The sequence below is a fragment of the Betta splendens genome, chromosome 10 (genome assembly GCF_900634795.4).
Source record: "Betta splendens chromosome 10, fBetSpl5.4, whole genome shotgun sequence".
NCBI lineage: Eukaryota > Metazoa > Chordata > Actinopteri > Anabantiformes > Osphronemidae > Betta > Betta splendens.
This window is the reverse complement of record NC_040890.2, coordinates 2959372-3020319: the sequence shown is the minus strand read 5'-3', so window position 1 is coordinate 3020319 and position 60948 is coordinate 2959372. Positions and strand designations below refer to the sequence as shown.

Below are 60948 nucleotides of genomic sequence, written 5' to 3'. Positions count from 1 at the left end.
GCCAGGAGATGCCCCCGTGCCCAGAGTGGGACCCGCCCCCAGTCCACCACCCCTACACGAGCGGAGCGGGGCCTACCCCATCGGCCCGACCTCATCCCCTGGCACCACACCGGCCTGCAGCACAAGGCCAGCAATTGGTGGGGGTCAGCAGAAAAGAGACCATCCAGGCTATGGCAGTATCAGTATTACTGATACTTATCACTACCATCGTACCCCGGGTGGAAAACCGGACCCCCCACACTCCAACTGCACCACACGCATACAAACTCACACAAACACAGACGCATACACCCACCCACACGTACAACACACATCATCACATCAACACACACACACACACACACACACCATGGACTCACTCACAACAAACTAGTCAATCATACGTGAACCACTGCACTCTCAGATACATTCTCGCTCCCACACCATTCGCTCGATTACATTCGTGGGGAGGGTAGGTCTCTGGCCTGCTGTCCATGTGGCCCCAGGCAGGGACCGCAGCTCTTCCCGAGCCCCGCCCAACCCCCCCAAGGAGGCAGAGGGCAGCAGAAAAGGTACCCCAGAACCCTGCAACCCAGCTTGGACGTGAGTGTGTGGAACTAAAGTGCACTGAAGGAGGGTGACACCTCCAGGAGCACGACCGCTGGCTGGCGGTCTGTCCCCCGGACAGTGCACCCCCTCACCCTAAATGTCTTTTTGCAGTTAAAACTGGGTGGTGATCTCTCCTCCAGGGCCAGTTGGCGAGGCCACAACTGGCCTCAGCCCCAGGCCCCAGTGAAAGAGCCCACCCCCGGCCCTAAATGTATGTGTATGTGGCTAAGTATGAGGAACTTTGGGAGATAGCCAATTCACCAAGGGGTTTAGCAAGCAGAGCCATCAATCAATCAATGGCTAATGCAATTAAAACTGCAGAGCATCCCACTTGGGAGGGACGGAACCACTTCCCGGTAGCACCGGTCCCTCCATCAGCAGGACACCCCTTGCAGACCTAAGTGGATGAATGTGGAGAAATGTAGTTGGGAAGCAGAGCACCAGGGTCCGCAGAGCCAGGTTCCCGGCTGGCTACCCATCCCATCACCCCCCACAACCCCCAGCCAGGAAGAGACAGCCGAGACCCAGGGACCGCAGTACTACTGCCCAGGCGCCACACGCGGCACAGCCAGAGCCATCCTCACCCTTTTTTCACACTTACCCATTCTCTCGCTCAAGTATGCCCATGCTTGCCCCGTGTAGTGCTACACTCAAACCCACACACATACTCTGCGGTTGTGCATTGAGGGCCAACCTCCACCCAGGGCCCAATGAAGGTTGTAGCCTGAGCAGTCCGCCAACCCCCCCTCCAACAGGCCCGAGCAGTCACCAGAGGACGTCGGACCGCTAGGGCAGGCAGCGCCCCACCCGAGCAGGGGCAGCGCCCCAGGGGAGAGACACCACTCCGGGCACAGGCAGGCAGCCCCGGAGGGAGTCCCCCGGACGCAGGTCATCAAGGTCTCAACCCCCAGGTCCTCTAAGGTGGTATAATCAAGCTGTTCAGGTACTGAGTAATGCTTAATTTTTTTTTAGTTTTACAGTTCATAAGGATGATTTTCTTTGCGACACAGAGGGCATTCTCCAGCGGTTCACGTTCCAGGTCGTTCCTGTTCCTGTCGGCCATGTAGTGGTCGTTCCTGCTGGCTCCCCCGAGGACGCCGTTCTAGCCCCCGTTCCTGTCGGCTCCCGCGAGGACGCCGTTCTAGCCCCCGTTCCTGTCGGCTCCCGCGAGGACGCCGTTCGTGTCCCTGTCAGTCTCGGAGGGGCAGTCCCGCCGACCTCCAGGAGGAGGTCGCGCCAGCTGGAGTTGCTGCCGAGGCCCCCGCCGACCTCCAGGAGGAGGTCGCGCCAGCTGGGGTTTCTGCCGAGGCCCCCGCCGACCTCCAGGAGGAGGTCGCGCCGGCTGGAGTTGCTGCCACGGTCCCCGCCGACCTCCAGGAGGAGGTCGTACCAGCTGCAGTTCCTGGTGGTCCTGCAGAGGTTGTTGTTTCTGTTAAATTGTGCGCAGGAGCCGTACCGGGGGATGCCGGAGGTTCCTGCGGAGATCCATCGGCGCCTGCCACGCTCGTCTCGGTTCCTGGCGGCTCGGCTCCGGCCGCACCTGCATCGGTTCCTGGCGGCTCGGCTCCGGCCACACCTGCATCGGTTCCTGGCGGCTCGGCTCCGACCGCACCTGCATCGGTTCCTGGCGGCCCGGCGCTGACCGCACCTGTATCAGTTCCTGGTGGTCCGGCGCCGACCACGTCTCCACGTCTGTTCTCACCTCATCTGCCGGACTGGTGGCCTCGCCCTCGACGCCTCCTGCTGTTTGGATGGCGCTGCCTCCTTCGGCGCCATCCGCCTCGACTCCGCCACTGTCACGGCCGTTCACCTGGGGTGCGCCTCTCCTGCCACGGCGATGGCGCAGCCTCTGCCGTCGTCGCCCACCACGACCCTGGGACCCCCAGAGCACTCCCGCCGGGAGTTATTTACTAAAATATAATCTATACAGGAGTGAGAGTGGTGAACTGGCGAGAAAAAGGTATATTCCCTGGATTTAGGATGAAGAGAACGCCATGTGTCACAGAGACCGAAGTCATCCATGTACTGTTTTAAGGTCTGTACTGATTGCCCGTTCCTGTTGCTCACAGCTTTGCTTAGCCTGTCCAACTCTGGGTTGAATACTAAATTAAAGTCCCCTCCTACTATAAGTTTGGAACCAGAGTGAGCAGACAGCGATGTGAAGAAGCTGTGAAAGAAAGAATCATTCTGCTGGTATTCAGAAGATAGACGGAATCTCACTGGCCTGACCCTAACCCTAGACTGTGTTTGTCTGTGCAAGATCTAAACTGTAATCAACTTGCCTTAGTTTGTTTACAGTTACAACTGCACAAGCTGAGGCTAAGCTCACATTGATCTGCCTAACTTGGGATCTATGGTCATAAAATGTGAATCATGTACTACAAGGACGGACTCTGAAGAATAACAACCCGCTGACCACACAGATCACAGAAATCAATTTTTTTAGAAAAACATTAAATTATTTAAAAAAATGATTTACAATATAGTGCTACTACCTTACAAGCGGTTTTAGAATGTGCCCTAAATCTGTGTAAATCACACTACACTGTAACTCAGTACAGCTATGTCTTCAGCACAATCACCCTGCCCGTCTGGTCCTGGCATAGGACTGAAACCTGCAAATGACCCTGAGAATGCGATTAAAAATTAAAAGTGGACACCACAAAGTTACCTGTGATCTATGGAAAACGAGTAAATTCTAAATCTCCAACTCTGGGTTTCAAACTCTCAACCTCACATATTGTTAGAAGGCTTCAGTTCAAAAGCAAAACAACAGTAGTAACTAGTGATGGGTAGATGAGGCGTCATGAAGAGTTTCGACAAATTGCAAAACTGTATTGATAGTGATATTGATATTGATCTGTGCCGATACTGTGTCACTGAATACTGACACCTGCTGGACCTTAAAAATCCCTACAGACAGACTCATCTGACACTGATTTGATGACTTAATATATACAATAATATAATTTAAGGTATTGTATTTTATATAGTATTATTTCATATCTTCATTTAAATTTAAAATTGATATTTTTAGATACAGTCGATAAAAAGTGGACATGTATCATAACGTAAAAATCTAAGTGAACATATTGTGAATGAAGATGCCTGTTTTTTTTTTAACAAATTTGGTCTGCCTGCCCACTACAATGAGGAGATTATCTAGGTTATCTAGAAACAACAAACTGGTATTTTAGTACAAGATTTCCAAACAAGAAACAAATAATACTGAATAACATGCCTGAAGTGGGTGTAGACAGCTGCTGTTCTGACTGCAGTCTACTGATTGCACTCATTGCACTTGGACACACTGAGGTGGTTTTGTTAAAATAGGAAATTTCTGTCAAACAAATGCGACATTTAACCTACATAAAATAATATGATTGGTAAACTAAGGGTCACGTTGAAATTAATCTGAATTCAGATAGATCAAGTAAAATTTTTTTTAAAATTAATTAATTATTTTATTATTACACTTTCACGTTATTATAAAACTAAATCAAAAAAGACACCTTATTTTCCGATATGAAATGAATTATAGATGAATATGACGATGAACGGCAAACGCTCATGGATTCCTTTTGGCAGATGCATCCCAACACATGCGCTGCCTTATAAACACAGTTTGGGGCGTCAGACAGTGACTGATACAGGAACTGTATCGGTCACGTGCTTTCCCAACGTGATACGCGCACCGAGAGTGTTTCGCATGCGTCGACGCATCGGTGTTGCCGGACCCATCACTAGTAGTAACTGTTCTGTGCAGGATTTAAGGAGCATGTGTAGCAAGCTGGGATGAAAGGTGTAGCTGCTGAGTTATCGCTCCTCACCTAAAATGTGACCAGGATGCATGAATTCATCTGCAAGCAAAACAAAACCCTTTTCATTTATTTTATCTATACCTATAGATATATAGGGTAATTCAACACATTACATGCAATATGTTGAACCTTCTTGAACGAATAATAGCAGTATATAAGAAGAACTGAAGGGGGCAGCATGAGGCCACCTGACAACCACAGAAGAAGAAGAAGTCAGTGGCAGGTTGACAGACCTGCTTCGCCAGTTCGTCCTCCTCGGAACAGCAGCGCTGAACTCTTGATACCGAAGACCGAACCGTCCCACTGTCAGGTAGAGGAGTATTGTGTCCCTGTCAGCCGGGCGTCTGTCGCCTTCCCCCGCTCTCTGCTGTTCCTGACCCCGTGATGACTGAATCGAGCTAAGTTGGCTAATGACGCTAGCTACAAGTTGAACTTCGGGCAGGAGGTAACGAATGGGTGGCGATGCCCTTGGTGTCAAATATATAACACTAGTCTGACCATAAAATACATTGAACTGGTAACACCAGTCAATAGAATCGTTTGTTTGGCCTGTCTGTGTTTTTACAGTGTGGTACATATCACCATAACTGTTTAATAACTTAGTTTAAAGTTAGGACTTTTACTCTGATCGTTCATTACACTGTTTGTTTGTTTGAATGGATACACAAAACTAAAGCAAGGATATTAAGATAAGCTTACAGTTCTCTCTGCAAACACAGAAGACTGAGGGGTGCGGAAGAGAATTCTTCAGAGGAATTTTGTAAATAAAACGTTTCCGATAGTTTGATACGTTTAAAAATGTAACTAATTCCTACTATTAGAAATGTCAAATCATTATACTGCGCACGTACAGTATGTGACTGATGTGGTTTTGTGATGGACTGGTAACATTTGGTTGTTTAGGATTGTTTGACCTATGTATTGTACAACTTTGTGTCTTGAAACCCAAGTCTCTGTCTCTGGTATCATGATACTAGACCTAAAGTCAGTTCATCAGTTATAATGTGCTTCATACGCGTATGACAGTGATAAAACCTACTGTAATACACAGGCAGGTTTCTTGGTCAGCAGACAGTGAATGAGTGAGCAGGGTTTCCTCTATTTACTCTTCTTTTTACCATTGGCATAGAAGAAACAATGCTCATTCAATTATCGCTACTATCAATTTCTGAATGTTTTTTGAGCCATAACCATAAAATTATGGCTTAAAACCTTTAAAAGCAGAGAAGGTGGCAATGATAGCATCTAAGCTACTTCAGCATAGCTGAGCTTAGTGTTAGCTGGCAGTTACAACTGTAAGCATCGTTTTATAATGTTTCATAATCTATTGAACTTTGATTTTGATAGTTCAAATTCTTTAAAAAATCTTGAAAGTTATGGAGATGTGATGAGGCTTTAAGGGATCCAGTACCAATACATTGCATTTACTTCTGGGTACCAACACAACTGTGTAGAAAGTATCCTTCGGGTTTTCACACACACTAGAAAAAGTGGGAGAGCTGTTCTGTTGCTGAAAAGATGCTAAACGCTGATTAAGCTGCTGACGTAAAAAAGTTGACTACAACAAAACGTTGATAAAGATTAATACGAGTTGACCATGGTAAAAAGATGACAAAGAATAATATGTTGACCAAAGTGCATTGTTGTCAATCATGAAAAAGCTGACTTTTAATTTGAAAGGATTTGAAGGAAGTATTTGTAATTAATTGCTTAACTGTGTAGTAGTTTAATAACTAGTCATAAGGTAAATCAAGGTAATAAATTACATTGGTGCTTTTTTTTAAAGGGTTTAGAGGTTGTGTGTGAGTGATTAATAAACTAAAAAATAGTCATTAAATAGTCATAATTTATTATTCAAAAGCAAAAATAGCCCTATTAAGGCAAAATAGATTTAGATTAAACACTTTCATGATAAAAGCACCGTAATAAGTGTGTGTGTGTGGTTATTTACTGAACTGTAAAATAGTCTCATTAACGATTGGTAATTATTCAGTCAGAACCAGAAACGTTCCAAAAATCTAACGCATTTAAGGTATTAAATTGTATTAGTGCTTTTATTTTGAAAGGATTTAAAGGAAATGTGTGGGTAATTACTAAACTGTTAATCAATCTTTAAATATTCATAATTACTCAGCCAAAAGAAGCCAGAAATATTGCTATTAAAGCTAATTATTTGGCTTGGTGCTTTTATTTTGACAGGATTTAGAGGAAGTGTTTTCTTAACTAGATAAGGCATTTCCATAGGAAAATACACAGTAAATGCTGCCATGTTACATGTATTCCTGGAGAATTGTTGAAAGTAGCTGAAACACTGAAAATCGCAGAAGCATGTAAAGCACAGATGAATGGATTTAAAGAGAATGAGTTGTTTAAACAGAGCTGAATGTTTGCAGAAGAAGCTGAAGCAGTTGAATTTCAAATTGAGGGAAGTTGTAAAAGATTTGCTGAAATTGAAATAAATGCTGAAATTAATTAAATTAATTAGCAGTCATTACCCATTCAAAGGCATAAAATGACAAAAAGCTGATATATTAAATTGGTGCTTTTATTTTGAAGTTATATGGAAGATGCATATGTAAGTAACTGTTAAAATTTAAAATAGTCTCTAACTACTCATAATAAGCCAGTTAAAAGCAGAAATATTGTATTTTAGCAAAAGATCTGCATTGGTGCTTTTATTTTGAAAGGATATAGAGGAAGTATGTGCAGGTAATTGCTAAACAGCAAAATAGTCTCATTAACTGGTCATAAGAAACCAGTTGAAGGTAGAAATATTGCTGTTTTTAGCTGAAGATCTGAGTTGGTGCTTTTATTTTGAAAGGATCTGAAGGTAGCCTGTGCAGGTAATTGCTAAACAGTATATTGATCTAATAAACTAATGATAATAAACTAGTTGATAGCACAAATGTTGCTATGTAGATCAGGATTGGGGCTTTTATTTCGAAAGGATTTGGAGGAGCTGTGCGTTCTTAATAGCTAAACTGTAAAATAGTCTCATTAACTAGTCACAATTACCCATTCAAAAGCAAAAAATAGTTCTGTTAAACCTAAACATTTGGATTGGTGCTTTTATTTTGAAAGGATTTAGGGGAAGTGTGTGATTAATTACTAAACAATCAAACTGTGTAATGAACTAATCAGTAATATGCATAGAGTTGCTACACTGAGCATCAGGAGTTTGACCTGTCACTGAAAGATGCAGCTGCGCTGTTGTCATGGAGACGAAAGGCGGGAAAATGAGGATCATTCTGCTCTCAGCCATTGACAGCTATAATAGCTGTCAATATCTGTTATGAATGCCAATGGTTTAATGAGCAACTGGTATGAGTTTTATATTTGAAGACAAAAAATTGTGGCAGTAACGATTTCAAAATGTTGTACCTCTGCATTTCTCTGAAAAAGTCTCTCAGCCAAATGCATTAGAGTGAATGGGAGGATTTCTGGAACTCGCTTATAGGCAGCTACAGACTGAAGTATATGTCTGAGGGCTTAACCAGGCACATCATTAGAAAAAAGACAAGTATGAGTACGACTGAAAATAATATGTTCATAGAGTGAAAACTGTGGCTCTAGACATATCATTAGAAAGAAGACAAGTATGGCTACAAATGAGTGAAGAAAATATGTTGATAGAGTTAAAACTGTGGCTGTAGTGACGAGCTAGAGATAAATGCTGTCTGAAAAAAATGTGTCCTCACACTCTAGCTGTGACTCTAATTCACGCAATACTCACTAATGGAAAAGCTGAGAATTCAGCAAAAAATGACTATAACTCAAAGTGTTAAAGATATTAAAAAGCTGAACAATAGATTAATTGTTGAATAGTTTTGTAAAGTATGTAGTTTAAATGGTGTCTGTAGCTTAGCGTATGTTTCAAAATTTCAAAATAGTTTTCCATTCATTTCAATGGGGAAAAAAAGTTTAAAAAACATAATAATTTGAAAAGTATAAGAGATATGAATGTGAAAATAGCACACCTGTCCTTTAAAAAGCTGAACATTTTGATACTTGAATGGTTTCTGTAGCTGAAAGTATGTGGGACTAGTTAGTTAAATAAAGATTACAACAACTAAACAGTGAATGCTGGAAGCATTGACTGTGATAAGAAGAATAAAGACCGAAGATATCATTCGTGTGAGAGCTGTTGCCAGCTCCCACTAACAAGGCGAACTAAGCAAAGTGGCTGGACAGTTTTTGGGCCACAAAGAGTGATGAAGGCTGCGGCGCAGTGTGCAAAGCAAAACTGGCTGATGTGATGAAGCCCTCCAGGTGCTTCTGAATGCGTTTTTTGTAAATAATGGCATCATCAATCCATCTTCCTGTGCAAAATAGAAACTGGTCAATCACAGCTTTGATGGTACTGCCCTTCATTTAGGTGGGAATTACTGCAAACCTCAAAGACTGTTCTGCATGTCATGGAGATCTGGACCAGAACATGTACAGTAACACATCCCCTAGGACAGTACCTCAGACATCATCTACTTCAAGAGAATCATTTTTTTTAAACAGAGCTGAATGTTTGCAGAAGAAGGTGAAGCAGTTGAATTTCAAATTGAGGAAAGTTGAAACAGATTTGCTGAAATTAAAGAACTGCTGAAAATACAGGAAGACACAATATACCTACAATGTAACATGTAACAAACATATAAATCTAATTAATAAATAGTTTTAAGTTAAAGAGATAAAAGAATAGCTTAAAGCTATTACACCTGAAAGTAGCTGCAGAGGAAAAAGTTGGAGCTTTTAAGGAAACGTGTGTAGGTAATTGCATGAACTAGTTGAAAGCAAAATACTGCTATCTTTAGCTAAGGATTTGGATTGGTGCTTCAATTTTGAAAGTATATGGAATAAGGCAGTGTGGGCAATTGCTAAATTGGATAATAGACTCATTACCTACTCATAATAAACCAGTTGAAAGCGAACGATCAGGAGCGTCTTGTCTTTCACAGTCAGAGCGGTGTAAATGTCAGCTGTCGGTTGAAAGTGAATGCTGCGAACTAAATAAATGATTACGATTTCTCAGACCAAGCTTTCTGTCCGTGTGTTTAGTATTGGTGATATCTTGAGAGATTCTCCAGCAACACTGAGCATCTTTCTCCTAGTAGACTGGTGTTGTTCAGGGAGAAGCACCGTGATTCTGCACTGAAATCCAAGCCTGTCTAACAACTGTATTACTTATCAGGCTGATTAAAAGCATTGTTAAAGTAAACCTGCTCACCTAAAGCAAACGTGTTTATTGTGGTCTGATAAACGATCACACAGAGTCACTACGGCAGTGTTACTGGAACATACCCACCTTAAGTCCAGCTGCATGATAACCTAGCATGGCATTGCTAATAGCCTGTTGGCTAACATGCCACATTAACGTCTGATAGAAACACCAGTTTAACATTCGCGCAGCTGCATCACTTCAGCAAATCACAAGAGTAACATCACTTCACATCACATGAATATGAGCAATCATGTCTGTCTGATCATTAAATGTAATTAAAGTCATCGGTCAGTGGACTAGCTTGTTGCTGTGTACTGCTTGTGGAGCTTTCAGGATCTGCTGTGCCAAAGTCAAAGGACCACGACAACTTCCTTGTATATTATCCAATCAGGGTGTGGAGGCAAATTAAGGTCACATTATTTTTCTTGTAAATTTATCCTCGATTTGTGCATAATTTTAACGCCCCAAATTATAAGTGTAAGCATGGTATAGCCCCACTAAGTCTACAAGTGCAGATCGGTTTACGCACGCACAGATTAGTTTATGCACGCACAGATTGGATTTACAAACGCACAATTCTAATCTAGTTTTACACACACACACACACACACACACACACACACACACACACACACACACACACACACACACACACACACACACACACACACACACACAGAGTAGTAAATTGTGTGTGTGTGTAGCTTCTAGGTGCTGGTCCATGGGTGTGAGTCGATTGGATAAATTTTACAGAAGACTACTCCTTACCAAACTCTTCATTGGAGGATGGGGGACGCCGGAAGACCTGAAGAGGTACTGAACCAAATACTGTTATGATAGTATTAAGTATTGTATTGTGTTTACAGATCTGAATGTGCATAATGTTTTTTTAGGCAACATACTGATTCTCTTCAAAAGACACATTAATACACAGAGTAAACATGATGTTACAATGAATAACATCAAAGACATTGTAATGATCTGTGATACTGTTGTTGTGCAGTTAGTGATAAACCCAAAAGATCTGTACGAGTGTTAATCTTCCTTGTTTTTGTTTTTCAGAATCTTTGAGTTTCGAAAAATCATTGGAAATAGAGAACGTTGCAGGTCTCTGGTGCCTGAGAACTATCCAGTGTATATAAACAAGGTACTTAGTGTGTGTGTGGTCCACATTGCATATACATAATATTTGTTTTTGTGTTGTCACTGCTAATTGTTTTAGTTTGTGTGTTCAGACAGAGGACCACTCTGACTGTCAGATTCACAATGGCTTCTTCTTCTCTCCCCTGGAGCACCTGGTTCCTGGAATCTTACCGCCAGAGGCAGTCAAAGCCAGGTATGATTATTTTACCCTTGACACTAAGGTGTCACAGCAGATGAAGCGCTGTCTCTTTCTGGAGAAAAGGTTGCACTATTAACTAACAACAAAGTAATTTAAAAAAATGCTAGCTTGGTGAATCCAACAAAAATAAGATCAGTGTTGAGCATTGTTCATGTGAGATGGATGATAAAAACATATGTCTATCGTCGGCCTGTCAGGTTTCACACAATGAATGTAATGATGCGATTGCGTGCTGTGGTATCAAGCTGGGTCCTCACAGCATGTGTGTTTTTCAGGTTCCAGTTTATAGTTCCTAAGAGATGGAAAAAGAACAGATCAGTATGTATCCACTTGGCTGGGACTGGAGACCATGTGAGGCTCTTTTTTATCTGAATATACAGTCATTACCCAAAAAGCTGTTCTCGTGAATATTTTCTGATTTCGGATTAAAAATATTTTGTGTTTTCAGTTTTTCTGGCGTCGACGGACCCTAATGGCCAGACCCATGATTAAAGAGGCAGGAATGGCTTCGCTGCTCCTGGAGAATCCTTATTATATCCTTCTGTTGTTCTTTTGAACCCCAACCATCCGATTTGTGCTTATTTTGATATCTGTATTATTTATGTATGTAGGCACAGTTGAAAGCCACATCCTTGCTCTGACATGACCCTCATCCCAGCAGAAGCGGCACATTTACCAACATGTTCGCTGCCTGTAGGTTATGCACACATGAGTATGAGTTTTGAACTAAAGCAGGAAAAATCCACCCAAACAGTAACACATTTGCCTGTTTCCTGTCTGTAGTGTATGATTTGTGAACTCCTGTCGACATTGCCTTTTTATCATCAGAATTATTTTTCTGATCTATCAAAACCCTAACAGAATTCCACATTACAGCCTAGTTCCCTTTTGGTTGTACAGTGGGGAATATACAGATTTCATCCCCTGCTGATTCTGTAACAACTTACAAAGAGATTTTATTTATTTTTTTGTATTGTCAAGGATGGATACAGAATATGAACCAAGGAAACATGACACAGATGTTCTAAACTGACCTGCATTCTCTGGGGAAAGAACGATCATCAGCCAATCAGCCAAGAACTACATGGAAATGACCTCACGGCAGCTCATTTGTAATACAATAGACATCTATGAATAGGAAACCTTTAGTGCAGGGGTCACCAACCTGATGCAACCCACAAGGACTACGAGTCACTTGCAGGCCTCTTATGTAGAATAGCTTATAGCACCACTCAGTGGTGCACCACACTGGTGAGCTATAAGTGTATGTGTAAAAATACAGTCGTCACTTGTCCCCTCAGTCTGTGATTGATGACCAGTTTGTTGATCATCACATGACATGACATCTACAGTAGTAACACTGTGCTTCACATCTGGTAAAGGTTCGTGCAGATGCTGTATTGTTCTTGGATCAACTCAATTGAAGTCGCTGTAATATCTCTCCCTCGCCTCTGAGTTCTCATCTAACGACATCACATCTATAAACGTTTCCTGATAGAAAACATAATAATTATGTTTGGCGTAAAACTGAAAAATCAACCAGTCTGTGTTGGACATACACTCATTATTAAGGCATTAGGAAAATGCACAGTGAATGCTGCCATGATGAATGTATTCCTGGAAAATTGCTGAAAGTAGCTAAAAGACTTAAAACAGCTGAAAATAGCTAAACCATGTAAAGAACAGATGAATGTATTTTAAAGAGAATGAGTTGTTTAAACTGACCTCAATGTTTAAAGAAGAAGCTGAAGCAGTTCAATTTCAAATTGAGGAATGTTAAAAAAAGATTTGCTCAATTCGAAAGAATTGCTAAAAATACAAGAAGACACAGTATACGTAAATGAAAACCAAAACAGCTAAATCTTATAAATAAATAGTTTTAAGTTCAAAAGATAAAAGAATAGCTTAAAGTTATGGACAAAATTTAATACACCTGAAAGTAGCTGCAGAGGAAAAAGTTGGAACTTTGGAGGAAACGTGTGCAGGTAATTGCTAAACAGTAAAAGAGTCTTAACTAGTCATAATAAACCAGAAATACTGCTATTTCAAGTTCAAAAGATAAAAGAATAGCTTAAAGTTATGGACAAAATTTAATACACCCGAAAGTAGCTGCAGAGGAAAAAGTTGGAACTTTGGAGGAAACGTGTGCAGGTAATTGCTAAACAGTAAAAGAGTCTTAACTAGTCATAATAAACCAGAAATACTGCTATTTGTAGCTAAGGATTTGGATTGGTGCTTTTATTTTGAAAGTATTTAGAAGAAGCCAATGTGGGTAATTGCTCAATTGTATAATAGACTCATTAACTACTCACAATACCTCAGTTGAAAGCAGAAATATTGCTATATTTAGCTAAAGATTTAGATTGGTGCTCTTATTTTGAAAGGATATCGACGAAACATGCAGGTAATACTACTAAACTATAAAGTAGTCTCATTAAGTAGTCATATTTAACCAGTCAAAACCAAAATTTGAAACTTTTATTTTAAAAGTATTTGGAGGAAAATACAATTTTACAGTTAATAGCTTAACTGTGAAGTTTTCTCATTTAAGTAATCACTATTACACATTCAGAAGCAAAAATAGTGCTATTAAAGCTAAAGATTTGGATTGGTGCTTTTATTTTTGAAAGGATTCAAGGAAAGTGTCCGATTAATTACCAAAAATTCAAACAGTGTAATGAACTAATCAGCCTGTCAGTCAAAGCTGCAGCCGTGCCGTTGTCATGTTAGACAGACTTTATGAATGCCAATGGTTTAATAAGCAACCGGTATAAGTTTTATATTTTTAGAAAAAAAATTCAAATTTCAAAATGTCATACCTCTGCGTTTCTCTGAAATAGTCTCACAGCCAAATGCATTAGAGTGAGTGGCAGGATTTCTGGAACTCTGCGCTTTGAGGCAGCTACAGACAAAAGTATAGGTCTCAGGGGCTTCACCAGACATATCATAAGAAAGAAGTTGTAGCTGTAGTCATGAGTTAAAGAGAAGTTCTGTCAAAAAAAAAATAAAAATTCCTTCACACTCTAGCTGTGACATCACACACTCTAACTCATGCAATACACACTAATGGAAAAGTTGACCAAAAACCACACAATATTTAAACTGCTATAGATCAGAAAATATTAAAGATATTAAAAGGCTGAACGGAAGATTAATAGTTGAATATGATGAAGACTGTTTTAAAGTTTGAACGGTGTCTGTAGCTTAAAGTATGCTGAAGTAGTTAAAGCTTAAATGAGACTAAGCTGAAGAGTATTTGAAAATGTTTGTCCATTCATTTGAATGGGGAAATTTTCATGAATAAAGCTTAATAACTTGAAAATATGAAATATCTGAATATAAAAAATGGAAGCAGACTTCTACTTAAAAAGCAGAATATCTTGATGTTTTAATGGTTTCTGTAACTAAAAGTATGCGGGACCAGTTACAGTAGATCCAGAAAAAACGTATGGAATAATAATAATAACTCGATAAAGCATTTCCATAGAAAAATGCACAGTGAATGCTGCCATGCTGAATGTATTGCTGAAAATAGCTGAAACATTTAAACATCTGAAAGTAGCTTAAGCACATAAAGTATAGATGAATGTATCTGAACAGAACTGGGTGTTTAAACAGAGCTCAATATTTTCTGAGCTGAAGCAGCAGAATTTCAAAATAAGGAAAGTTCAAAGAGATCTGCTGAAATTCAAGAAACACTGAAATGAAGGGAGTATGTAAATTATTGCTGAATTTGATGAAATATAGCTGGATGTATCAAAATAGGTCAATAGAGTCCAAGAGCTGAACGAATAGTTGAATGTTGTGGAAACATTTAAAGCACAGAACCCTGTGGTACTCTATAGCTAATCCTTGTGCATGTGGAGAATTTCTCATTAACTGAACAAACTGGAATCTGTTCAACAAATATGATTGAAACCATCCCAATGCTGCTCCTTTAATTCCGATTCTATGTTCTAGTCTCTGTAATAGAATGTTATGAACAATTTTATCAAATGCAGCACTAAGATCTAACAGGACAAGGACAGAAGCTAGACCATTGTCTGAAGCTAAGAGAAGATCATTAGTGACTCTAACGAGCTGTTTCTGTGCTATGATGTTTTCTAAATCCTGACTGAAAATCTTCGTACAGGTTATTCCCACTCAGGTGGTCCCGATAGTTGTTTAGCCACACTTTCTTCAAGAATCTTAGAAATAAAGGGTAAATTTGAAATGGGCCTATAGTTGGCTAGTTCTCTAGCGTCCAGGGTCCATTTTTTTAATAAAGGTTTGACCACAGCCACCTTAAAAGCCTGTGGTACATAGCCTAAATGTAAAGATGTTGTGTTGATTTGATTTAACATGGAGGAGCTGATTAAAGGTAAAATTTCTTTGAGTAATCTGGTTGGGATTGGATCTAAAAGACAAGTGGACGACTTGGAAGAGTTAATTATTGAGGTTAACTCCATATGAGTTATGTGGAAGAAGCTGTCTAGGTAAGACAGAGGCTTTGGTAAATTTAAAGTTGATGAATCTAGACAGTGCTTTCTGTCATTTCGAAGAGGTTGCTGCTGAATGCCTTCTCTAATGGTGATAATTTTTTTAGTAAAGTAGTTCATAAAGTCATTGCTGCTGAGATTTAAGGGGATAGTAGCCTCAACACAGCTATGACTCTTTGTCAGCCTGGCTACAGTGCTGAAAAGAAACTTGGGGTGGTTTTTATTTTCCTCAATTAAGGAGGAATAACATATTTTTCTAGCAGCACAAAGTGCTTTTTTATATATTCTTAGACTGTCCTTCCATGCAATGCAGTTTACATTTATTTTGTTGAGACGCAGCTGCCTTTCTAGTTGTCTGGTCCTGTGCTTTAGGCTGCGGATGTCTGAGTTATACCATGGAGCCTACCTCCTTTGATTCACTGCCTTCTTCAGAGGAGGAGCCACTGTGTCTAACATTGTACGTAGAGAAGCTGCAGCATCACCTACAAGACAGTCAACCTGTTCTGCTTGATTTAGCTACAAGACACTGAGGCAAATGATGATGGAATCATCTGCTTGAATCTGGCAACAGCGTTGTTAGATAAACATCTGCTATAGTAACATTTCTTTCCAGCTACTTTAAGGTCAATTATGGTAAATTCAAAAGTTAATGAGAAATGGTCAGATAACAGAGGGTTTTGGGGAAGAACTATTGAATTATCAATTTCAACCCCATATGTCATGACAAGATTGAGGGTATGGTTAAAACGATGAGTTGGTTCATTTACCTGCTGAGTAAAACCAATAGAGTCTATTAAGGAGTTAAAAGGAGTGCTGAGACAGTTGCTGTCAACATCTACATGAATGCTAAAGTCTCCCACTACAATTACTTTATCTGTGCTAAGAACTAAGTCAGATAAGAATCCAGAGAATTCATTTAAGCCATGAAGCTACAGGATATAAAAGCTGAAAGAAGACGTAGCTGAAGAGCTTCCTCCAGATGGAAAGAAATGCTTAGCAATTTTAAGATATCTATTTTTTTCAAAAAAAGACTTGAATGTTGCAACAGTCAGAAAGGTGTAAACCTAAAACAAATGTGAATATTTTTATACCGAACCATGCATCAATAATTGCAGTGTTCACTCCTTCTCACACCAGTTCCTGCTAGGGTGCCAGAAATACTTACCATTAATACTGCAATACACGTATGGCTAAATATACTTACATAAGAAAGATCAGGTACTTTAAAAAAGTTGAATGTGTACACCTACTCTCATCAGGAATGGACAGTGTAGACACTGTGGACACTGAGCAGTAGAGAGTTTAAGCAGCAGAGTTTGACCCGTCAATCAAAGTCTTACTGAGCTCAATCACTATCTACTGCACCTGCGTCGTTGTCATGGAGACAGTGCTCCAAAGGCAGGAAACTCCACAGAGCAACTCAATCAGTTGTGCAGTTGCACTGAAGCTGATTTCCCCCCCTGCTTAATAGGCTTGTTATCGCAAAACCACAAGGGTGATCACAAAAACTTCACTTTATTAATCCCAAGGCTTCAATGAGCATTTAATATTAATTAAATGGATGAACCCCCCTGGCAGGTTAATCTCGTTATTGGGTAAAGTAACCGTTCTTGTGTTCAAAGTGTTATAGTTAAGTTTAGGATTTAAGTAATGTTATGTTATCATTAAGTAATGATCAATTTAGCCTTTTGTTCAGGTGTGTTTGTAATGTGTACTTGTCATTTTATGTGCGTGCGTGCGTGCGTGCGTGCGTGCGTGCGTGCGCAACCCTCAGGGCGCAGTGATATATTAGCTGTGTGAAAAATAAATGGTCAAAAAAAAAAGGCAGAGAATATTTTCAATCGGAGTGAATGGAAGTTTTTCTGGAACTGTGTTTGCTTTCAGGCAGATACAGACTAAAGTATAGTTTTGCTGACTTAGCCAGGCACATCATTGAACCTGTGACTCTAGGTTCGTTCAGAGTCAATGACTTTATCCACTCAGCCACTACTGCCATTGATCCACATGGCTCCATTACACATCCTAGTGGCAATGGTGAAAATCCTGTTTGTTTTAATACGGAGAAGAAAAAGCTTCATATTTCCAAAAGTATTTTAGATGGGAGTTGAACACAGGTCTCCCACTTGGGCCCCATATCCTGTGGCCCAATGGGTTAAGTCACAGACTTAACCCATTGGGCCACAGGATATCATAGCTGAAATAGGACATAGCTGAAAAGCTTTTTCCAGATGGAGAGATATACTTAGTCATTTTAACACAGCCTAGGGGGGGTATTCCTGTCTTGAACTGTTAAGGCTTATAGGTACAGTAAAGTAAGCATTCTTGTGTTTGTAGTGTTATGGTTAAAGTTAGGATTTAAGTAATGTTACAACTTTGGTGAAATTAATTTAGCCTTTTGTTCATGTGTGTTTGTAATGTGTTCTTGTTTTTTGTGTGCTGCACCCTGAGGGTGGAGAGTGTGCCTCTGAGTGACCCTCAGGGCTCGGTGATATATTAGATGTATGAAAAATTTATGGGATTTGCATTTTTCTGAGTGTGTCCTAAAACAGACAATCTCTTGTTGTCTCTAAAAGTACCGTTCTGATGTTTAGTTATTAGACAAAGACTTGAATGTCGCAACTTAAATGTGGAAGAATTCACTGTGACAATAATAAAGATTCAAATCTCAATATTCACATTCACGGTGATAAAGATTCAAATCTCAAAACAGTGCAGCATTCACTGTAATTATATCAGACCACAAGTGTATTTTCTATGACCAGTTACTTTTTACCCTGCTGAAAAAATGATTCTCTTAAAAACAGTCAAAAGCAAGGAGTTTTGCACTTTATTTGAGTTATATTCTCTTTAGATTTTTTTTCTTCAAGAGCTTCTGTATGTTTCTGTTCCCTGTTTCTTACCTTGTTAAATCATTATTGATAATTATTGTGAGAAATCATTAACATGATCATTTTTTTACATGAACATGATTAATCATTAATAATAACATAATTAAAGGTGGATATACGGTATCAAAAGTGTGTATCAAGCTGGTAGCCTTCGTATTAATCGGTACACAAGAGGTAGCTCTTAGGTTCAAAAAGGTTGGTGACCCCTGCTGTAGTGTATGCAAGGTTCTCCTGGATAGGGCTGTGTTATGAACCAACTTCCCTCAGCCAGGACACTGAAGATGAGTAATGGACAGCTCTCTTGTCAGACAGCTCTCTTGACTCGTCAAGGCAAGTAATGATCTTGAGTGGCCTATTAAGCTTCCATAAGTCATGTTTGCAACCAAATACTTAAAGTGATTTTTAATTTTAGAACAATTGTATCATGTGCTTTTCTGGATTCTTTTCATTCATATTGATTGATAATAACCCTACACATACAATATAGACCCTTAATTTCTTTGTAAGTAGAGAAGCTTACACAATCACCAGGAGATCTGGTCATTATTGTCCCCTCTGTACATGATAGGCTGGCTAAGACTTCAGCACTGCTCATGACTTATAACTTATATGTCTTCAGTATATCTGATGTCTTTTTCCTTGACTTGATCTTTTTCACATGGCTATCGTAAACCCAAAGACCAATTGTAAGTTAACTCTTCTTCTCCCAGTAGTGGCTTGAGGCACAAGTTTTAATATTTTTAAATGTTGTTGGACATGGTTTTAAAGCTCTTATTGTTGGGAATAATCTTGATGAGTAAACTTTTTTTATTTAATTTAAGGCGGTCCAGTCTAAAAAACGTGTCAGACTTATTTGTGATGGGAGGAGCTTTGATCCTGGAGTCTACAGTTCTTCTGCATTGGCTGGAGAGAGAAGGATACTGGCCATTGGGAATGACTGGCATCTCAATGGGAGGATATGTGAGTGTCTTATAAACCCAATAAATACTACTGGTATTGGGCTCAATACTGCTTTTGCTATGCTTCACACTGATTATCAGAACTACCTTAATTTAGAATTGGAACTAAATATGTTGCATTTATGATTGTTTACAAATAAATGAAAGTATAATAACACAGAACAGTACCCAGAGGTCATATTTCTTTCTTTTCTTGTCCAGATGTCATCTCTGGCAGTGACTAACTGGCCGAAGCCCATCCCATTAATCCCATGTTTGTCCTGGTCGACTGCCTCAAGTGTTTTTACCACGGTAACTCACTCACAACACTTGGCCCTGGACTTCTCCAGAGATAGACACCAGATAGGTAGACGTGAAGCATTATTGTGATCCTCTTTTTGCATTGTACAGTCGTAGCACTTCAATGTGTCAGCCTTTACGGCAATCTGTTTGCATTTTCAGCGCGGTATCACCAGGTTTTTAGCGCGTTGGAGCTGTGTTGCGTCTATTCGGCCTATAGATGGCGACCAGCCCCCACACTGGCCTTTATGACGCTGTCTTAGACCTATGTTATATAGGCCCATTTAGGATTACGTAACAACGCTCCGTGGTGTAATGGTTTGTTTATTGTTAACAGCCTTGATTTGTCAATTTTTTACTCAGGGTTCGAATCCCGGTGGGAGCAGAAGTTGTAATTACTGAACATTTTTATATTTTCGCATACATGATAGGCTGCCTGTATTATTTAGCAGAGCTACAGCCATGTTCTCAAGAGGTTCACCAGCCGCTTTCGGCAGTGAGTCATACACGGACGTTGTTCTGCCCGCTTTCATGTAAACACGGAACTCTTCACAGTTTTTTCAAACGTAGATTTTGTTAATTTCGTTATTCATTTACAACAACATGCAAATGCTAAAAATTATCTGAAAAGATGACAGTACACCCATCAAGTTTGGGTGAACAGAAAACGCTTGAAAGCGTTTCCGTTTTGTATTCCGTTTATTTTGTTAATATTCCTTTCACCTGTACCACATAAAGTCATTGCAGAGCTACAGCCACGTTCCTACAAAGTTAACCAGCTGTTTATTTCGTTATTACTCATTTCACCTGTACCACAAGTCATTGCAAAGCTACAGCCGTGTTGCTACAAAGTTAACCAGCTGTTTATTTCGTTATTACCTCTTTCATGTCCGTCTGGTGAATGAAAGTGGGCGTGGCCATCCACGTCCCAGAGCAGGGACACTGAGGGAAGGGGAAACACGCATCAACACGCAGGACAAAGATCTGCGTTTCTCTGCCTGCTACAGCCTCGGCTGCTTTGGGTTGTTAGTGTCCCTTTCACCTGTACCATATGAAATGTGTTCCTACACTGCAAAAACAGACCTACTATAAAGAAGCAAAATAATGTTAAATATAAAACAAATAATCTTGTATTAAGCAAAAAAATCTGCCAATGGGGTAAGAATTTTTTGCTTGACAAGAATTCTTAAAATAAGCACAAATTCCTTGACTCAAAGACTTAATTGGGCCTTAAAACTAGATATAAATTCTTAAATTTGAATTAAATTTTCTATAACAATCAATGAAAAACTATTCATTTTAAGATTAAATTACTCAAAATAAGAAATCATTGAAGTCAAATTTAAGAAATTACACCTTAATCTGTGATTATAAATGAGAATAAAAGTACTGAAAATAAGAATACATTTCTTCAAACTCCATAATGAAAATAAGTCACTTTGTCTTAAATTAAGACACAAAACCCTTCTCAAATTAAGCATTTTTTTATTAACTTTGCAACAGCAGTTATATCAATATCAATTGTTAAACAATTAACACATTTGCATATGCTGTTAAACAAAATTTCAAAGTAAAAAGTGTGAACATTTTCAACAAAGGAACAGACATTTCACACTTACATTTGACAGAGTTGGCAGTGTAGAAGAAACTCACTGGATGAAGGATTTCCACTCGCCAATAGCTTTTTTGTAGGATGGGGTTAAATCGTGTTCATGAATGGAATCCTGGAGAATTTCTGTTTGCACTACTGAGAGTAGTTTTGAAATACACTTTGGGTAAGTGAGGTGCAGGGCATAGTAATATGCCATGAGGTAGAGCAGGCCTTCTTTCAGTCTCTCAAGGTTGAAAGTGGTCACTGGCATGTTTCCAACGGCGATCATGCAGTTGCCATCCGAAACAAGCAGAACTGGCGATGTCAGTGCTCGTTGCTGCAGGTAAGTATCAGGATCCTCCGAAGTCTAGATGACCCAAATCAATATAGAGAATTAAAAAGCATCACAACTAACAGACATACTTTTACCTCAATGAGCACAATGGTGAAATCCTTGTAAAATAGTCACAATAACCCGTAAGTGGAAGAACATTTTATGTCATTGTTGAACACTGCAAATACTGAATGCACAGCTAGAAGTTAGTATTAACATTAACACTATGGACACTTCACTTTTGAAATTATATGGTAATCTCAAAGTAACTAAACCTGAAAGAATAGGTATGTGTACATAATTGGAACCTATGTAGATGCCGCATGTCTTTTTTATACGAGTTCACATTTTAAAGGTTTAAAGGATTTTTAAGGATTAAAGAATCAAATGTTGATAACTGGAAAAGTTCATATATACTATAATATTTGATCCTTAGTTATGTGCGGATTATATGTGATTCTTTTGCACTTAATATGTACTTGTAGTTTTAGGAATTATAGAAAAGGCAACAGCAGCCTTGAGAGAGAAGGGCAGATGTGTTTTGTCAAACCTGGGCCTCACTTTTACCTGAAGGACATGGAAAAGAGCCTCACTGCTTAAGCCCACCTTCTTAGGTGGCATGGTGCTAGATGGGAAGAGCAGCGGCAGGGCTCTGAACACAGCTGTGACATGCTCCACTGTTTTAATGGTAAATGCACAATACAAAATTGTACCATAAGTAAATTGTCATGTGACATTTTATTAAATAAACAAGACAATGTATTGTAACTTCACCTCCATTCAAGGTTTTAGGAGGCTTCATGGCTTTCTTCATCACCCCATAAAACTGGACCTTTGAATAGAATATTTCCCATCTGTTCTTCATCTCATAGATGTACTGGGAGTTTGTTGGTTGGATGACCCGCTGCAGCTCATCCAGCACCTGAAAAATAGATTCAGATACAGAAGTAAAAATGTCAGAAAAACATTGTCCACTAGCCCTTTTCAAGCATTCAGGTGACTTAATAAAAATACATATACAATATGTAAGTTATGTCATGCTAAAATGTGTACTTGGAAGGGAATGTGGACTGAATAGGACCATCATTGCTTACATGATCGAGTTCTCGGAAGCACGGGTAAGCCTCCAGAACCTTTGTTGGTCTGTCATGCTCCTTTAAAACATCAGAGACGATGAATCGTCTACGAGACTCAAATTCCAGGTTCAGCAAATGAGTTACTGCAGCTTTGTTTGGCTTTTTGGACTTGTACATTTCTTGAAGAGTCCTGTAGTGTCTTGCTTGGGTTTTCTGGCTGTCCACGCAGTCAGCTGAATCAGCAGAAGATAATAGAGGGACATTATGGTGGAAAATGAATATGAGATTTGCAAACTAACATGTTGTCAGCATAACCAAATTCTTAGGATTAAATTAAGCTTTAGACAGACAATGCTACTGGGTGTAGAATGTATGTCAAATGAATTAACACAGCCTAAATGATATTAAATACAACACATACCTGCTTCATCACTGCTATCCTGGTTCTGCACTGGGGTGCTAGTTCTATGTGACACTGGGATGCCCTTGGGACTAACGGGTGACCGTTCCAGAGTAATAGTGGATGCACTGGAATCTCCATCATACTCAGTGGATGAAACACTGACTTCCACATCTTGTCGGGGTTTCTTTGAAGGAGGACCTTTATACTTTCTTGGACTTTTGACATTTGATAGTCTCTTCATGAGCTTTTTAGGAACATGCTCCTATGAAACATACAGAGTAAGCATAAAAATAAACCCAAGCTTTATTTTGCTATAATTAGAGTTTTCAACAAATTCTAGCTTTATTTCAACATTGTTATTATTCCAGATGGGAGAAATAGAATTTATTGAAATATTAAATAACATCAAAACTACAAAAAGCAATAATGACAAATATCTACTAACCCATTCACTCTTTGATGACCTGTCTTTTATCATTGGATAGTACTCCACCAGCCGCTTTGCCATGATATTCACCTCATGTTTGGTGGGGTATCTGGGATCCTCTGTGGCTCTTGCGATAGAAATCATATTAGTCATAGTGTTTCTTATGAGTCGGCAGAAAAGCTCCTTGGATAAGGCCAAACCCTGCTCTTTACCCAGCCGTTTTTGCTCAAAGTAGGAGCGTCGCACCTGCTCAAGCTCACTGTCTGTGAAGAGTATGTACTCTGGGTTGGATACAGTCACAAATTTAGAGGTATTGGCCTCTTCGTTTGAACTGCTGTTGCCTTCAGTCGGGGCTGATTGCTGAATTTCCATATGAGTACTGGCCTGAAATACATTTACACAAACTTTATAATAACTGCCTACTCATTATGTATGCATTATTTTTTTTAATTACTTTTAAAACAATTTTTTTTAATATGTCTAGAGTTGTAAGAGATTAAAAGCAGAAATATGTAAAATAATGAAATACCATGTATAGAGACTTAACATTAACATTTCTGTGATAATGGAAAATCTGTTATACTGACAGGTGTTCTGTCATACTGTGAAAGACTGAACTGACCTTGTCATCTTTATTCACAACAAGCCAAATAGCTCTGCGCCTCATGAAATGTTCAACACCTGGAAACAGATCTCTGATGTCATCTCGGGAAAGTGATGGTAATAAGTCTTCTCCAATATTAGCAGCTGCAACATAGACAGGTTACAGTCAGTGCAAAGAAACTAAAGTTATCATTGATGACAATCATTCAATGACAATCGCTAAAATGCCATTATTATCTTTGGCTCCGGGAATCCACAACACATTAAGCTAGGTAAAGCTATAGGTTAGCTAGCTAGGCAAATAGAACATTAGCACGACATTAGTAATGCTTAGTTACATACCTCTGAGTGTGGCAATTGAAACCTCGTCCAGTTGATCCATAATGCCACTCAACTGACATCAAATAAATGACACTTTACATAGAAAAATGTGCAAAATTGCCAAAACTGCCAAAATGACCGCCAAAGCCTGCGCAGTTTTTTTTTCAAAATGAAACGGACTTCACGATGCGCGGGAAGGAGCATCAGAGTGTACCATCGTCATTGAGGGAGCAGGGGTGGCCGGTCATTTTAAATACGTTTATTTATTTAGCATTTGCAGTATATTTATCTAAAAAGGTTTTGTATTACTGTGTCATTAAAACTGAGTCACATAAATGTTAAAAAAATAAATCTCAAGTGGTTTATATCTTTATAAAACTTGCGAACTATGGTAATTACTACTTCACTACACTTCACGCAATCTTAAGTTCAGAGGTGAAGAGTTCAAAACTGTATTTTGCTAATGTAAGCTAAAAGCAGCATGAAAATGATTTGGCGCTGTGTTATTTGCTTCGTTTTTGTAGGTCTAACTCTCAAAGCGTTATTGAGTCATATAAATTCTGCGCATAGTCGGAGTCCAGATTTTCGCGTTGTTTGTGGAATCGATGGATGTTCCAAAGAGTATCGCGTCTACAACTCACTATGGTATCACATTCGAAGAAACCACCGTGAACACCTTGAATGTGGCGGTCACAGACAGAGGGGGACAACAGTGGCCTCAAATCGGGAGACCCCATCAGTGGTGAACAGAAACGTGTGGACGTATAAGCCAACGACGGTGGAAAACAGAGAGCATTACAAGGACGAGGCAGTGGTGGAAAACAGAGTGCAAGCTGAAGATGTAATGACTGAGAAAAACAGAGTGCAGCCCTGTTCTAACTCGGTGTCTCCACATTTTGGAGTATTTGACAATACTGCATCCTTATATTCTGGCTTTGATGGTGGCACCTGTACTCATCTAAGTCACCCCGCTTTGTCCCAGACTGATGAAAATTTAAATATTCTGGATGTTCCATGTTCTGCTGTACTTGACTCCTCTGCATCGTGTTGTGCAAAGGTAATTCTATTGTTTCTTTAAGTACTCAATGTCCTACTGTATCAAACCTCATGTCTCAGCATACAAAACAAATCTCAATTTAATTGTCATAATACACAGATTTATAACACTATATCTGTGTATCTGTCAGTGTGTTTTACACAATTAATTTTTTTTTAAAGGATAACACCAGGCATGACACTTTGTCCAGACAGGCTACTGCTATTATGCTGACCGCAAGAGAAAAACACCATCTTTCACAGGTGTTTCTTCATACAACATTATAACATGTATTCGATATTTGGCTTTGTTCTTTGTTACATGACAAGTCCAATCTTTATTTACAAACATACTTTACTTATTGGTCTCCCTTAAATATGACACAAATTATTTAGTAAATATAAATCCATGATTTTAATTTATGGTTCATGATTTATCAATGAGTTGAAAAAGCATTTTTGTGTTGATGTTGCTCCTAATAATCTTTATAAAGGGGACTCCTAAAGGCAGCATCGCACAATCATTTAAACATTGGACTGTTTGGAATTCATCTGCTTTCTCTTCCTTGCTTTTTCAGAGAGGTGTAAATGATGTATTGGCAGCAATGCAACAATACCAGGCTCTGTTGGTGACCAATCTGAGGAGTCAGATACAAACTGTATTCCAGCTACACCAAGGAAGTGAACTTCAAAAGGAAGTGATGGCAGTATTTGACCGGATTGAGGATCCTTTTACTTCTGTTGCGACAACATACAGGCAGGACAATGTCATTAAGGAGCATTTCAATTTTGTGGAGTCAGAGGAGGTTTGTGTTGGGTATGCTGCCTGCATTCATAAAAAAGGGGGGAAAAGGATCCTTTCTACAAAACCCAAATGTTTTCATTACATACCTTTGATCAAAAGTTTAGAGCAGTTATTGTTACATCCAAAAGTTTTGGAAATGTTAGATCAGCCACAGAAGTACACAGTAGGGTATTTGTATGACATTACAGATGGAGAGCTCATGAAATCACACCCTTTATTTTCAGCCCGGCCCTCTGCTTTACAGATAATTGTTTACTCTGATGAAATTGAAATTTGCAACCCACTAGGATCTCATGCTTCCAAAAATAAGTTGATAATGTTTTATTATACGTTGGGAAACATTAATCCAAAGTATAGATCAAAATTAGCTGCAATCCGTCTACTTGCAATTGCAAAAAAGAGTGAGCTGTCTGAATGTGGAATTGATGCAATTTTGGGCAGATTGTATGAGGACTTGGTAATGCTATATGATGGTGTTACAATTCAGACTGAGAAGGGAGAACGTGAAATATTTGGAGCATTAGTTTCAATATGTGGAGACACTTTAGCACAACATGAGCTTTGTGGATTTAAAGAGGGTGTTGGTTTTGCCTATAGTAAGTGTCGGCATTGTGAATGTTCATTTGAGGACATGCAAATGTATTTTGATGAGGACAACTTTGAGCTCAGGACACTAGAAAGACATGTTCGTCAGTGTAGTGACATTGAGAAGGCAAATACTGAGTATCTTAGAAACAGTCTAAAAACTACGTTTGGCATTAACCGAAGGAGCAAGCTGGTAGAATTTCCAGCATTTAACTTGATCCAGCAAACCCCCCAAGATATTATGCATATAATTCTTGAAGGCATTGCTCCATTAGAAATAAAGTGTGTGATAAAAGAGTTAATTAATTTAGGTCAGATAGACTTGGATGTCCTCAATACTGCCTTAACAGGATTTCCCTACTCACCACTTGATGTCCGAGACAAACCAAGCCCTATAACATCCAGCACATTAGCTTCAATTGATAATAAATTAAAGCAGTCCTCAGGCCAAATGATTGTTCTACTAAAAATATTGCCATTTCTTATTGACGCAGATAAAGATAACGAACACTACAAAATAATTACTGAACTCTTAGAAATTACTCAAATTTTGTTTGCTCCTGTCATTAGTATACAGACAATTAGCAAATTAAAAACACTTATTGAACAGCATTTAAAACATATGAAAAATATTTTCCCTGATAACAACATTACCCCAAAACAGCACTATCTGATTCATGCTCCATCACAGATAAAATTACTAGGACCAATGGTCCGTCACATGTGTATGCGATTTGAATCCAAACATTGTTTTTTCAAACAGTGGGCCTCAAAACTAAATTTTAGAAATGTTTGCAAGTCTTTAATAAAACACAATCAAATGTATGAATGCTGTCAGAATGCAGGTAAACACCCATTTTTTTTAATGAGTGTGTATTGGGACCAACATCAGAAATTAGCAACATGTCATATTTGAAAGAAAAAATGAGGGCCTTCCTTGGCAAGGATGATATAAACAATGCAGTGTCTGTTAGATGGATTACTCTAAATGGTAATAAATATATACGAGAGAAGACATTACTTGTGACTGCTGTTAATTCTATCAATTTACCTGAATTTGGACTTGTAAGCAATATCTATGTAATTAACTCATCATTCTATTGTTTGGAATTCCAGCAGCATAATACTATTTGTTATGATAGAAATTACATGGCATATATAATAGAGATTCCAAACATGGCACAAGCAACTGAATTTTTAAAGGCTGATAATCTGGTAGATTTCACTCCATATTACAGTTATACTCACAAGGATGTGATTTATGTTCCTACAAAATATTTTCTGGGAGATGTGCTTGGGCTACATGAAGCCTCAGCTGAAGAACTGTAAAAGGCACACTGAAATGAGTTATTTTTATTTTTTCTTTGTGATTGTTTATTTTTGATGAAACAGCCCATCAGAATAGAACATTGCTGTCATATGCTCTGTCAGGTTCAGATGGCAACAAATAAACACCATTTAACTGTTCTTGTTTCATGGCATTCTTAAATTGAGAAATTGTACTTTGTGGTCTTGCTCTTAAAATAAGGCAAATACTCTTGTTGCTCCATGGAGTTTCATTGTAAAACATTTTATATCTTGTTACTAGTACATGTTAGATCAAAATTAGCTGGAATATCTTACTAAGAAAAAGTTAGGCATACGTTCTTACAATGAGATAATTTTTCTAATGCAAAACATGCTTGGCCAGATAAATTTTCTTTCTGGACTTAAAATAAGACATATCTTCTTGATACAAGGATTTTTTTACTTTCTTGAAATTCCTTTTTTGCAGTGTACGAAGTTGATCAGCCGCTTTCAGAATCAGAATTGTTTATTCCCCAGGTTTGAACAGGGCAAACATTATTTTTTTTTTAATCACATACGGTTTGCACTGTAACGTCACCAAAAATTACGAAAAAACGACAGTACAGTTTTAATAAATTTGCAATAAAAATATAAACAGAAAACGCTTGAAAGCGTTTTCTGTTTCATATTCCGTTTATTTCGTTATTTTCCATTTCACCTGTACCACATAAAGTCATGAGCCATGTTCCTAAGAGGTTAACCAGCCGCTTTCAGCGGTGACACACGCATGCCCGCTTTCATGTAGACACAAAACTCATCAAAGTAAAAGAGAGCTCAGTGCAGCATTTGCAATTACAACAGGCTGAAAGAGGAGGCTGTGGCAGAGGAACACAGGTCTTTGTCCTGTATGTTGATGTGCCCAGCCCCCACAGTCAGCGCTTACCTTTGCTACGGGACTGATGGCCCCGCCCACTTTTATTTATCAGACACATATGAAAGTGGGAATAACGAAATAAACGGAATGTAAAGTAAAATGCTTTGAAGAGTTTTGTCTACATCAAAGCGGACAAATCACATGTGAACGTTTTAATTTTTTTGTAAATAAAAATAATGTTTGCCCTGTTCAAACCTGGGGAATAAAAACGATTCTGATTCTGAAAGCGGCTGATCAGGTTCGTAGGTACACATTTTATATGGTAGAGGTGAAAGGGAGACTAACCATCCAACGCAGCCGAGGCTGTAGCAGGCAGAGAAACGCAGATCTTTGTCCTGCGTGTTGATGCGCGTTTCCCCTTCCCCCAGTGTCCCTGCTCGGGGACGTGGATGGCCCCGCCCACTTTCATTCAACAGACGGACATGAAAGAGGGAATAATGAAATAAACAGCTGGTTAACTTTGTAGGAACATGGCTGTAGCTTTGCACGGACTTGTGGTACAGGTGAAAGGAGTAATAACGTAATAAACGGAATATAAAACGGAAACGCTTTCAAGCGTTTTCTGTTTATATTTTTTATTGCACATTTGTTAAAACTTGATGGGTGTCTCTCTTTTGAGTTTTGTCTTCGGCTAAATAAGTGTAAAACAGTCCTCATTACTCATGCAGAATCAATATATGCAGAACAAACAACTGGCTGCATTAATGAGTCGGAGATCTACTGAGTCCTGGCCTTCTGGCATACCACAGAGAGTTTATTACAATTTATTTATTTTTATTATATAATATCCTCTACAACTTAGCAGTGGTAGTCTGCCAGACTTGTGTGAAATACCATAAGAAGAGCATTTAAAAAAGTCAAGTGAAAGGTTTTGCCGTCTCACCGCCTACGTAGGTGATCACGCTGCCCGATCTCCCATGGAGCTTTTCTTTGTCTCGGAGCTAAAGTATTTTACACCTATTGACTGAGTGGAGACAATATGTTAATGTCTCTGTGCCAATACGTAGTAGGGGATGGGGTTTGAAGTTTGCTTTGCAACTGAATCAACATCAGACGCCGTAACTCGCGAGGAGCGAGTTCCAAATCCACTGTATTGCCTGTGTAATAAAACTTTGTTTTTCTTCAGATATTGTGGTAAATGTCATTACGGTAAAGTATAATAATGCAGCTTCCGTTTAAAGGGCACATTGACTATGTCTTAGTGTTTTAACTGTTTAATTGAGCACCTTTAAAGTGGTCAAAGTGGTTTATGCTGCAGAGCAGGACTTATTTTCGTTTTCATTCAGTAAAAAACGTTATCATTTATCGTGCGTAATAAGCACATGTAAAGCAGTCTGTCTGCTTCAGACGGTGAAGCCACTTCCCCGATTCTCTCGTTGCCTGCATTTGACAAGCATACATTTCCGGTTAAGCTCTACCTGGAGACAGCATCTGTCATTCGGGCTTTTTTATTCAGAGTCAGAGCAAACTATAGGTCATTGCGGTCGGAGTAAATTTTAAGCTATTGATTTACCTTAAAAGCTGCTATAACGAGAGAACGACTTAGTTTTTCATTCTCTGCTTTTTTCTCAAAACGAAAAATCAGCTTAAAATCCAACTCCGTGCCTTGTGTCGAAAAAACAACAACACTTGAATTTCGTTTGTCGCTCATATAAAGAGAGGACGAAACGAAACGAATCCAGTTTGTTTTGTATTTTTTCCTCATGATCAACAAACCAGAAGACGAGTACAGATATACATATAAAATACATTTTTAACACAGATTGATGAATAAATATAGATTCCTATTTTATGTTATTATACTTATATTATTCTATTGGATTGGCTGGAGGAGGGACTGTGTCTCTCGGCTGGCCTGGAAACTGTGTAAAAACATCAGCAGCTTCGGCAATTGACAACAAACAATAGCGCACTAGCGAGCAAAGACGCATAATAATCTATAATATTTAAAAATGAACTACTCTACATTTAATGATACAATACCATGACATCGTTTTTTGTGCTTAATGTGCGGACACAGATAGAAATGAACAGTCGGACCTCACATCTTTGCGCCACGAGACACGAGACAAGCACCCTGATTTTTTTCAGCTGGCTGCAGGATTAAAAATCCTTAGTTGGGCGCTGGCGACGCGCACGTACTGTGGTAAAAAAGGTGGTCGCTTTGAAGTGCTACGACTGTACCTACCAGTGCCTAAAACCAGCAACTAGCTTATGTCACATATGCTAAACTAAAAAGTTTACATTTGGACTCGGTTGTTAAGAAGATGGTCGCCAGATTATTACTAAATATCCTACCCCAATTTATTATATTCCATCGCAAAATTAAAACAAGGCTCAAAAAGGACACCTGTTCTTGATGAAAAAATGTTTTTTTGCTATATTGTACTCCGGCATCCCAGCTTACTGTTTATTGTACATTTACCTTTCTGACTAATAATACGCTTCTTATATTTACTGTGGCTTTAATTTGCTTATTTGTGAATCCATTTTTTTAATTGGTAGTCATTCAAACAATATTAAATAGAATTGATTGTCCTGTTTTGTGCATCCAGGGCGTGTTGAGTAAAGCAGTGAACTGGACAGAGCTGGAGAAGCAGTATGCCATTAACTCTGTTTATGAAGAGGAGATCATTAAGCTGCTGGAGTACTGTGGGGTAAGTACGCATAGGTACTGGGGTTATTGCATTTTGCAGCCTGAGTAGCAAATGCACTGCTCCGTAGCTGTAGCACCCCTGATAGTTTTGTGAGTGTGATTCAGTAGCAGACTGTCTTTGTCAGGCTGAAGACTTGCTTTTATACCTTAAATTCAAATAATTTAAAATTAGTGTTTTTCATTCTCCAAATCTGGGGTGTGAAACTGCTGTCCTCAAGGGCTGGTGTCCCTGCTGGTTTTCCAACTCTCCCCCTGCTGATTACCTTGAATAGGTGTGTCAGTTGCCTCATCCAGCTGCTGATTGACTTAACACAACTGGTCAAGGTAATGAACAGGCTCTGGGGAAGGGAGAGTTGGAAAACCAGCAAGGGACTAGTTTGACTGTACTGTTTTTTATACCTCTTTAAGAAACTGGTGCTACGTTTGGTCTCTTCATGTCTCTTTTTTCTCTTCCATCAGGCTGATTCCTTTAAGATGAATACAGAGGTTGTGGTTGGCTCTGAGGATGGTGGAGTTGGAGATAGGATAGACCATTTATTGTCATCACATGTTAACACCGATGGAATGAACTTGGACTCCCTACGAAAGTAAGTTAGGTTTCAGGGAGAGGAATTGTAAATGTTTTTGTTTTTATTCACTTCTTTAGTAAATTATCTTAGTTTTAACTTTGAAGATTTTGTTTTGTTTGGAATTGCTTAAACTACAGTATAAACCCTATTGGTTGCGATCATTTCCATCATTGAAAATGTGAAGATATAATTAGTGCTAATATACATATAGGCCTAATAGTTTTATGTTTAACTGTATCTGGTGACATTTATAAAACCTAATTTTCCTGCACAATTAAAGCAAATGACACAACAAACTCTAAATATTACTTTGCTAAAGCAGATTCATTCTTCCTAGGAGAAATAGTTTCCTTTGAAAACCAATTGTGAGCAGAAACATCCAACATCATTTAATGCAGCAGAGACTGAGAGTGTATGCTGTGGCTCAGAACCTAGTTTTAGAAAAAGTAAATAACGTTTGTTATTTTGGAAAAAAAGATTGTCAGAAGTGTTTTTTGGCTTTATCCCAGATACTGTCAACGAAACGGAGATGTTTTTGTTTTTTGGGGGGGACCATACTCTTTTACAGTGACAATTTCATCAAAACACTTTGGTGTCTGTTTTTAGAAGCCTTCGTGCAGAAAACACGCTGCATGAGAAAAAAACGGATACCACCAAGTACTGTCGACCATCATTACACAAAGAGTCTATAAGCTTCATGAAGGGAGTAATGGATGAATGTACACACATGGCCAACTTCTCTGGTGAGTGTTTATGCTGCACACTGACAGATTTACAGGCAGTGCTTTTCTACCATTGTAAAAGATCTTCATTATCCATCCATAATTTCAACCGCTTCTGTCATTCCTATGTATCAGTGGCCTACCCACAGCAGATTACCTCACTTCAATCAGAAGCTGGAAGATACCAATTCAATTTGTATAGATAGATAAGACAATCTAGAAAAGAATAGTGAGAGGATCTAAGAGCAGGTAGCATTTATGTTCTTTAATTAGTCTTCACAATTTTGGTTACTAGCTTGAAATAAGTGGGAGTTGTCTCAAGAGAGTTGTTGTTGAAATAATCTTTTATCTTTTTGAAATAATCTAAAAATCAATTAGGATTTTCAGTGAAAAGTGAATATTAGAGTGAACAATATTCATAGACACAGACATAGCAAACTGTGTGGGTTGTCCACATATCCGTGGTCCTCTGGCAGATGTGCTAAGCATAATGGGTAATGAGTGTCATGTGTAAACACGTGGCTGGAGATTTACACTAACCCTCATCACAACTTGGTGGAATCTATTATCCTCTGGTGATGATCAGTGTGCTGATTTGTGTAGGACGTCCTTCTCAAGCCCTTTGTGCGCCTTCTCTCTTTTCTTTGTGTCAGCAATCAACTGTTTGAGGTTTTTGGGATTGGAATTAACAAAGCAACAGAGGAACAGAACAATGTAGTATAGATCTGTGACGTTTATGTCTAAGCAAAGACTCTTCCCCCCTCCTGATTTCTGAAGGGGACACATTTGTTTCCCATGCTTTCTGTGGATGTCTCTTAACAGTCTGCATGTAAACCTACCTGTTCTGCAGTCACATCACATTGAATGCTGCCATGGAGGTTATGTGAAAATAAGACCATACAGCACCTGGTGATGTATGCCCTTGGACCTACACTGTTCTAAAGCACTTCGAGTAATCTTAGAGGTTATTATGTCATTAACCTGCTGCAAACTCCCAATTCCTATTTAGGTTTGCCAGAGGTATTTTTGCCCTTAGACTAACCTTGTGCTTGGGGTGGGAAGCAATACTCTTTTTATGGCTCTTTGTCTGTGCCAACTCTAACTTGGTGTTCAGAGTTATGGTAGGCCACATTGGAGCAGGAGAGCCAACATTATAAGCAAATCAGATACCAAAAGTGTTAAATGCTGCTCGTAACTACATTACAGTTACGGTTGTTGCTTATGAGGCAGAGTGATCTTTAACAAAGACACAAAACTATGGTGGCAGCACATTACACCAGTTTTCTCAGAGAACTGCCTTAGACATATTCCTAGGACATGTGGTATGAATGTCCCTCTGAGTTCTGGGTTTGGATTGGACCACTGGCTTTACCAGTGTTAATAAATATTTTGTGGCATGTCTCAGCTGCAGCATACACTCACAAAGGTGTCTTTTCTTGTCTCTTTTCTAGTCCCTGTAGACACCAGCCTCATTATCGTGGTCCAGGCCAAAGAGGATGCTTACATCCCTCGTACTGGGGTTCTAAGTCTGCAGGAGATCTGGCCTGGATGTGAGGTCCGGTATCTCAATGGAGGACACATAAGTGCATATCTGTTTAAACAGAACGTCTTCAGGTAAATAATAACATAAGTAATACTTCATAAATTATCAGGACCAGCGTATAATAGACCCAGCACTGGCATTATTTAGGCCTGCAGCAGCAGAAGTGGCATCGTGTGTTTGTAATTAACAACTTCATCCTGCTAAAAGATCACATCATGCACATTGACATCAGGCACACTCTTCCAGTGCTTGATGTCAATGCATGTAAGAATTGACCTATACAAGAGTCTCCAGATTTGCAGGCACTGAACTTAGGATAAGAGTGTTTTGTGTTTTGAGTCTAACCAACATTATTTGGATGTGTTAGGGATTTTAATTGTCGGGACTCACCATAACAATAAGAAACTTGATCATGTCTGATCATTTTACCTTTATGGTTTATGAGGTATTCTGAAAAGTTATTGTCAAATGTTTTTAGGAGCAATTGTTAGTTTTGTAAAGCTTGTGTATAAAAATTGTATTTTGCATTTTCATTTGACTTGAGACTGAGTTTTGTTTCCAGACAGGCCATTTATGATGCATTCAACAGATTCTGCCTGAAGTATCCCAACCAGCATTAGCAGTGGCAGGGCCAGTGTCTGGACAATGGGAACGGCACTGCCACAATGTGTCTGAGATATAAAGGTTCTCTGCACATAAAGACCATGTAAGCACAGACACTTTCTTACGCTTTTCATGCCTGGCCTCTGCAGGCAGTGGATGCCAATGCAGCCAAATGATAATTGACAGTATCAGAAATGTTCCGAAATGTTTCTGGCAGCCTGTTGTCACATTAATACTCAGGTCTCTAGTTTCACTTTCAGAAGTTTTTTTTTAAGGACAATAACTTGTTGGTTCAATATAGTAATTAAACTTCAGCAACCATCTTACAGGTGTTTGGGTGTTTTTCCAGGGATCTGTTGTAGCCACTCCTCCAGTTTGGGGGTCACTGCCCCCAGTGCTCCGATCACCACAGGCACCACTGTGGCCTTCACCTTCCAAGCCTTCTCCAGTTCTTTTCTGGGTCCTTGGTATTTCTCTAGTTTCTCATGTTCCTTTTTCCTGATGTTGCCATCGCTTGGTATTGCCACATCCACCACTACGGCTTTCTTCTGCTCTTTGTCCACCACCACAATGTCTGGTTGGTTCGCCAATACCATTCTGTCTGTCTGTATCTGGAAGTCCCACAGGATCTTGGCACGCTTGTTCTCTACCACTTGGGAGGTGTTTCCCAATTTGACCTTGGGGTTTCCAGTCCATACTCCACGCAGATGTTCCTGTATATTATGCCAGCCACTTGGTTATGGCGTTCCATTTATGCTTTCCCTGCCAGCATCTTACACCCTGCAGTTATGTGCTGGACCGTCTCAGGGGCCTCTTTGTACAGTCTACACTTTGGGTCTTGTCTGGTGTGGTAGATCTGGGCTTCTATGGCTCTGGTGCTCACGGCCTGCTCCTGTGCAGCCAGGGTGAGTGCCTCTGTGCTGTCCGTCAGCCCAGCCCTTTTTTTTCACCGGGATTTGTTCTTGCTATTGAGCTGGCTTCTTAGGACTTGCCTTACTCGTTGGAGGTATTTGGCTGTTGCCACATTTCTTGTTGCCTGTTCAAGGTTGCCATTCGCTTGTGGTATTCCAAGGTACTTGTAACTGTCCTCAATGTCTGCTATTGTTCCTTCTGGGAGTGAGACCCCTTCTGTGTGGATTACCTTGCCTCTCTTCGTCACCATCCTCCCACAATTCTCGAGTCCGAATGACATCCCAATGTCTGAGCTGTAGATCCTGGTGGTGTGGATCAGTCGATTTCTCGCTCATTCTTGGCGTACAGCTTGATGTCATCCATGTAGAGGAGGTGACTTATGGTGGCCCCGTTTCGGAGTCGGTATCCATAGCCAGTCTTGTTTATTATTTGGCTGAGAGGGTTCAGACCTATGCAGTACAACAGTGGGGACAGTGCATCTCCTTGGTATATGCCACATTTGATGGATACTTGGGCAAGTGGCTTCCCATTGGCTTCAAGGGTGGTTCTCCACAACCTCATCGAGTTTGCAATGAAGGCCCCTAGAATTCTATTGATGCTGTACAGCTCCAAGCATTTAGTGATCCATGTGTGTGGCATTGAGTCGTAGGCTTTCTTGTAGTCGATCCAGGCTGTGCACAGGTTGGTGTGTCGCATTCTGCAGTCTTGGGCGAGTGTTCTGTCTACCAGGAGTTGGTGTTTGGCTTCTCTGGTATCCTTACCAATGCCCTTCTGTGCTTCGCTCATGTATTGACCCATGTGCCCACTTATCTTAGCTGCGATGATGCCTGACATGAGCTTCCATGTTGTGGAGAGGCAGGTTATTGGCCGGTAGTTGGATGGGACTGTACCCTTTTTTGAGGGATCCTTCATTATCAGGATTGTTCGCTCTTCGGTTAGCCATTCAGGGTGGGTCCCATCCCTTAGCAGCTGGTTCATTTGTGCTGCCAGGCGCTCATGGGTTGCAGTGAGCTTTTTTAGCCTGTAGGCATGGATCATGTCAGGGCCGGGTGCTGTCCAGTTTTTCATACCTGAGACTCTGTTGGATGTCTGCCACTGTGATAGTCACAGGATTCTGTTCAGGGAGGTTGCTGTGGTCTTCCCTCAGGTCCACCAGCCACTGTGCATCACTGTTGTGTGATGCCTTCCTTTCCCATATACCTTTCCAGCACTGTTCAGTTTCCAGCCTTGGTGGGTCTGCTCTGCTGTTATTACCCTGCCATTGAGATACACTTCGCAGGTTGTGTTGCGAACAGCCGGTTTATTCGTCTGGCTTTGTTGTCTCTTGTGTTTCTCTTTAGGCGGCTGGCCAAGGCTTGTAGCCTTTGCTTGGCAGTTTCGAGTGCTTCAGGTATGGTCATCTGGCTGTACCTTTTTTGGGCATCGATCATTTCATTGTACCTCTCTGGGCCTCTGTCATTTGGCTCACTTCCCTCCGAGCTGCCTAGATTTTTGCCTCCAACCTTCGTTTCCATGGTGGGTATTTTTTCACATGTTTTTTCTCATGCTGCATTCACATCTTCCATGAGACTTTCTGATGGTACTTCACTTAGTCGTTGTAGTTGGCTTCGGGTTTGCCTGTACAATCTCGCCATGATCTTATCTTTCAGCTCAGTCGCTGCCTCGTTCAGCGTATCTGTGCTCATTGGGGCTTCGTACCCAATTTCCGGTTGGGGAGATGGTGAAACCTCCCCTCTGACCTGGCGTCCTGGCTTCTCTATTTGCCATAGCATTTGTGTTGTATCTCGTCATTCTCAAGTTGTGATAGCAGTTGCCGTTTGTGGATGTTGGAACACTGAGCTACTAGTTGCTTCGCAGTCAGCCTTGAATGTGGGTTTCTCCCTTACCATTCACCGCACATTCTTTGCATGTAACCCCTCTGACTAGGGTTTACTTGAGTAGTAGCATTCCAACAGAGCCTTGTTCTCGCATCTTAGCCATTTCTTGGCTAAGATGCGTGCTAAAGCTAAAATTTCGTGGCTTGTTCCAGTAGCCCACTTTTCGCCAAGGTGCTCTGGTTCCCCAACACCTGACGCAGACCTTGTTAGAGTGGGCGACGTCTGAGCCGGTATCTCATATGGTTCATTGTCTCTCATCATTATGAGGTAGGCGGTGGCTTGAAGGGTCTTGCCCAAGGACCCACACTGGATGCTTATTCGCCTTAACGAGGATTTGAACCGGGGACCACCCGGTTATTTTATATATATATATATATATATATATATATATATATATATATATATATATATATATATATATATATATATTAAAACTGACACATAAACAGGGAGGAATTATATCATTATTTCAAAAGCTTAGTAAAGTAACAGTATCTAATTTTTATTTTGAATATTTTAAAATAGAAAACTGCTCTAAATCTTTTTAAGCAGTCCTATCAATGCATTGTAAAAACATTAATTATTAGCTTTTTATAGCAATGTAATAATGAATTATACATAGGTGGTCGAATGGTTCACCCTCCTACAGTACTGACGTCTTCCATGCTCTTACAGTATTTATATTAAATATTAGGTTTACCTTTTGTTACTGTTTGTATGTAAAACTGTACAACTGTAAGTTGTAAGTCAGCTGGGAACAAAGGGAATAAGAGGCAGGATCTCATTTGAACCACAAGACCAGCTCTTCAAACCTCCTGGCCACATGTGGATAAATCCAGAAACACAAGACTGAAACCTTGTGGCTGGTCTTGGTAGTCATGTGGCTCATAGCATCAGCTTCGGAGAATGTGCAGCTCATTGCAGCCTTCCAGAATTCGTACGAAAGCCCACTAGTAGTGACTGAACAGTCTGAAACCAGAGCCCTGAGTGTTTTTGACATCCCAAGACCAGCATGATATGTTGTAGTGAAGGACGCTGACAGCCTGGCAAGTGGAACTGGAGCACGACTCTCTGCTGTTTACCTGTCCTTAATGCACTGCTGTTCACTCAGGACCATGAAATGTCATGTGACATGTAAATGCAGCTTGTCCATAGAAAGTGGATTTGAAAGCAGGATATGAGGAGAATGTCAGATCAGTGTAAAATTAAATGAGACCAACAGCAGCTTTTACAGTGTTTTATTAAATGTTAACATATTTTAAAAGCTATTACAAATTAATTTATTGGCAATATTATGTATATACATTATTTACAGTGAAACATATCAGCAAAAACTAAAAAATAATGAATAGTTCTTTTTCTATTCTATAAATTTCAAGAAAAACAGCTTTAAACATCTGGCTTAATGTCCCAACTACTGAGGATGCTGTGTATTCTTGTTTATTGTCTGTAGGCTGTGTTCCTGCGCCAACATTCAGTGCAGTGGTGAATTTCATTTTGAATTTGGATTTCAAAGTTTTTTTAATCATTGTGAGTATTTCAAATTATGGAACTAAGCCTGGTGTTGGGGCTTGCAAGCAAGCTCCTGGCATGCCTGGCTTTACCCTGCAGGGACAAGGTGGGTTTGTCCTTCTGTGGTCCCACCACCTGGTGGAGGAGCCATAACTGGCCAGTGCAATGTAGATTGGGCCAATTGGTACCAACTAGTGACTGTCGGACTTGCCTCACATAAAGTTTGGGCTCTGAAACTCTAACTTGAGGGGCTGGACTGTCTTCTTCTTTAGGGTTGTGTGCTGTGGTGGTGTGATGTGGTGTGAACTTGCCTGCCAGCTCAGCCGAGAGGGTTGTTTCCCTGCGTCTTTGAGCTGGCATATGACAGAGCTCAGTGTCCAGTCTTTCTTGGGTCTCTAGAGGGGCTGCAGGAAGGGGCCTCAACTGGAGATCCCATTGTTTTACCACAACATTAGGTATTACAACAGTAATACCTGGAGAGGTGTGATTAGGGGAAAAAGTCTCCCTGATCTGTACCTGAGTGATGTTATGTCCAGCTGAACTCTGGATGAAACTCATTTCACGTACTGACAGCAGTGAGTGAAATGAGTTTTCTCCACAGAGTGGCAGGTAACTGGGTGAGGAGCTTAAAGTAGAAACTCCGCCCGTTCACTGCTAAGGTGGCTTGAGAATTTGTTTTAGATGCATGTAACATTGGGAAGAGACCCCAAGGAAGACCCAGGTGACCCTGGAGGGACCGTTTCTCAACTAGCTTGGGAATGCTTTGGGAACCCTGAAGAGCTGTAGGAAGTGTCCAGGGGGTTGGGGTTCTTTGCCTAGATAACTAACAAAGATAAGTGACTGAAGATCGAGGTTTTGGCAAATTAAATACAAATTTTGAATTAATATTACAATTTATTATCAAAAAGGCATTTTTTGCTGCATTACTACAGTAACTTACTAAAGTGTTGATCAGAACTGAATATAGCAGGACGACAGTGACTGGTCGAACAGGACCTTAGTTCTTTAGGGAGATGAGAAGTGGATGAAGTGGATGATTGGGTCCAGGTCGATGTGTTGCACTGTGATGTGTATACTGTAAACCTTTAAGGCACTTGTCTGGACAAACCTGATTGTGTCTTCATCTAGTGGCCAAGTGAGTTAAACACTAATGCTCATGTGCAAAAAAACCTAAAATAATACAGTTTTTTATTAACTGCTGATCAGAGTTAGAGACCTATCTTATGCTGCTTTTTACAGCTTAGGACACTTTCTAGTCCAACTTTTGCCAATGGAAACATTGTGCCTTAATGGTGAGTGTTGACAACAACATAGGAGATAGCGTTAAGGAAAAATAACAAAAGTATTTATTGTTATCCCTAAAACCTGCTCCCGACTGGGTTAAAATGACAGAAGGAGCAGCCAGTTGACATTAAGCTGACCTGTGGTTATGGGGAAACATACCAGTAAAATTATTGAGGTGAGCAGATATGATAAATGACCACGCACAGTACTATGTGTTTCTTTAACTTACTGATATTAAGTGTCCTGTGCCATGTTGTTGTGCCCTTTATGTTGTTATTGTTTTTGTCCAGACTAGACTGTTTGTCATCTACCACTGTTTTCCAGGTTCAAATTTCAACAGCTTAATTATTTTGTACCTTTGTACATTTTGTGGAATTTAATTCCACTCAGATTTAAAAGTCTGCTGTTAGTAGGACCTAATGGAGTCTATGCATCTTAGAACTACATTCATGTTAGGGGGTGGTACTGCTGTAAAACACACTGTTCTGCAAAATCTGAGAATAAAAAAAACTGATTAAATTAAATGACAACTGGTAGTAGTTTGTTTTATTATTCATAGCTCCATCTTTAGTTAAAAAAATGCCATGTCTTATCTTTTAGAATCAGAATCAGATTCTAAAAGATTCTGATTTTGATCTTTTAGCATAAACACAGAGTAAATCAGGGCCACATGCTGTATTATACTGCTGCTGTAAAATATAGAATGGCATTAGCAAAAATGAGTGTTACGCTTATCTATAAATCAATCAAACTAGCTTTACTTCTATAGCACTTTTCATGTAATAAAATGTAGCACACGGTACAAAAATAAAATTAATTAAAATTAAAAGACATAAAATGCCAATAAACCATTCACCACAACAGCAATAAAAATACTAATGTGCAAGGGGATCCGAGCAAATATAAAAACAAGAACAGAACAAGAACTGGCAGGCTTAGAGAAAGACTAATGCAATTAACATTGACAACAGCTGTAATGAATGACAAAAGCAAGACAAGCCAAATAAAACTTGGACCAGTATAAGCTCGTCTTTGACAGATGCTAGTTCAAATTCTTTTTTGGAGGTTGTGTTGTTTTTGTGTAAGACAAACAAATACTGGGCAAAAAATGCTTCATCATTAGTTGATTAGTAAACGTTTGCACTGGTGAACTTCAGTTAGACCGAAACAAACTGGACCATAATCTGATTTATTGGTATTCAAACCTACCATGTCATACTGTAATACAGTCAACTTTGATGATGAATAACTTGACTTTGGTGCATAGTTCCAGGCCCGGACCACTTTCCCCTTGTTCTACTAGAAGTGTACTATTACCACACAAAGATCTGTGTACCTTTACTGTATGGTTTAGGATCTATTAGTATTCAAAACTATCATGTCATACTGTAATACAGTCAACTTTGATGATTAATAATTCCATCCATTTTTAACGGCTTCATCTGGGGCCGGGTTGCGGGGCACAACAGTCTAAACAAACTCCAAACTTCCCTCTCTCCGGACACTTCCTCCAGCTCTTCCGGTGGGACCCCAAGGCGTTCCCAGGCCAGCCGAGAGACATAGTCTCTCCAGCGTGTCCTGGGTCTTCCTCGGGGCCTCCTCCCGGTGGGACATGCCCGGAACACCTCCCCAGGGAGGCGTCCAGGAGGCATCTGAACCAGATGCCCGAGCCACCTCAACTGGCTCCTCTAGATGTGTAGGAGCAGCAACTCTACTCCGAACTCCTCCCAGGTGACAGAGCTCCTCACCTTATCTCTAAGGTAGCGCCCAGCCAGTTCATTTCAGCTGCTTGTATCCGTGACCTTGGCCTTTCGGTCATGACCCAAAGCTCATGACCATAGGTGAGGGTAGGAACGTAGATTGACCGGTAAATTGAGAGCTTTGTCGTTTGGCTCAGCTCCCTCTTCGCCACAATGGACCGATACGCATTACTGCAGCTGCCGCACCGATCCGTCTGTCTAACTCACGCTCCTTCCTTCCCTCACTCGTGAACAAGACTCCAAGATACTTTCCTCCAACCTGGAGAGAGCAAACCACCTTTTTCCGGTCGAGAACCATGGCCTCAGATTCGGAGGAACTGATTCTCATCCCAGCCGCTTCACACTGCAAACCTCACGAGCGCTGTAATGGAAAAATTGTACTTTAATGCTCTTGTGTTCATTTCTGACTCTGTACAATAACCATGCATTCTGTACTTGTTGATTAGACCCAGAACTAAACATTATTAGACAAACAATCTATCTTCCTCTCAAGGTTCTGTCGCACATTAAGTGCTGACATCTAATGTTGTGTTTGACTGACCGATTGTTTATGGCTTGTGTCTGCCTTTTACCCCTGGTCTCTGGCTCCTTTCTATCTGATGCCCCACCAGACCCAAGGCTGTAGACCTTGTGTATTCCCTGTGTAATGTAAACATCTTCACCCACAGTGTGATAGGAAGATTCCACCAGGTCCCGGGAGAGAGGTTAAAAGGCAGAGACAACCTCAGAACGGTGTGTGATCTTTGCATTATACCTCCGTGGTGTATGTTCTGATCTCCCCAGCTGGCTTTTTATTTACTTTCCTCATTATTTTTATTTTCTTTATTACTTCAATAAATCGCACAAAAGGACAACTCTCTCTCATCTGCCTTTATTGCAAAATTTCCACCACAGCGCATGCTGAAGCTCCTGGCCCGATGAAGCCAACAGGACAACATCATCTGCAAAAAGCAGAGATGCTGTCCTGTGGTTGCCAAACCAGACCCATCCGGCCCCTGGCTGGGCCTAGAAATTCTGTCCATAAAAATAATGAACAGAACCAGTGACAAAGGGCAGCCCTGTCGAAATCCAACATGCACCGGGAACAGGTCTGACTTACTGCTGGCAATGCGAACCAAGCTCCTGTTCGGGTTGTACAGAGACTGAACAGCCCTTAGCAAAGAGCCTTGGACTCCATACTCCCGGAGCACCCACCACAAGAAGTCACGAGGGATGCGGTCGAATGCCTTCTCCAGATACACAAAACACATGTAGACTGGTTGGGCAAACTCCCACAAATCCTCAAGCACCCTGTTGAGGTTATAAAGCTGGTCAAGCGTTCCACGACCAGGCCGAAAACCACATTGTTCCTCCTGTATTCAAAGTTTGACTATTGGCCGAATTCTCCTCTCCAGGACCCTGGCATAGACTTTCCCAGGGAGGCTTAGAAGTGTGATCCCCCTATAGTTGGAACACACTCTCCTGTCCCCCTTTTTGTGAAGAGGGACAACCACCCCGGTTGTCCAGTCCAGAGGAACTGTCCCCCTCGTCCACACGATGTTGCATAGGCGTGTCACCCAAGACAGCCCTACAACATCCAAAGACTTGAGGTACTCAGGACGGATCTCATCCACCCCCATTGCCCTGCCTACACCTCTGGGTCCCCTGCCTCTGCTTCCACAGCAGAAGGCATGTCGAAGGGTTTGAGGAGATCCTAAAAGTACTCGTTCCACCGACCAATAACATACCCAGTTGAGGTCAACAGCTCCCCATCTCCACTGAAAACAGAGTTGGTAAAGGACTGCTTCCCCCTCCTGAGGCGCCGAACGGTTTGCCAGAATCTCTTTGAGGCCGAGCGATAGTCCTCCTCCATGGCCTCCCCGAACTCCTCCCAGGCCAGAGTTTTTGCCTCCGCAACGGCACGGGCTGTAGCATGCTTGGCCTGTCGGTACCTATCAGCTGCCAGCTTGATAGCGTCCCTTACCTCCGGCGTCCACCACCGGATTTGGGGATTACCATCACGACAGGCACCAGAGACCCTGCGCCCACAGCTCCAGACGGACGCGTTGACAATGGAGGCCGAGAACATGGTCCACTCGGACTCTATGTCTCCGACCTCCCTCGGAATCTGGTCGAAGCTCTCCCGGAGGTGTGAGTTGAAGGTCCGTCTGACAGAGGGTTCGGCCAGGCGTTCCCAACAGACCCTCACAATACGCTTGGGCCTGCCAAGTCGTTCCAGCCACTTTCCCTGCCAGCGGATCCTTGTCTAGGTGGTGTCCTGCAAACGATGTGGGCTTTGTGGCTAATTGGAGCACTTTTTGGGGAAAACCTGGGCTGATTAGAAGAGACGGCGTCCATCCCACGTTGAACGGAGCCTCTCTGCTCTCTAGTAACATGGCCATGTTGCTTAGTCCCCCCACTCCGTGACAACTCAGAGTGGAGCCCAGGACGCAGAGTCGCAGTCTTACACGCCTCTCTGCATGTTCTCTACAGCCGCGACCCACTCTTAGTCTTAGTTATCGCATAGAGACTGTGTCTGCTTCTCGACCACCTAAACTATACAAGTCACAAACAAATCAAAGAGGAGTGACTTACCAGAATTTAATAAACATCAAAACAGTTCCTCTTACGGAACAAAGTAATAGTAAGCTAATGAAGTGTGGTTTATTAAATATCAGATCTCTCTCATCTAAATCCTTTTTAATAAATGACTTGATAAGTGACCATCACATAGATCTGTTCTGTCTCACTGAAACCTGGCTGCAGCAGGATGAATATGTTACTTTAAATGAGTCGACTCCAATGAGTCACATCAACTATCATGTTCCAAGAAGTACAGGTAGAGGTGGAGGAGTAGCAGCAGTTTATAAATCAGATTTATTAATTACTCCTAAACCTAAACATAGTTATAACTCATTTGAGAGCCTCACTCTGAGCCTTTCTCACCCAGACTCTAAAACTCAGAAACCAGTTGTGTTTTGTATTGTTTACCGTCCTCCTGCTCCATATTCAGAGTTCTTAACTGAATTCTCTGAATTCTTATCTGACTTAGTTCTTAGCACAGATAAAGTCATTGTAGTGGGAGACTTTAACATTCATGTAGATGTTGACAGCAACTGTCTCAGCACTGCTTTTAACTCCTTAATAGACACTATTGGTTTTACACAGCAGGTAAATGAACCCACTCATCGTTTTAACCACACTCTAGATCTTGTCCTGACATATGGAGTTGAAATTGATAATTTAATAGTTCTTCCCCAAAACCCTCTGTTATCTGACCATTTCTTATTAACTTTTGAATTTAGCACAACTGACCCTATAACAGCTGGAAAGAAATGTTACTATAGCAGATGTTTATCTGACAATGCTGTTGCCAGATTCAAGCAGATGATTCCATCATCTTTTGCCTCAATGTCTTGCAGATACACAGAGAACAGTCACTTTAATCCTTATGAACAGGTTGATTGTCTTGTAGATGATGCTGCAGCTTCTCTACGTACAATGTTAGACACAGTGGCTCCTCTGAAGAAGAAGACAGTGAATCAGAGGAGGTTAGCTCCGTGGTATAACTCAGACATCCGCAGTCTAAAGCAAAGGACTAGACAACTAGAAAGACAGTGGCGTTCCAACAAAATAAATGTAAACTGCATTGCATGGAAGGACAGTCTAATGAAATATAAAAAAGCACTTTGTGCTGCTAGAAAAACATATTATTCCTCCCTAATTGAGGAAAACAAAAACAACCCCAGGTTTCTTTTCAGCACTGTAGCCAGGCTGACAAAGAGTCATAGCTGTATTGAGTCTACTATCCCCTTAAATCTCAGCAGCAATGACTTTATGAACTACTTTACTAATAGAATTATTATCATTAGAAAAAACATTCAGCAGCGACTTCTTCCAAATGACAGAAAGCACTGTCTAGATCCATTAACTTTAAATTTATTAAATCCTCTGTCTTACCTAGACAGCTTCTCCCCCATAACTCATATGGAGTTAACCTCAATAATCAACTCTTCCAAGTCGTCCACTTGTCTTTTAGATCCAATCCCAACCAGATTACTCAAAGAAGTTCTACCTTTAATCAGCTCATCCATATTAAATCAAATCAACCAATCTTTACAACTAGGCTATGTACCACAGGCTTTTAAGGTGGCTGTGGTCAAACCTCTATTGAAAAAACCAACCCTTGACCCTGGACAACTAGCCAACTATAGGCCCATTTCAAATTTACCCTTTATTTCCAAGATTCTGGAAAAAATCGTGGCTAAACAATTATCTGACCACCTTAGTGGGAATAACCTGTATGAAGATTTTCAGTCAGGATTTAGAAAACATCATAGCACAGAAACAGCTCTGGTTAGAGTCACTAATGATCTTCTATTAGCTTCGGACAATGGTCTAGTTTCTGTCCTTGTCCTGTTAGATCTTAGTGCTGCATTTGATACAATTGATCATCACATTCTATTACAGACACTAGAACATAGAATCGGGATTAATGGAACAGCATTGGGATGGTTTAAATCCTATTTGTTGAACAGATTCCAGTTTGTTCATGTTAATGATAAATTCTCCACACGCACAAGGATTAGCTATGGAGTTCCACAGAGTTCTGTGCTGGGTCCAATTCTGTTTAGCTTATACATGTCTCCTCTAGGTGAGATTATTAGAAAGCATTCTATTAATTTTCATTTTTACGCAGATGATACTCAGCTATACATGTCCTTGGAACCAAATGAAACAGATCAACTAGTCAAAATTCAGGGTTGTTTAAAAGACATCAAATCCTGGATGTCCCAAAACTTCCTTCAACTAAACTCAGATAAAACCGAGATTCTTATTGTTGGGCCTAAAAATCTGAGAGAGACACTATTGAGTCAGATAGCCACCCTGGATGGCATAACATTAGCTTCAGATTCTACTGTGAGGAACCTTGGTGTCATGTTTGACCAGGATCTCTCTTTTACATCATACATTAAACAAATCTCCAGAACCGCCTACTTCCACCTTAGAAATATAGTTAAAATCAGAAGCATCCTCTCTCAGAGCGATGCAGAGAAACTGATCCATGCATTTGTTACCTCTAGGCTGGACTACTGTAACTCCTTACTCATAGGATGTCCTAACAGCTCCTTAAAAAACCTACAGCTCATTCAAAATGCTGCAGCCAGAGTTCTGACAGGACTTAGAAATAGAGATCACATTTCTCCTACATTAGCTTCTCTGCACTGGCTGCCTGTAAAATGTAGGATAGAATTTAAAATTCTCCTACTCACATACAAAGTACTCAATGATAAAGCTCCTTCTTATCTTAAAGACCTTATAGTTCCTTATGCTCCCAGCAGAACACTTCGTTCTCAGAGCGCTGGGCTACTTGCGGTTCCTAGAGTGTTTAAATGTAGAACAGGGGGCAGAGCTTTTAGCTACCAAGCTCCTCTCCTCTGGAACCAGCTCCCTCTTCAGGTTCGAGAAGCTGACACACTCTCCACCTTTAAGATTAGGCTTAAAACCTTCCTTTTTGATAAAGATTATAGTTAGAGATGGTTCAGGTCACTGGCAATTATTGTTAGTCACAGGAACCATCTCTTAGTTAAGCTGCAATAGACATAGACTGCTGGGGGACTTAATTTATACACTGAGCTCCTCTGTTTCCTTCTACCTCCTCTGTCCCATAACCTCCCATCATTGTCCCATGTTTAACTAACCTTGTCTCTTTCTGTCCAGTAGTTGTGCTTCTCTCCTCTCTCCCCCCCCACCCCCACTCTTTCTCCCTCTCTGTCCTCACCCACAGGTATCATTGGACTCAAAGTTGGGTGTCTGTGATGGGCAGCTGCGGATCCAACCATCCTGCCTGCATCCAGTCCCTGGTCCTACCATCCTGCCTGTGCTCTGTTGTTGCTTATTGTTGCTTGTTGCTGTTGCTGTGCTTTTCTATCTCTCTATCCTCTCACCCCAACCGGTCGAGGCAGATGGCCGCCCACATCCAGTCTGGTTCTGCTGGAGGTTTCTTCCTCGTTAGAGAGGGAGTTTTTCCTCTCCACTGTTGCTGTCACATTAAATGCTTGCTGTATGTGGGATTTGTTGGGTTTAGTTGTGTGAGGTTTTAAACCTTACTTTGTAAAGTGCCTTGAAATAACTTTGTTGTGATTTGGCGCTATATAAATAAAATTGAATTGAAATTGAATTACTCACCACCAGGTGGTGATGAGTTGACAGCTCAGCCCTTCCCTTCACGCGAGTGTCCAAAATATATGGCTGAAGGTCAGGTGAAACGGCTACAAGGTCTATCATCGACCTCTGGCCTAGGGTGTCCTGGTGCCATGTGCATGGATGGACACCCTTAAGGTCGAACATGGTGTTTATATGGCCAAACTGTGCCTAGCACAGAAGTCCAATAACATAACACCATTCGGGTTCAGATCAGGGAGGTCGTTTCTCCCAATCACGCCTCTCTAGGTATCACTGTTGTTATCCCCATGGGCATTGAAATCTCCCAGAAGAACGATGGGGTCCCCATTTGGAGCTTTCCAACACTCCCTCCAGAGACGGGTACCCTACCTTACACTACCGTTTGGCCCGTCAGAACAAATGACAGTGAGTGACCTATCCCCCACCCGACGGCGCAGGGAAGCGACCCTCTCGTCCACCGGCGAAAACACCAACACATGGCGGCTAAGCTGGGGAGCTATGAGCAAGCCCACACCAGCCTGACGCCTCTCACCGCAGGCAACTCCAGAGTAGAAGAGGGTCCAACCCTCTCAAGGAGTTGGGTTTCAGAGCCCAGGCTGTGCGTGGAGGTGAGCCTGACTATTTCTAGCCGGCCGCTCTTAGTCTGGCCCGTGGCCCAGGACCTGTTTGCCTTGGGAGACCCTACCGACATCATAGCTCCCGGGGTCATTTAGGCACACAAACTCCTCCACCACATTAATGTATGTTTCACACAAAAATGTTCAGTTTTTGACTGTTCCATGACTTTATATAAAACATTTACTTTTGAATTTTAAAAGTAACACTTTCACTTTGGAGTCCTAACAGATGTTAATAAAAGAATTTAACGTGTGTATGCCTAGCCTTACTCCCAGTTCTTTATACTGTATGAAAAGGTGACATATAATCTGGGCCTGGCATTATGCACCAATGACTGTATTACAGTATGACATGGTAGATTTAAATACAAATAAATCCTAAACTGTACAGTAAAAGCACACAGATCTTTGTGGGGTAATAGTACACCTCTAGTAGAACAAGTGGAATGTGGTCTGGGCCTGGAACTATGCACCAAAGTCAAGTTATTAATCATCAAAGTAGACTGTATTACAGTATGACATGGTAGTTTTAAATACTAATAAATGCTTAATTTTACAGTAAAAGTACATAGATCTTTGTGAAGTTATAGTGTACTACCTCTAGTACAAGGACATACTGGTGCATTACGGACCAAAATCATTTTAATGAAAGTAAAACTGCCCTTTTAGCATTAGATGCCAGTTTAAGCTAATAAATATTAAAATACACAGCAAACGTACACAGATCTTTATTTATGCAATATTTTATTTCGTAGTTTTCTATATTTTGAACAGACCAGACGTTTCGTTTTGAAAAGAGGAAGTCGCGACGAGCGTGTTTTGTGTTCTCCTGTAAAGGGCATAATACGGGCGCAAGACGTTTTTAAAGCGCGGCTGGCTGAACGACGGATGAACGAACGACGGCTCATTTGACCACAGTGTGTGACACTATATAGTTTGTGATGTAATGTGTATTTTCAGTTTGTTTTGTTATATGTATAACATTGTAAATTGTTTTATTTTATTTAAATAAACTATTTCATTACAGAGGTATTATGAAATACTTTACAATATATTTTGTTTACATTGGCGAGGTGTAGCCGGATGTGACGTCCCTCCTTCGCGCAGCAGCTGATCGGAGAAGTGCAGATCCCATTTTGTTGTTATTGTTTTATGTTCTGAAGAACCTCTGGCGCCCTGGCTCACCTGCTGCTCTGCTCTGGCGGAGACCACTAGCGCGTGCTGCCGACAGTCCGGCCTCGCGACGCATTTTGGCGTAGGTGGTCGCGGGCCTAACTGTGACGCTAAGCTAATAAGCTAACTGTCACCGTTAGCAGGACTCCTGGACGTCAATGGTCGGAAAACAAGCTCCCAACACCGAGCTCTGACGGTCGTGCAGACACTGACTATGAACCTAGTTTTTGACCTCAACGTGCAGTGATCACACGCGGCCTTTCTTGTCCCGCCACCGCTCCGTCAGGTTGTAAGATGTGGCTCAAGCTCTTCTTGTTGCTTTTGTACTTTATAGTGCTCTTCATGCTAGCGAGGATCTTTGAGGCGGTAGTTTGGTATGAAACTGGCATGTTCGCTACTCAGCTGGTCGATCCATTTACCCTCAGTTATAAGAAGCTGAAAACCATACTGGAGTGTCGAGGACTGGGATACTCCGGGTTAGCAGAGAAAAGGGACGTCAGCGAGCTGGTGGAGAAATCAGGTGACTAACGTCTGCTGTCAGACTTCTGTGACATGTCCGCGTAAACTACCAAAGACATTTAAATTAATATACACGTTATAAGGAAAAGGCCTCGGGTGAGTGGGTGTCCTGCTGAAACTATCACAGGGTCGTGCTGTGTGTCTTTCCTGAAGGACTTGGTTTGCTTTTTTCTTCTGGTCAACACAGGGCTTCATACTCGATTCACACAGAGCTGACATACTGGGGTCAGGCTGACACCTGTGGTGACAGGTTTGTTGTGTCCTGTCCTTGGATTTTGGTCAGACTGGAATTTTAACTTGTAAAGGCATTAAACGTGATTACTGCACATTACAGACATTACTTACTGAACACAGGACTAATAAAGAAACTAATACTCAAATTAACTAACTAAGGCTCCTGTCAAACTGATGTCTTAGATATAACTAAGACCAATGTTCATGTCCACAGAGAAGTCTTAATATTCTTAATTTGCATATCTAGGAATAACACAGCTGAGTTAAGTGTTAAGGGACCGTAACCTGTCTTACTTATTATTAGCAGCCATCCATTAACAAAATGGTTAAAATGTAATTAATGTTACCATACTAAACGTTTCTCTGGTACACAACTATTTTAGTAGTGTTAAAACCAGATGAATGATGTCTAAAAGAGCTTTTAAGCTTAAAGAAATTATTTTAATATGGTGTAATTTAAACCATCTACATGTATCTACATGTAGTTGCACTGAGTCACTAAGTGATTAAATCTACAATACACTGGCGTGACTACAGCTTCCGCCCACACTCAACATGTAGTCAGGTTAGGTGGACAATCTAAATTGTCCAACATCCCTCCAACCTTTACAAGGATAAGCCGTTCAGCTGATGGATGGATGGATGGATGGATGGATGGATACAAGACTAAGTAATGTGTATAGACTATTCCTGTCTGGAGGGCATTAGTCATAAATCCAATCAACATAGGGATGTATGCATGTTGACCTTTGGATGTGAGGATGTGAGTATATAATCCCTTAACTCTTTGCTCCACAGGTGACTTGACTCATGGGGAGCTGTACTCAGCCATCAAGAAAGAGAAGGAGCATGAAGAGGCAGGAGACTCCAGCACCACACACTTCAGTGGAGAGATGCACTTCTATGAATTAGTGGAAGACACTAAAGATGGAATCTGGCTAGTTCAGGTAAAAGCACTTGTGATGATTTCGGCACATCAATGCAAATTGCAGGAAAATCACATTGTCTTGTCCGAGTCTCATTTTTCTACAATTAATCACAAGTTGATCTTTGATGTCTGTTCTAGATTGATTTTAACCATTCTGCTTATCAGTTAAAATGTCTTTATAAAGGTCAAATAATTGAAACCCTGTTACAGGTGTACTTATACAGACATGTTGCCCCTGCTGTTCCCTGTTTGACCCTGTCACATGACTGTATACCTGCAGGTCATTGCCCAGGACCGGGAAGCTCTGCTCAGTAACTTCAACTGGGGGAAAATGGTTCAGAAAGTGTCTCAGTTTGGCATCAGAACCGGCACGTTCAACTGTTCTAACGATAGAAGGTGGGCAGCAGGGCCGTACTCAGATGGTGCTCAGCTAATTAGCAAAGCCTTCGAACTAATAGATTGTTCAAATAGGCATGAGCAACAGAAATGAGGTCATAGAGTATTAATTGAGTCTTGATGCAGGTATGAGGCCGTTCATATCAGTTTTGGCACTTTGCAAATGTCAACAAAAGCAATAATGGTCTGATCTTTCTACCGCTTCGGTTTTCAAAGCGTTCAAAGCACATTCACACACTAATGTTACGCAACTTGGCCTAACTCACCAGTCAGGGTTTAATTAAACCAACAGTACTACAATTAACAACTTCCAGGACTATAGTTCCATTAGACTCATGTCAGTGTTCTGCCTTCTGTCCACTAGGTCGTGTATCAGGCGCGGCTGGCAGCGTTCAACCCTCATTATGTCTGTTCCTCAGACTTCAGCATCAAAGGGCAAAGTCATGCTAAAGGAATACAACGGCCGTCGCATAGAAACAGAACACATCTTTCGCTGGATGACTTCACATGTGGCACATCGTATCAAAATGCTGCACCAGCCTAAGCAGCTGGTGAAGGAGTGGCGCCCAGACCCGACACACCCCATCAAGATGTTCCTTTTCGCCCACCTGTCTCAGCCACCTGCCTTCTTCTCCTCACTCTCCGTTAAATTCACGGGAAGGATTGAATTCATCTTCGTAGATATACGTTACTGGGACAACCAGAGCAGCCTATCAGAGATCGGAATAACACAAAGCCCTGCCTACATCCTCAAGATGCCCGAGGGCATCTATCGCTATGGCAACAGGTATTAACATGTCATACAAATGTTATTGGGTTATGGCCTGATGTCACTTTTAAAATGCATCATCTTGTTTTGCACCTCTCCCTCCTTTAGTACGGGTGAATTCCTGTCTCTAGCAGCCATGGATACCTTCCTGCGGTCAGTCCAACCGGAGGTCAATGATTTGTTTGTCCTCAGTCTGGTCCTCATCAACTTGCTGGCCTGGATGGACCTCTTCATTACACAGGTTACATCCTGTTTTTTCATTTTGTTGGTACTGTATAATGAAGATCTTATTTATACAAACACAAGCTTCTTGACTGACTGTACCAACAGGTGGGCGTCTAACAATAATAATTTAATTGAAGTAGTAAAACGTGCTTGTGAATGTAAATTTGGATTATGAATATGATCATTAATAAATTCACCCAGTAAACTATATAACGATGATAGAAAACTACAAGTATACAATTATTAAGTTTTAATTCTTTTTACATACATTTAAAGTAATTTGAAATCTCATCTTTTTAAGAAGACAACTTTTTGATTTTTTTCTGCATTGTGATGTGATACTGACACAAACATACTTACGGTGTTGATGATCAGTTTTTAATTTGTATTCATTGTCATGGACAGGGAGCTACAGTGAAACGCTTTGTTGTTCTTATACGAACACTTGGAACCTACAACTCCATCCTTCTGGTGTCCTGGCTTCCTGTTCTGGTAGGCAGTCGTCAAAATCACCGCTCTCACCGCTCAGTCCAGCAGCAAATGTCCACATGTACAGTTGTCTCTTTTAGAGACAAACTCAGTAGTGAATTAACCTTGTAGACATTTTGCTACATTTATATCACTCTTGGTGCATGTACTCACACTACTTGTGTACTTTATGCCTTCATAGTTTGGTTGTGTTCAGACACACCTACTTGCTGCATGGTAAACCCTAAATCTATGCACCGTGCTATGACTTGCATGGTGGGATGTGACTTCCCAGGATAGCGCAGTGTAACACACTGTAATACCATATATAGAGCAAAGCCAGTTTGACTCCCAGTGTTTACCACTTAAAATTTTAATTTGAAGAGCACCCTTGGTAACTAATAATTATTCACTTTAAACCCTGAAAACAGCTCACTCTGCCAGAGCGCTTGAATCCAGGGAGGTGATCTAAATCATATTAAGTATTGAAAAGCAGAATATTGGACCTTTTAACTACAAATAGTAATTACTCAGATAAATTACGTGGGAGAGCTGATCTGTTGTCGAAAAGGCTCAAAACGCTGATAAGCTGCTGTCGTCAAAACATTGACTACGACAAAACGTAGATTAAAAGGATGAATAAGATTACAAAGTTGATCAACGTTAAAACGTTGACAAAGGTTAAAAAGCTGACCAAGGTACATCCTTGAGAATCTCAAAAAAATCTAAGATGATAAAAAAGACATTAGACTCATACATCTCACAGTTTCTGTGGAAAACCAAGCCACCACGAATTAGTTTAAAAACTCTTCAAAAATCCAGACGCTGCGGCAGCCTAGAACTGCCTAACTTCCACCACTATTTTCTTGTCAATAGACTGAACCATGTCCCCAAATGGATGAAACCCATGCCAGCATACTCCTCCTGGATAGACATTGAACAAACATTTTGTGGAAAAATTAGTAGCAGATCTGCCCTTTATCAGCACCAAATCCAAACATCATAGTTGTTACCAGAGTATTAGCATAAAAGCATCTCTGACAGCCTGGTGGGATTTTCTTAAAATTAATGGGTCTTCGCTTACTCCTTGCCAAAACACACCTCTCTGGAATAATCCAGACATCATACAAAACAAAGAGGCAATACACTTTCCAACTTGGCATATCAAAGGGATAACACATCTGAAACATGTTTTCACAAGAAACAAGTTTATCTCTTTTGAAAAATTAGTGTCCCAATATGAAATCACTAGTGCCAATTTCTTAGAATACCAACAACTAAAGTCAATAGTTAATGCAAAAAGTAGGAATACTCCCATCCACATGCAACCACCACCAGCAACAGATTAAATTCAATTCAATTCAATTTTATTTATATAGCGCCAAATCACAACAAAGTTATTTCAAGGCACTTTACAAAGTAAGGTTTAAAACCTCACACAACTAAACCCAACAAATCCCACATACAGCAAGCATTTAATTTGACAGCAACAGTGGAGAGGAAAAACTCCCTCTCTTTTTTTTTTTTTTGTTCTGTCCAGCAGTTAAGCAAGCAGCATATATTACGCTGAATGCCATATTGTGATGGACAGCTTTGCTTTAACAAGAAGAGTATATATAGAATATATATACTCTTCCTGATTTATGGTTTATTTAATGGTTTATTTAGCTAATCCAAAATGTGTGTGATGTTGCTGTGTTGGTGGACAGGTTAGGTTTCTGCTTTAGGGTGTGTATGCGGGAGGGTGGGGGGGAGGGGGGATAAGGGGTGCAACCAGCTGCTGAAACCAAGCAAATCTGTTAAGTAAACAATCGGAGCAAAAAAAATAAATAAATAAGAAGCATGGATGTACCTTAGGCTAACACATTCATAACTAAACAATTTTTGTACTGTGGTTTACCTTGGAGATTAATACTAATACCAATAATAGTGCTAAGGTATGTGCACATACTAATACAAACATATACATACAATATACATACATATGTGCATTATTATACATATCCCATACTACTTAATAAAAGTCATGACATACAACACCACAAATTCCATATTCACACATTATTCATATCGGTAGTGATAAGTATCAATAATACTTACAGTTGGATTTGGAAAGTGTCCCACTACAAGGTTAGTAAGGCTGTAGCTTATCATTATTCACCCAAAGGGTGAGGCAGACGTTGGTGCATGAACAATGCCACTTGTGGAAGCCAGGGTGATGTGAGGGGCTCCGCCACTACGCCCATCCAGCAAGCAGAGGAAGGAATCCTAGCAGCCAGGGAGCCCACACACCTTCAGTTCCAGGAGGGCAGGTGTTGCGACCCAAGCCGCCCACACAGAGCCCCCCAGGCAGAGCTGCAGCAGCCACAGAGACAGCACCCGAGGCCAGAGTGGGCCACCGGGGGTCAACGCTGTCCGCCCCATGAGAACCAGGGGCAAACACTCCCCCCGGCGGGAGGGTCGGCCTGAAAGAGTAGAGCCCGAGGACCCACGGTCCGTAGGGAGCCCGCCAGAAGATGCCCCCGCGCCCAGAGTGGGGCCCGCCCCCAGCCCACCACCCCCACACGGGCGGAGCGGGGCCTACCCCATCGGCCCGACCTCATCCCCTGGCGCTACAGCGGCCTGCAGCACAAGGCCAGCAATTGGTGGGGTCAGCAGAAAAGAGACCACCCCGGCAGACGATCATCGTACCCCGGGCGAAAAACCGGACCCCCCACACTTCAACCGCACCACAGGCATACCAACTCACACAAACACAGACGCATACACCCATCCACATGTGCAACACACATCATCACATCAACACACACACACACCATAGACTCTCTCACAACAAACTAGTCAATCATACGTGAACCAATGCACTCTCAGATACATTCTCCCACCCACACCATTCGCTTGATCACATTCGTGGGGAGGGTAGGTCTCCGGCCTGCCGTCCATGTGGCCCCAGGCAGGGACCGCAGCTCCTCCCGAGCCCCGACCAACCCCCCCAACCCGGGGGAGGCAGAGGGCAGTAGAAATAGGTACCCCAGAACCCTGCAACCCAGCTTGGACGTGAGTGTGTGGAACTAAAGTGCACTGAAGGTGGGTGACACCTCCAGGAGCACAACCGCTGGCTGACGGTGTGTCCCCCGGACAGTGCCCCCCCTCGCCCTAAATGTCTTTTTGCAGTTAAAACTGGGTGGTGATCTCTCCATCAGGGCCAGTGGCCGAGGCCACAACTGGCCTGAGCCCCAGGCCCCAGTGAAAGAGCCCACCCCCGGCCCTAAATGTATGTGTATGTAGCTAAGTATGAGGAACTTTGGGAGATACCCAATTCTCCGGGGGGTCCAGCAGACAGAGCCATCAATGGGAAGTCTACTGGCCCCCCCGGAAGGAGCCCCCAGATTCCTGGACAAGTGTGTATGACTAATGCAATTAAAACTGCAGAGCATCCCACTTGGAAGGGACGGAACCACTTCCCAGTAGCCCTGGTCCCTCCATCAGCAGGACGCCCCTTGCAGACCTAAGTGGATGAATGCGGAGAAATGTAGTTGGGAAGCAGAGCACCAGGGTCCGCAGAGCCAGGTTCCCGACTGGCTCTGCTACCTATCCCACCACCCCCCACAACCCCCAGCCAGGAAGGGACAGCCGAGACCCAGGGACCGCAGTACTACTGCCCAGGCGCCACACGCAGCACAGCCAGAGCCATCCTCACCCTTCTTTCACACTTACCCATTCTCTCGCTCAAGTATGCCCATGCTCGCCCCGTGTAGTGTGACACTCAAACCCACACACATACTCTGCGGTTGTGCATTGAGGGCCAGCCTCCGCCCAGGGCCCAATGAAGGTTCTAGCCTGAGTAGTCCGCCAACCCCCCCTGCAACAGGCCCGAGCAGTTACCAGAGGGCGTCGGACCGCTAGGGCAGGCAGCGCCCCACCCGAGCAGGGGCAGCGTCCCAGGGGAGAGACACCCCTCCGGGCACAGGCAGGCACCCCCAGAGGGAGTCCCCCGGACGCAGGTTACCCAGGTCTCCACCCCCAGGTCCGCCCCCGCACACCGGCAGGGAGGCCCGCCTCCGGCTCCCCGGAGACAGGCACACGCCAACCCTCAAAATGGTCCCACCCCGGCACAGGGCCGCCGGTCCCAGCAGCCACCACACCCCCACCGCAGGGGACCCATGCGGCCAGCCCTGAGTCCACCAACCCGTCCCGGTTCCTTAGGCAGGCAGGCACCACCAACCACCAGTCACCCCCCCACCACTGTGCCAGACATGACGCAGCACCCGAGCCCCACGCATCCTTACCTGGAAATGGAATCAATCAGAGTATAGTTTTGGTCATTGATTTGATGAAGCAGACAATGTGTCTAAGGTGGTATAATCTAACAAGCTGTTCAGGTATTGAGTAATGCTTAATTTTTTTTTAGTTTTCCAGTTCATGAGGATGATTTTCTTTGCGACACAGAGGGCAGAAAGAAGTGTGTGTGATGAGTTTGTCTCTAGATCAAGCCCACTTAGATCTCCTAGAAGACAAAGTGCAGGGGCTGCTGGGATTGGACAGCTTAACTGGGTTGACAGGTGTTCACATACTCTTTGCCAAAATTGCTGCACAGGTGAGCATGACCAGAATGCATGTAGGAATCTATCTGCTGTGTTATCTGTACAGTGAGGGCAAATATTTGAGTTTGTGAGACCCATTTGGAACATCCTTTGTCCTGTATAGTGAGTTCTATGAAGAATTTTGTATTGTATTAGTTGTAAATTTGTATTTTTTGTCATTCTGAATAAATTAGAACATATGTTATTCCAGAACGTGTAATTAGTGGTGATATTGAGATCAGCTTCCCATTTAGAGATCGGAAGGCTCACTGTCTGGTCTACATTGGAAATTAAGATATAGATTTTGGATACTGTCCTTTTCCCTGATATATCAATAAATCGCTCTATTACTGGTGGTGGTTGCATGTGGATGGCAGTATTCTTACTTTTTGCATTAAGTATTGACTTTAGTTGTTGGTATTCTAAGAAATTGGCACTAGTGATTTCATAGTGAGACACTAGTTCTTCAAAAGAGGTAAACTTGTCTCTTGTGAAAACATGTTTCAGATGTGTTATCCCTTTGATATGCCAAGTTGGAAAGTGTATTGCCTTTTTGTTTTGTATGATGTCTGGATTGTTCCAGAGAGGTGTGTTTTGGCAAAGAGTAAGCGAAGACCCATTAATTTTAAGAAACTCCCACCAGGCTTGCAGAGATGCTTTTATGCTAATGTTCTGGTAACAACTATGATGTTTGATTTTGGTGCTGATAAAGGGCAGATCTGCAACTTTAATATTTCCACAAAATGTTTGTTCAATGTCTATCCAGGAGGAGTCTGCTGGCATGGGTTTTATCCATTTGTGGACATGGTTCAGTCTATTGGCAAGAAAATAGTGGTGGATGTTAGGTAGTTCTAGGCCGCCGCAGCGTCTGGATTTTTGAAGAGTTTTTAAACTAATTCGTGGTGGCTTGGTTTTCCACAGAAACTGTGAGATGTATGAGTCTAATGTCTTTTTTATCATCTTAGATTTTTTTGAGATTCTCAAGGATGTACCTTGGTCAGCTTTTTAACCTTTGTCAACGTTTTAACGTTGACAACGAAAAACTCCCTCTCTAACGAGGAAGAAACCTCCAGCAGAACCAGACTGGATGTGGGCGGCCATCTGCCTCGACCGGTTGGGGTGAGAGGATAGAGAAATAGAAAAGCACAGCAACAAGCAACAACAAGCAACAACAGAGCACAGGCAGGATGGTAGGACCACGGACTGGATGCAGGCAGGATGGTTGGATCCGCAGCTGCCCATCACAGACACCAAACTTTGAGTCCAATGATACCTGTAGGTGAGGACAGAGAGGGAGAAAGAGTGGGGGTGGGGGTGGGGGTGGGGGGGGGGGGGGGGAGAGAGAAGCACAACTACTGGACAGAAAGAGACAAGGTTAGTTAAACATGGGACAATGATGGGAGGTTATGGGACAGAGGAGGTAGAAGGAAAAAGAGGAGCTCAGTGTATAAATTAAGTCCCCCAGCAGTCTATGTCTATTGCAGCTTAACTAAGAGATGGTTCCTGTGACTAACAATAATTGCCAGTGACCTGAACCATCTCTAACTATAAGCTTTATCAAAAAGGAAGGTTTTAAGCCTAATCTTAAAGGTGGAGAGTGTGTCAGCTTCTCGAACCTGAAGAGGGAGCTGGTTCCAGAGGAGAGGAGCTTGGTAGCTAAAAGCTCTGCCCCCTGTTCTACATTTAAACACTCTAGGAACCACAAGTAGCCCAGCGCTCTGAGAACGAAGTGTTCTGCTGGGAGCATAAGGAACTATAAGGTCTTTAAGATAAGAAGGAGCTTTATCATTGAGTACTTTGTATGTGAGTAGGAGAATTTTAAATTCTATCCTACATTTTATAGGCAGCCAGTGCAGAGAAGCTAATGTAGGAGAAATGTGATCTCTCTTTCTATGTCCTGTCAGAACTCTGGCTGCAGCATTTTGAATGAGCTGTAGGCTTTTTAAGGAGCTGTTAGGACATCCTATGAGTAAGGAGTTACAGTAGTCCAGCCTAGAGGTAACAAATGCATGGATCAGTTTCTCTGCATCGCTCTGAGAGAGGATGCTTCTGATTTTAACTATATTTCTAAGGTGGAAGTAGGCGGTTCTGGAGATTTGTTTAATGTATGATGTAAAAGAGAGATCCTGGTCAAACATGACACCAAGGTTCCTCACAGTAGAATCTGAAGCTAATGTTATGCCATCCAGGGTGGCTATCTGACTCAATAGTGTCTCTCTCAGATTTTTAGGCCCAACAATAAGAATCTCGGTTTTATCTGAGTTTAGTTGAAGGAAGTTTTGGGACATCCAGGATTTGATGTCTTTTAAACAACCCTGAATTTTGACTAGTTGATCTGTTTCATTTGGTTCCAAGGACATGTATAGCTGAGTATCATCTGCGTAAAAATGAAAATTAATAGAATGCTTTCTAATAATCTCACCTAGAGGAGACATGTATAGGCTAAACAGAATTGGACCCAGCAC

At 41.4% G+C, this 60948-nt stretch overlaps 3 protein-coding genes across 11 annotated transcripts in view; all 3 read left to right on the top strand.

The window, feature by feature from the left end:
* Nucleotides 1-4579: 4579 nt before the first annotated feature.
* Nucleotides 4580-43260, top strand: abhd18 (abhydrolase domain containing 18). 7 transcript variants are annotated; one of them, XR_008695985.1, is made up of 15 exons: nt 4581-4854; nt 10326-10434; nt 10684-10768; nt 10857-10957; nt 11239-11314; nt 11412-11498; nt 18990-19015; nt 19151-19289; nt 19490-19579; nt 31524-31625; nt 32084-32211; nt 32800-32936; nt 34367-34529; nt 35025-35164; nt 42161-43260. XR_008695985.1 is itself a non-coding variant. In XM_055512577.1 (14 exons), exons 2-14 carry the CDS (start codon nt 10343-10345, stop codon nt 35076-35078), a joined length of 1284 nt encoding a protein of 427 aa, XP_055368552.1. In that variant the 5' UTR covers nt 4580-4719; nt 10326-10342; the 3' UTR covers nt 35079-35387. The 7 variants fall into 7 exon arrangements, 3 of the variants coding, with proteins under 3 accessions (XP_055368552.1, XP_055368553.1, XP_055368551.1); XR_008695984.1 differs by lacking the exon at nt 42161-43260 and adding an exon at nt 35411-38244; XR_008695983.1 differs by having other exon boundaries at nt 4582-4854; nt 35021-35164.
* On the top strand, nt 19586-28214 carry LOC114864938 (uncharacterized). Its single transcript, XM_029165953.3, has 3 exons — nt 19586-25379; nt 25541-25621; nt 25936-28214. The coding sequence occupies exons 1-3, from the start codon at nt 24804-24806 to the stop codon at nt 27661-27663; spliced, it is 2385 nt and encodes a 794-aa protein (XP_029021786.1). The 5' UTR covers nt 19586-24803; the 3' UTR covers nt 27664-28214.
* Nucleotides 43261-50299: 7039 nt separating the features above from the next.
* rnf103 (ring finger protein 103) overlaps nt 50300-60948 on the top strand; it is a 20607-nt gene continuing 9958 nt past the window's right edge. The window contains exons 1-6 of one of the 3 annotated variants that reach the window (XM_029165954.2): nt 50300-50881; nt 51913-52061; nt 52323-52438; nt 52803-53225; nt 53316-53448; nt 53838-53924. In XM_029165954.2, the coding sequence (XP_029021787.1) occupies nt 50656-50881; nt 51913-52061; nt 52323-52438; nt 52803-53225; nt 53316-53448; nt 53838-53924 (1134 nt within the window). In that variant the 5' untranslated portion in view covers nt 50300-50655. Of the gene's footprint in view, nt 50882-50921; nt 51131-51912; nt 52062-52322; nt 52439-52802; nt 53226-53315; nt 53449-53837; nt 53925-60948 lie in introns of those variants that run through there. The other 2 variants (XM_029165955.2, XM_055512575.1) reach the window with 2 other exon arrangements.

Bases quoted from the DNA above. Each gene is read 5' to 3' on its own strand.
- abhd18 (XM_055512577.1), top strand. From the start codon at position 10,343: ATGGGTGTGAGTCGATTGGATAAATTTTACAGAAGACTACTCCTTACC. The intron at 10,769-10,856 runs GTACTTAGTGTG...TTGTGTGTTCAG, and splicing joins ATCCAGTGTATATAAACAAG to ACAGAGGACCACTCTGACTG. The intron at 10,958-11,238 runs GTATGATTATTT...TGTGTTTTTCAG, and splicing joins CCAGAGGCAGTCAAAGCCAG to GTTCCAGTTTATAGTTCCTA.
- LOC114864938 (XM_029165953.3), top strand. From the start codon at position 24,804: ATGAAAATGATTTGGCGCTGTGTTATTTGCTTCGTTTTTGTAGGTCTA. The intron at 25,380-25,540 runs GTAATTCTATTG...TTTTTTTTAAAG, and splicing joins CTGCATCGTGTTGTGCAAAG to GATAACACCAGGCATGACAC. The intron at 25,622-25,935 runs GTGTTTCTTCAT...TTGCTTTTTCAG, and splicing joins AAAAACACCATCTTTCACAG to AGAGGTGTAAATGATGTATT.